Below are 70535 nucleotides of genomic sequence, written 5' to 3'. Positions count from 1 at the left end.
CACCTGTCACATCAACCATCACCAGTGGTCTGACCTAGCCTCAGATCGCAAAGCATGGAGGCACACCATCCACCAGGCTGTCTCTTCCTTTGAGAACGCACGCATAGCTGGTCTTGAGGACAAAAGGAGATTGAGGAAGAATCGCACTGCTACAGCACCAACCCCAAATCAGACTTTTCCCTGCAGCCGCTGTGGCCGGACCTGCCTGTCCCACATTGGTCTTGTCAGCCACCAGCGAGCCTGCAGCAAACGTGGGCTATTGCACCCTTCTTAAATCTTCGTTCGCGAAGCCAAGCCGAGAGAGAAGTTTTTTCCACAAAAATCTTGTGTTTGCCTGTGTCCTTTATAAAGTTTATATCTCTGCTACCTAATCTTAAATAAGTACACACATGGCCTGGCCCCACAAGGTCTCCTTTATGTCAGATCCGGCCCTCATAACAAATGCGTTTGACACCCCTGATTTAGAAGGTATATGGTACACCCATTCTTAAATATTTCACCTGCCTTGAAAGCCTCTTGCTGGGGTTGCCACGAGTTCTCTGTGACTAGATGACACTTAACACGCACACAAAGGACAACCAGGAAAAGGACAGAGCAATCCTATGCTGAGTTAGTCCCGGCATAAGTCTGGTTAAAATCAATGGGCTAAGACTGCAGTTAATGCCACACTGTGAATGATGAACAAATTCTAATTCAAGTCGTCCTAATCTGGATGATGAGTGAAACTTGAACAGCTGTAATTAGATGAAGCTGCTTTGTATTTAAGCTGCAATTGTTAATATTGAGCCCGAAAGATTCTACAAACCCTAATGATGTTACCAGCCGTGAAAACCTGAAATCTTTGATAATTGTTAATATTGCTACAACCAGTGACTGGAACAAATGAACAGCTCAGGTTTTCCAAGCATTATTTGTGACCTCATCATTAAGCTACTGTAACCGGTGAAGCCAAAATTCACAGCAAGGGAGAGATTTTTTTAAAGATCAGTCACAAAAGACCAGCTCTGAATGCAAATGCTGCACCAAAAATGCTGGTTTGTTCTTGTTCAAGAAAAGCATAACACACCACAAGCAATTCCAAGAAATTCTGTTTACTAGCATGATGATTTACAGAACTGCAGAGAACTTTTCACAGTCAGGATGCTCTATGCAGCCTTCATTTTGCCTGTTATAATTCATGCCCTGTAAGAGAAGTGAAAACACACAATAAGTATAGCTTCACATTCCGGTGTATTATTCTCAACACTTCTGAGATTCACTAATCCTTTGGATGCATTATTCCAGCAAGTTCTAAAGAACATTGCAATGATTTCTGCCCAGGTTTCACAGTTATCCTGTAGACTTCAACCAAGCATTATTACAACCCTGTTGAATAGGAGACTAAAAAAAATGGTTTTCTACCAAAAAGAAACATGTGAAATATCATTAGCGTAGTCATTAAACACCATCCGAAACTAAAAAAAAAAAAAAAAATCCAGTTCTCCAGACTTTGCACGCAGAGTTTCATTATCACACCCGCAGCTTCTCTTTTAGTACTTTCACAATCTGCAGAGAAGCTAAATAAAGCCAGCCATGCTGGGAGGAAGCGGGATCTCTGGAACTCACCCATGCATCATTCTTTTTTGGGCTTCATTATTTTTATGGTGGCTCCTGCTGCCTTCTCTGCCTCTGCTTTATATTGTGGCTTTAGGGCAGCTCTTACTGCCTTGGCGCAGATCTGGGAATACCGGATGTAGCTGAACAAAAAAGAGAAGCAATGAAAATCTGATCACAGGAAGAGCTATGAATTCAATAAACTCTGCTGGGGAGGGGAGGGGCAAAAAAATAATCAGCCAACCCAGCATTCAGCTTCCTGATGTGCCTAAGCTCATGAAGTCATCAAGCATAGAAAGCCAGTTTGGTGTAGTGGTTAAGTGCGCAGACTCTTGTCTGAGAGAACCGGGTTTGATTCCCCACTCCTCCGCTTGCAGCTGCTGCAATGGTCTTGGGTCAGCCTTAGCTTTCACAGGAGTTGTCCTTGAAAGGGAAGCTGCTGTAAAAGCTCTCTCAGACCCCCCTACCTCACATGATGTCTGTTGTGGCCGAGGCGGGGGGAGATAAAGGAGATTGTGACCACTCTGAGACTCTGAGATTCAGAGTATAGGGCAGGATATAAATCCAATATCATCATATTTTTCACAGTGGCTGTTTTCGTACTGACCTTAATCAGCAGCGACGCCCCTCTTCACCGCACAGGATCGGCGCGGATTTCGCACTAATTGCCGCGGAGCACCCGGAAAGTCCCGCGGCTTTTGCGGCGCAAACGGAAACAGCCAAAAACCAGTTTCCATTTGTGCTGCAAAAGCCACGGGACTTTCCGGCTCTTCTGGGTGCTCCCCGGCAATTAGTGCGAAATCCGCACCGATCCTGCGCGGTGAAGAGGGGCGTCGCTGCTGATTAAGGTCAGTGCGAAAACGCCCAGTGAAAGACAAAAAAAGCACAGCTCATGTTCAGATATTGTGATTTGTGGAAATGTGGCCTATGTTCTCAGTTTTCCTTTGTAACTATGGATAGACACAAATGAAATGCAGAGGGGAATTCAAGAGTATCACAGATGCAAAAATGCCAATGCAAAACAAAAGGACTCAGAGTCTCTTTATCTGGCTCACAATGACACAGATTAACTTTTGCACAATTCTTGCTGTGTGAAAATTGGCTCAAAGGATTTTCAGTAGCAATTAAGTAAAGAGAAAGGATATTTCTATTTATTTATTAAATTTATATGCTGCCTCTTGCCACCAGGTGGCTAACAGTTAAAACATTAATAAACCTCAGTCAAAAACTTAATACAAATAGAACTAAAAAGCAGCCCACATGAACAAATCCAACTAACTAAAAGCCAAGCAGAAGAGATCTGTTTTGTAGGCACTACAGAACTCAGATAAGTCCCACAGGGCCTAAATATCATCTGACAGCTGGTTCCACCAGGATGGAGACCGCACAAAGAAGGTCCTCACCTGGTGGATGCCGGGTAAACATTCCAGGGGCCAGGCACCACAAGAAGGTTGAGAGCTGAAGAATGCAAATGGGGGAAAAGTTGGTCTGGGTATAAAAATCCCAGACTGTTTAGGGCTTTAAAGGTAATTGCCAGCACCTTGAATTTGATCTGGAACTCAAATCAGCAGCCAATGCAGCTATATCAAGACAGAGTAGATATAATCCCTCCAAGGAGAACCCATCAGCAATCTTGCACCTGCATTCTGGACAGACTTTAGTTTCCAGACTGCCTTCAAGGGCAGCCATACACAGACCACATTACATTAGTCTAGGCAGGAGGCGACTGGCATGAATCACCATGGCTAGTTTGGAATGGGGCGTATATGAAGACAGCAAGTGGCCTTGGTGCAAATAGAAAAATGCTGTCCTCACTACTGCTGACATCTGCTTGCCAGAGACAAAGAGGAGTCAAGCCAGACTCCCAAGTTCTCAATAGAGTCCACTAATGAAAGTTGGACCCCATCAAGAGCCAGGAGCTGAAGGTCCTCTGGGGGTCCTGACCTCCCAAACAGATGATCTCAATCTTAGATGGATGTAACTGCAACCAGCTCTGCTTCAACCAATGAACCACTACGGCCTCAAGGCAACAGGCCAGAACTGCCAGTGCAGAGTCCATTTGCTTATTCACCAGGAGGAAGAGCTGGGTGTCATCTGTATATTGGTGGCATACAACTCCAAACCTTCTAATAAACCCCAACAAAGGGCATATGTGTGCGTACAGCAGGGATCACAGCAGAAGGGAAGAAACTGTGAAATCCTACCCCTCCCAAAACTCTTCTGTCACTGAAACCAATATATGTCAAAAACTACAGTGCAGAAAATATGACTTGGTTTATGCAGACCTGTTACTAAGGTTCAAGCTACAATACAGAAACAAAAATCACACCAAGTAAAACACTTAAAGGCCTTATTAATGTCATTACCAAAAACTAGCTCAAAAACAAAGATTTTTCACAACAGTCTAAAAACGTCAGTGGCTCTCTAGCAGAAAAAGTAACCTTTCATTGAGAGAGCAGCCAGAGCACAGAGGCCAAGGACTTCACCTAAAGCTGCATCCTGGCACTGGTATTCAAAGGTTTATTGTATGAAGTAACCAAGGAATTAAAAGGACTGTCGAGTAAATATAGTACATTGCTGACATCAGTATTCCCTCAAAGCTGAGTTAGTGTGAGCTAGCTCACAGTTTTTTTCGCCTCCAGCTCGCACATTTTTGTCTCAGCTCAGGAAAAACAGCCCCAGAGCAAACTAATTTGTGCAGTAGGTCACAACTTTAATGCCAGTAGCTCACAAAGTAGAATTTTTGCTCACAAGATTGCACAGCTTAAAGGGAGCATTGGTTGCCATGGTTTTCTAAGCGACCCTGCAGTTTCCCCCTTGAAGCCCCTGGGAATAAAAGGGAGAACCAACAGGACCCCACTAGCCTTTCCTAGGGTTTACCAGCAGCCTCCCTGCCAGTCTTCACAGCTATGGAAGCCCCGGGACACCAGGCCGGAGAGGGAAAGAGCCGCTCCAGCCGCCCATACCTGAGCCCTGCCTGCCTCCAGTAGGCCACCATGGCTGCTGTGGAAAGCGCGGCTGTTTCTCCCAAGTCCCTTTCGCCACAGGCCGCAAGGACACCTTTCCGGGCCGGTTCGCCTTGGCTTGACACCGGAAGCGAAAGTCAAGAGGACCAATCGAAACACACGCGGCACCCGCAAACTCAGCCAATCACGTTGCGCCTTCCCTCCGGCTCCGTCGAAAAGGGCCAATAACTGCTCTGCTCTCTCCCTCCCTCCTTCCCCTCAGCGGTGAGAAGCAAACAGCCAATCAGAGCAGGGAAGCCGTTGGTCCTGTTGAGGAGCTCTTGTCGTAGAGGATGGAAAAAGATAGTAGGCAGCCTAAACTTCCGTTGAAGAAGTGGAAAGGCGTGAAAGGCTCCCCTTTCTTACCGAGGGGCGTGGTCGGATCGTTCTTTATCTTGGAAGTTGGAACTCAACGCGCTGGCCCAGGCTGGGCTACCGTTTTGTCCCGCAGGGTTTCTGTGGATGGTTAAATATTTCATCACTATATCGCTAGACCACTGGCTGCTGCACCCGTTGAATTTCTTCCTGCCATTTTTCGTCCCAGGAGACACTAGCAGGGAATGTATGAGGAATATGAGTGGAATCAGGATGCTGGACATAATGGACTATCAAGGGTGCTCTTATATAGCGGTAGGGTTGCCAATCTCCAGGTAGGGACAGGGGATCCCCCAGTTTAGAGGCATTCCCCCCGCTTCAGGGTCATCAGAAAGCAAGGGGGGGAGCGTCTGCTGGGCACGCCATTATTCCCTATGGAGACCGATTCCCATAGGGGATAATGGAGAATTGATCCATGGGTATCTGGGGGGGGGGCTGTTTTTTTAAGTAGAGGCACCAAATTTGCAGCATAACATCCATCTCAAAAAAAACCCCAGGTTTCAAAAAGATTGGACCAGTGGGTCCAATTTTATGAGCCCCGAAAGAAGGTGCCCCTATTCTTCATTATTTCCAATGGAGGGAAGGCATTTAAAAGGTGTGCGGTCCCTTTAAATGTGATGGCCAGAACTTCTTTTGGAATTCAGTTATGCTTGTCACACCCTTGCTCCTGACTCCATCCCCAAAGTCCCCAGATATTTCTTGAATTGGACTTGACAACCCTATATAGTGGTCAAAGTCGTAAGATTCCTACCAGGAAGGGAAATCATAGGGCTGCCAACTTCCAGGTGAGGCCTAGAAATCAACCAAAATTACACCTGATCTCTGTACAGTGAACATCAGTTCCGCCACAGAAAATAGCTGCTTTAGAGGGTAGACTGTACGACACTATACTCTACCTACCAGGGTCCATCCCTAATCTTTGTCTTCCCCTGCTTTGTCCTCCAGCAATTCCCCAATCTGGAGTTGGCAACCCCAGTGGATGTTTACAGTGGTAACGACTGAAAGAGCAAGGAAGAACATGCTTCCCAGCATGTGTTGACAGCTACAGTGGTGTTCCCCATGGAAACTCTGCTCCCTTTTTCACATTTTATATGCTTATAGGAAACCATTTACTGTATTTATTATTTACAGTACACTGATAGCATCATCACTAAATTGTGAGGACAATTCTCGTGAGACAAGCTGTGGTTGTAGGGATGCCAGCCTCAAGGTGGGACCTGGGGATCTCTCAGAATTAGAGCTCATCTCCAGACTAGAGAGATCAGTTCCCCTGGAGAAAAGGGATGTTTTGCAGGGTGGACTATACCTCACTAAAGTCTCTGTCCTCCCCAGGACCCATCCCCAAATATCCAGTTTTCCAGTCTGGAGCTGGCAACTCTACCCACCCCATCTCCCACTGGTGGCAGCAACCCTAGTCTATAGCAGTATCTTGTAATACAAAGTACAATGTAACCTTTGAACTCAAACCTTTCTACCTCTTTTCTGCAGGCCCATAGCGAGGGGGTGGGCCTGAGGTTACTGGCCCTACCAATTAAATCTCTTTGAAACCATTATGGGTCCCCTCCTTTCAGTCCCCACACCTTGCAAGAGATGTTTTGCATGTGTTTGATGCTGCTTTGCAAAGACAATAAACTTGTCTATGGTGCAATAAACACAAAATATGTCCTGTAGCGCAGAGCGGTAAAGCTGTAGTACTGTAGTCCAAGCTCTCTGCTCACAACCTGAGTTCGATCCTGGTGGAAGCTGGGTTCAGGTAGCCAGCTCAAGGTTGATTTAGCCTTCCATCCTTCCGAGGTTGGTAAAATGAGTACCCAGCTTGCTGGGGGGAAAGTGTAGATGACTGGGGAAGGCAATGGCAAACCACCCTGTAGAAAGTCTTGCCGTGAAAACGTTGTGATGCTACATCACCCTAGAGTCAGAAATGACTCGTGCTTGCACAGGGGACTACCTTTACTTTTAAAGAAATACAATCCTTTATAAGCTTTGAAGGCCAGAGGATCAATCTTCAGTCAGTGTAAAAAAGGGAGGGGACCTACAGTGTCAGTTGCCAGCCAACTGGAAGAACATAATATAGACCAAACATTTTCACTGGTCTTCATTATATCTGTAATGGTTAGTGTTTTAGTGATACACCAGAAAAATTTATAGTAGTATTCATTATATAGGCTAGCATTTTTAAAATAAACTTCAAACATCTTTTGAGTGATAAATGACTTTTCTGTATTATTTATTCATTATTCTATGTATAATATATTTAAACAAAAAATGCCCCCCCCAATGAAAAATCCTGGCTATGGGCCTGCTTTTCTGGTAGTGGGCTGGATCCCATGGGTTCCTTTTATTAGGAGCAGCACTTTCCTCTGGAGCAAGGAGGCTAACCCTAGGCTTGCCAATCCCCAGGTCCCAGCAGGACTTTTCCCGCTTTCTCAGGCTCCTCCCCACTCCCAGTCAGCTGGCCGGCGGGGGGAAGCCCCGCCTCCACAGCCACCATGTGCCTTTCCACCTCCAGAGGCTTCAGACTCCACTTGGAAAAGCTTCCTCTTTGGATGGTGTGTCTGTGTCTTTAAGGGGGCTGAATGGGGGCGGGGGCAGAACAACATGGCTGCTCCCAGTGGCTGTGAAAGCAGCCCAGACCCTCCAATGGTTGCACAAGCTTTTCAGAGGTTGTTTGTATAAGAAAGGTAAACTTTGGTTGCTCTGTGTTACTTTGAAGAAGTTGGAAGTTCAGCAACTTGTGAGTAGAGATGATGCCAATCTCCAGGTGGGAGCAGGACCTCCCCTGCTTCAGAGTCGTCAGAAATGGGAGGGGGGGGGAATATCTGCTGGGCACTTCATTATTCCCTATGGAGATCGATTCCCAGAGGGTATAATGGAAAATTGATCCCCCCAGATCAATTTTCCATTATACCCTATGGGAATCGATCTCCATAGAGAATCTCCCAGATACCCCCATATCTGGTGCTCTGGAGGGGCTGTGTTTTGAGATAGAGGCACCAAATCTGCAGCATAATATCTGATGCCTCTTCTCAAATTGCTCTCCAAGTTTCAAAAAGATTGGACCAGGGAGTCCAATTCTATGAGCTCCCAAAGAAGGTGCCCCTATCCATTATTTCTAATGTAGGGAAGGAATTTAAAAGGTGTGTGGTTCCTTTAAATGTGATGGCCAGAACTCCCTTTGGATTTCAATTGTGCTTGTCACTACTTTGCTTATGGCTCCACCCGCAATGTCTCCTGGCTCCACCCCAAAATCTCCTGGCTTCACCCCCAAAGTCCCCAGATATTTCTTGAATTGGACTTGGCAACCCTAGCTTCCCCTGATGTCCATGTTAAGGAAATTCTCCTAACTGCTTTCTCCTTACTATGTCCTTACCTATGGACAAACATTAATAATGGAAGTAAATCGACAATTGGGCTCCTGTGAAATCTTTATCAATCAGCATTAATTAAAAGCCAAAGTTTGTGTGCTCTTTTCATTTTTAAAAATGAGGTATGCACAGTATGTATTGGCAAACACGTAAAAATGCATTGTACAGATACATTTTTTTCAGGAACACACAAGACTTCAGAGGGAGAGTCTGAGAAGCTAGACCATATCACAATAAAAATGTTGAACCATCAAGTACTTAAGTCTCTCTCAGACATTTCAGAAAAGTTTGTCTTTTGCGGTAAGATTTGTAAGAGAAAATGGAGGTCATGTTCCAATCCTGATAAACACGACAATAATTCCTAGTCCAGTTTAGTTAATGCCACTGGTTCCATTCCCAGTCATATTTGTGCTACAGGAAAACAAGCAAAGGTTGTTCTTAAATGGTATTTATTGGAATTTGTGAGATATATTAACATACCAGTTGTACTCAGGTAAGATATGAATGAGTTCAGCCACCAAAACAATTGAACAAATTCAAATTCTTTTAACATACCTCACATCCCCAAACTCTTTCCTTTCTATCCATCCTCAGTCTTTTATTCTCTTTTCTGAACTGGCTGGGTCCATTCCTCACGTACTTTGCCCTGTATTTTTCCACCAAAGCCTAGAAATTATGCTGTAATTTCATGGCAGTGAATGAGCATCATTCAGTATTCAAATCATTCACTTATTTGAAGTTTTAGCTTCTTTGGTCATCTTGAGAAACAAAAGGTAAATTTCTATTTAAAAAATCAAACAGAAGGGATACATTTTAGAGAATTAAAATTAACAATAGCCCACAACCCCTGCCCAAACATAACAGTTTTTTGTACCCTCTTAAGGTACCTATATAAAGGCACCTTTATAGATCTGTGCAAACTTGTTTAGGGTTACCAATTTTTTTCTGATAACGTAGGAAGAAGCTTCTGTGCCTTTAACCTGTATACAAGTGTTAAAATTCCAGCGCTGACTTTCTGCCTGCCTTATGAGGATGGAAGACACAAGAGCCTTCTTGAAAGAAAAGCTGGCAGCACCACAATTATTCCATTCTCATTTGGTGTAAGTTTTGTAAAAGTTTTGTAAAACATGCATCGAAGAACTTTCCCTGCCTACTTTAGGGACCGTCTCTCCCCACATGTTCCCCAGAGAGTGCTGAGATCGGGGTCCCAGAACCTCCTTATAATCCCTGGGCCAAAGGAGGCCCGTCTCAAAGCGACCAGAGACAGGGCCTTTTCGATTGCAGCCCCCTGTTGGTGGAACCAGCTCCCGGAGGAGGTGAGGGCCCTGCGGAATCTTGAACAGTTCCGCAGGGCCTGTAAAAGAGCCCTCTTCCGGTTGGCATACAACTGACTGATACCTGGATGCCTGAATATCCAAACTTATGAACATCAGAATATTGGAATACTGGAATACTTGAAGAACCGACTTAAGGAAGAGGTAGCATAGTATATTGATGTGTGTTTTATCTATTTTTATGTATTTTACTGTATAAATTATTAATGTATTTTAAATTGATCTATTGTTAGCATTCTGTGTTGTAAGCTGCCCTGAGCCCGCTTTGGTGGGATAGGGCGGGATATAAATCGAACAAAATAAATAAAATAAATAAATAATATATGCAATGCTCAGAAATTCCCCCCATGTTGTTTAGAAAACACTGGCACAGAAAGTGAGAGCATTAAACTGTCTTTTCGAAGAGCTCTACAGAGGCTAGAGAGGAAAAACTGGAGATGAGGGTAAGGTTAGATTATTGCAGGGAGTGAAAGCTGCTAAGGAGGCATCACTGGAGAAATCTTGAAAATTAAGATCAGCCAGTTCCCGATCAGCTAAAGATAAAAGATTTGAAAAGTCCAATGACACTGAAGGTGTGCCCAAATGGGCATCTTGAACAGAGTGACTGGAGTCGTCCAGCACAGCATGAAAGACAAAATCATTAACATCCAGGGAGCTTGAGGAAGATGACGCAGAAGAATCCTGAGATGTCAAAACATTAATGTTGGTGAGGTCTAGTGAACCTGAGGATGATGACGAGGAGATGAGATCAGAATCATCCAGAGAATGTGAAGCGTCAATGGGAGGGAAGGTCTGTATGTCTGAGGAGATGTAGCTGGACAATTCCAGGGAAGGTGGTGTGGTAGGATCAGAAAAATCCAGAGAGGTGGAAGAAACAAGACTGGACAAGGAGACTGAAGAGCTGAAACTCGAAATGTGCGGAGGAGAGCCAGAGGAGGCAAGACTAGAAATGTCCAACGAGGATGAAGAGCTGAGGCTGGAACGTTCCCAGGAAGCAAAAGATGTAGGGTTGGAGAGGTCCAAAGAAATCGAAGTAGAGGTACTGGAGAAGTCTGACAAGGATGGATTTGAAAGCTCTGGCGACGACGAGGCACAATCAGAAAGACACAAAGAGGACGAAGTGGTGTCACTGGACCAGTCCCAAGACTCCGATGAACTGGAGCTGAAGAGGTCGAGTGGATCTGAAAAGACAAATTTGGATGCAGTTTCCAAGGAGGCCAAAGACTCGAGGCCTGAACGGTCCAGGGAAGCTGAAGAGGCAACAGCAGAGAGATCCAGGGAGGCAGGAGGTCCAGCTTACAAAAGATGAGTCCACAACCTGATTTAGTGGTTTGGTAACATCTTGTGTAGGTTTAGCATTTTCATCATTTAAGATACGTTGATTTCTAAACTAGAAAAACACAAAATGAGAACAGTTACTTTAAACCAATTATTATCTCTGACATGGAAAAAAGAAGTCAGTTCTCTTTCAAGGGTATTAAAAACACACACACACACAAAAAAAAAACCTAAACAGGAACACATCACACACATCAAGCTGATTAGACCAAATCGCAGTGTTGTCTCCTCACATTGGTAGAAACCCTTCAGAGCCTCAGCCAGAAATCTTCTAAATAATCTACTGACAGGAAGTGGTGGTGATGATTGAACTTGGGGCCTTCTGCATGCCAAACACTGAGCCACAGCCCCTGCCTAGGAAGCAGGTTGCTATGGAAACACAATGGGTTTTATCTCCTACCAACTGGCTCTGCTGACAGCAGTGCATTCCAATGCCAAACAGTGTGATAACAACACAATACAAATAAATATCAATTAAATCCAGTTTGGTTTCTAACCATGAGTAAAGTTTGGTCCGTATTCATGCAGAGAACACTGTGGTGTATGCACTGCAAACAATATTTGTGGAATATTTCTTCATCCATTTCTCTCTAGGGTTGCCATCTCGGGAAATTCCTGGCAATTTGGGGGCAGTGCCCGGGGAGAGCAGAGTTCAGGAATGCCAGCCTCCGTGGGATCTGGGGATCCCCTGGAATTACAACGCATCTCTGAAGATCAGTTGTAGTCAGGGGTGGAATTCTAGCAGGACCTCCTTTGCATATTAGGCCAAACCCCCTGACATAGCCAGTTCTCCAAGAGCTTACAAGGCTCTTTTTTGTTAGCTCTTGGAGGACCGGCTACATCAGGGGGTTGTGGCCTAATATGCAAAGGAGCTCCTGCTAGAATTCCACCCCTGGTTGTAATTCCAGGAAAACTCTTGGTCCTATTAGGCTCCACCATCACTTGAACCAAGAGTGTAGTCAGGCAGTAAGGCTCCAGAGGTAGGAAGCTCTGAAAGCAGGGTGCATGGAAATAGTGACATACAGGAATTTTTTTTAGCAGGAACACAGTTCTGGCTGACTTGGTGTCAGGGGTGTGTGGCCTATATGTAAATGAGTTCCTACTGGGCTTTTTCTACAGAAAAGCCCTATGTGAAACAAGGGTGATGTCAGGGGGAGTGACCCAATATGCAGATGAGTTCCTGCTGGGCTTTTTCTACAAAAAAACCCTTGGTGACACATGATGTCACTGCCAGTCAAAAAACTAGATCTGATGTCATCACATTGCACACGCTAGGAATCCTGCCAGTTTCTATGACCATAGAGGTCAGGGGGACTCCTAGAGTGTCCCTTCCATTTTTTAAAACCAGAAATGATGCTGTGGCATTCTGCAATGTCATTCGCTTCTCCCTGGTTCCTTCTCTGATCGTTTGAGCAGCAGTTGGCACAAGGAGGGACCAGCAAGACCCTCCTGCAGGAAGCAGATAGGTGGCATCCCCTGTGCCCCCTAAACACACCCAACGCTTCTGTGTAGCTGTGCAGTGCAGTGCAGAGGGAGATAACCAGGACTATTTTGTAGGAAAAGCCCAGCAGGAACTCATTTACATATTAGGCCACACCCCCTGACACCAAGCCAGCCAGAATTGCATTCCTGTGCGTTCCTGCTATTAAAAAAAAAAAAGCCCCGGAGATAACCTAGTGAGGGGCAAGTTTAGAAAAGTCATTTTGTTTTTCACTTTGAAGAACTGATAAGGCACTGCGGAACCCCAGGTTATCTGGAATGGAACACAGTTTGAAAGCCATTCTTCTAGACTGTTCAAAGCGTTACATCTATTAACACCCCCATCGTTATAAGTGAGATGTAAGACAAAGGGTATAATTTTAAATGACTTTAAAGGTAGATTTATTTTAAACCACTTTCAAGGCAGATTTATTTAGCAGTGTTTCAGCACATAAAAAGGAGTCTCAGCATGACCAATCTTCAAACCCTAGAGGTATATATTTTTTGTCTCAAGAAATCCCCACTGTGTTATGCTGGCACAGCTCATGTCCAGATGTATTTATAATTGATTTAACGTAATCGGCATCGACTGAACTCTTACTGAGGTCGCTTGTTTGTCTCGACAGGCATCTCCTATCCCTGGTGGGAGCTGCCTTCCCTTGATGGAGTAAGACACAGCGGGATTTAGCTGAGGTTTTGCGCTTAATTTATCACAAAACCCATACAAGCTCAACGCTGGAAGCCTCACAATCACATATGCCGATGAGCTTTGAAGAAGTTATTTTCTGATTAACTTTCTCTTTGGGGGGAAGCAGGGGTTAGGAGGACCATTTAGTACACATGAAGCTGCCACTTGCTGAGACAGATCCATTGCTCCATCTGGTCTGGTATTGTCAGCTTAGATTGGTAAAAGCTCTCCAAAGGATGTCAGGTGCTTCTTTGGCTGAGGTCTTTCTATTGCTTATTCTTTAACTAGATATTGTACCTGAGGTTTCTGCATGTCAAATATGTGTTCTCCCATTGAGCTTTTTTCTTTTTTAAAATAAAAGAAAGCCAAGCTCAGGTTGACACACACGTGTCAGCCACACATGTATGCACACCATAATAACTTAATGCATGTTGACCTTATGTTTGCAGTTAAGTGAATGCCAGTATATCCTGTTTAATCCTGAACAGAGTTACATACTTCTAAGCAGGGCTTTTTTTTGGTAGTAGGAACTCCTTTGCATATTAGGCCACGCAGCCCTGATGTAGCCAATCCTCCTGGAGTTTATAGTAGGCTCTGTACTAAGAGCCCTATAAGCTCCTGGAGGATTGGCTACATCAGGGGTGTGTGGCCTAATATGCAAAGGAGTTCCTGCTACAAAAAAAGCCCTGCTTCTAAGCAATACTTCCTCTAAGCTGTGGAGTCCTGTGAGCAAAAATTCTGCTTTGTGAGCTACTGGCGTTCAAATTGTGAACTACCACATAAATTAGCATGCTCTTAGGCCATTTTTCCTGAGCTAAGACAAAAATGTGTGAACCAGAGGCCGAAAAACTGTGAGCTAGTTCACATTAACTCAGCTTAGAGGGAACACTGCTTCTAAGCCCATTGACTCTGGAGGATGCAGAGGGGCGTCACTCTGTGTAGAATCCCACTGCAATTCTTACACTTTCCCTAGGGCACAATATCAACTCCTGTAAGTTCTCCCCCACTAAACGACTCAAGTGGATGCAACATTTGTGGCCAACAAAAGTTACAGATTTAAATACTATTAAATTAAAGATAAGAGATTCCTAAGAACATAAGAAAAGCCATGTGTTGGATCAGGCCAATGGCCCATCCAGTCCAACACTCTGTGTCACACAGTGGTAAAAAAAACACAAAACAAGTGCCATCAGGAGGTCCACCAGTGGGGCCAGGACACTAGAAGCCCTCCCACTGTGCCCCCCCCAAAGCACCAAGAATATAGAGCATCACTGCCCCTGAGAGTTCCAACGATAAGCTGTGGCTAATAGCCACTGATGGACCTCTGCTCCATATGCTTATCCAATCACCTCTTGAAGCTGTCTATGCTTGTAGCTGCCACCACCTCCTGTGGCAGTGAATTACATGTGTTAATCTCCCTTTGGGTAAAAAAGTACTTCCTTTTATCAGTTCTAACCCAACTGCTCAGCAATTTCATTGAGTGCCCACAAGTTCTTGTATTGTGAGAAATGGAGAAAAGTACTTCTTTCTCTACCTTCTCTTGTAATAACCTTGAAAACCTCTATCATGTCACCCCTCAGTTCCTAAACAGGGCTACTCAGAAGTAACTCCCATGTTATTTTATGGGGGTTATTCCCAGGAGAGGGTTCTTAGGACTGCAGCCCGAAAGAATAAAAATAATAAATCACTCTGCCGTGGGACTTTCCTTCCAGATCCTATAGGGTATAGATGCTTGACTGATAACTTTTGAAAAGTCATAGAAAAAGATGTCAAAGTTAACTTACTATATGAGAATTGGAAATGAACCAATTGATTGAGAAATTATCTATGTTTATCATTTCACGATGGAGCTCAGTTTTATGTATCTTGAGTGACTATAATAATCTGATGGAATTATCTTTATTTTGGTTGTTTTTATGTGACTGAATGTTATTTCTAAAAACAATAATAATGAGGAGGATGAGGAGGCTTGGATCATTTACATTGTAATCTGAGATGACAGCAGACTAGAAAAGAAAGAACAGGAGAAGATCACAAAATACCAAGACCTATGGATACAGTTAGAGCACCTCTGGGAGAAGAAAGTTGCTGTCATGCCAGTTGTCACTGGAGCCCTGAAAGTCTCAAGAAACAACCGGACATTCTGGGTATTGAGCAAATAACACCAGCTCAGCTCCAGAGGACAGTGTTGCTCATATCAGCAAGAATCTTGCAAAGATATATCTGCAATTTCCGAGAACATAGCTAGATCTTGAATTGCAGAGCACCATCTACCAGTCAAATATCTGCGACAATTCATCATCATATACTTTTTTTCTTTTTAAACAAAGCCACATTCCCCCAAGGAGAGAGAACAGACAAGGAAACAGCAAGCAAAGCATCAGATGTATACAGCTCTAACAAGCAAATAATTACTGTTAAGTCTAAGCACAAAACATCAGGGTGCCGTGAGCATGAATAGGGTAAACATACCATTGTTTCTTCATTCTGCTTTCTCAGATGTAAGCACAACTATGAAACCTTTCCCCGCCCCCCACCAAAGACAGGCCATAAAGAAATATGGGACCATAAATCTAAAGTGTCTATAAAAGTTTAAGAATAGCTCATACCTCAGATTTGTTACCTTTCCCTTCTGATGGAAGCCATATTGAGCCAGGCTGCTAAGACTCTCCTCTTCTTCCCAGTAATGCCCCTAATCCTCCAGCAACTCCTCAAGTGGAAACTGTGCCACACTGATTTAAATACAGGTCATCTTCCAATAAAGCTCTCGCAGCTCCACTGCAGTGCTTGACACAGAAGAGCAACGGCACGTCTCCTTGGAAATTAGCTGCAAACCGGCACTTAAACATTGGCATTCACTGTCATTTGCTAATTTACACAGAATAAATTTTGAAGGTGAATATGCTTGGGGGTGGGGTTGTTTTAAAATTATGGACATGCAGAGGGAAATCTGAGTTTCCTAGCACTCCTCGTGCAATGAAGTATGGCAGGATGTAACTTCCATTTTAGTTCGTGAGTAAAAATGATTCTGAGATTCCAGACTGGTTTCCTTATACTTGTTTGGTGTAGTGGTTAAGTGCATGGACTCTTATCTGGGAGAACCGGGTTTGATTCCTCATTCCTCCACTTGCACCTGCCGGAATGGCCTTGGGTTAGCTATAGCTCTAGCAGAGGTTGTCCTTGAAAGGGCAGCTGCTGTGAGAGTCCTCTCAGCCCCACCCACCTCACAGGGTGTCTGTTGTGGGGGAAGAAGATATGGGAAATTGTAAGCCGCTCTGAGTCTCTGATTCAGAGAAGGGTGGGGTATAAATCTGCAATTCTTCTTACTCTGCGCTGCTTAGACCTCACCTGGAGTATTGTGTTCAGTTTTGAGCACCTTTTAAGGATGTAGACAAACTGGAACAGGTCCAGAGGAGGGCAACGAAGATGGTGAGGGGTCTAGAGACCAATTCCTCTGAGGAAAGGTTGAAGGAGCTGGGTATGTTTAGCCTGGAGAGGAGGCAGCTAAGAGGTGGTATGATCACCATCTTCAAGTACTTGAAGGGCTGTCATTTAGAGGATGGTGTGGAATTGTTTTCTGTTGTTCCAGAAGGTAGGACTAACGGGTTGAAATTAAATCAAGAGGTTCCAGCTCAACATTAGGAAAAACTTCAGTGGAACAGGCTTCCTCAGGAAGTGGTAGGCTCTCCTTCCTTGGAGGTTTTTAAACAAGAGGCTAGATGGCCATCTGACAGCAATGCTGATCGTGTGAACTTAGTAAATTTGTGAAGTTCCTGCATTGTGCAGGGGGTTGGACTAGATGACCCTGAGGGGTCCCTTCCAACTCTATGATTCCTAGTTGCCAGTTTTCCAAGTGGGGGTGTAATTTCTGTATACTGATGTTCCAAACCAAACATGCTAGGAGAAAAATCCTTTAAAAATGTATGGACATTTGGATTTAACTTCAGGCCTAGCTTGCATAAAGTGAAAATAATTTTGAGAATCTGGCCTGATTTCCAATGTTAATTGGTCAGTTTAGAGTACACTTTCTCTACTGAGGTTTCAGATTAGGGCTGCCAACTTCTGGTTAGGAAATTCCTTGAGATTTGGAGGATGGAGTTAAGGAGGGGCTTTATAGAGTCCCGTGGCGCAGAATGGTAAAGCTGAAGTATTGCAGCTCTAAGCTCTGCTCATGACCTGTGTTCGATCCCGGCAGAAGCTGGGTTTTCAGGTAGCCAGCTCGAGGTTGACTCAGCTTCCATCCTTCTGAGGTCGGTAAAGTGAGTGCCCAGCTTGCTGGGGGAAAAGTGTAGATCAGGGATGGCCAATGGTAGCTCTCCAGATGTTTTTTGCCTACAACTCCCATCAGCCTCAGCCAGCATGGCCAATGGCTGGGGCTGATGGGAGTTGTAGGCAAAAAACATCTGGAGAGCTACCGTTAGCCACCCCTGGTGTAGATGACTGGGGAAGGCAACGGCAAACCACCCCGCAAAAAGTCTGCTGTGAAAACGTTGTGAAAGCAATGTCACCCCAGAGTCGGAAACGACTGGTGCTTGCACAGGGGACTATCTTTTTTTTTTTATCATGCTGTAAATCCACTCTCCAAAGTGGTCCTTTTCTCCAGGGGAACATAGGGAGGACAGTTGTAATTCTAGGGAATTTCCAGGTCCCTCACAGAGGTTGGAAAAGAAACTCTATTCCGAATTGAGATAAGACAGTATTGTAAATCAGCTAACACCAAGCAAAACAGAAATAACGGCGCTTACTCCCTTTGCAAAAGTTCATTATAGTCTGCTCTTGAGGATAAGAAAGAAAATACATCCCAGGAGCTGGAATGTTAAGCATGGAATCTCAAAATGACTGTAGGTGGTGTGCTGTTAAAACCTTTTAATTCAGATTTTAAAACGGGAGCTTGTTTTCTGCAGTTTTTCATGGAGCTATTTAACACTTTTTGTTCATCATAAAACACCACGGCCAGAAAGATGATGCTTTATCACAAACACAGATGCATTACTACTTTAAAAGTTGTTGTTGCAGCAAACAAATGCATAAGTGGGAGGACAGTACTGTTTCCAGAAAAAGGCTCAAGTCTATCCCTGAGCAACGCAGTCAAATGTGTTAACATGCTTTATGGCAGTGGTAGTGCTGGTTGTCCGATGACAAGTTTGGTTTAAGCATAGCAAACTTAAAAGTCAATGATAATGCATCCTGGATGACCAAGGTGGTCCCTATTTATTTCAGAGTTTTCTACACACTCATAAATCGACTTGCTAGATTGGAATGATTAAATTAGAACAGAGAAATTTACTAGATTGGAATTATTAAAACATATTTGTAATTTATTGTGTTGGCTGGCTAGAGGGGGAGAGACAACTCTAATCGATCTTTAGAGATTTGTTTGGCCAATGGAGCAGCTCCAACATAATTGGAGAAGTGGAACGACCCTTGGCACTTACCGTGAGGGGTCCTTCTCCTAAGAGGACAGGAGGACATCTTGGGTGTTTTCCCACCGTCCAATCAGGGAGGCAGGAATCTAAAAGATCTTCCCCTTCCTGTGGCTGTGGGAACCACCCTTCAGTTCGGGTGACTCCGAGAAGCAGTACGAAAATTCTATATCTAGTAAAAAAAGAACTTCTCATGCAAACAGTTAACGGTACGTTAGGTACAACTGCCTAAACGCGGCAGATTGAAATTCAAGGTAAACCCTAAAAAAGGAACGTAAGAGAGAAAAAACAGGTCCATGACAATGGACATAATTGGTAGAAAGTACCAGCAATAGGTGTAGAATGAAGGAGTAGGAACAGGCTGCCCAAGGTAGGGCGATAGATGGGAGGGCAAGATGTCCTCCTGTCCTCTTAGGAGAAGGACCCCTCACGGTAAGTGCCAAGGGTCGTTCTCCCTAAGAGGCGGAGGACATCTTGGGTGCTCCCAGAGCAGTATTGTTAAGCAGGGCGGGGTCGCCCTACTCGGGCAGGACGTGTTGAAGGATTCGCCTGCCGAAGGCGGCGTCTGCTGATGCGTAGCCATTCAGTTTATAGTGCCGGATAAAGGTGGATATTGAAGACCACGTAGCTGCCTTGCACACCTCCTCGACAGAGGCGTTCTTATTGAAGGCCGCGTTGGCCGCTGAACTCCTGGTCGAATGTGCCGTGATTCCTTGTGGAACTTTGAGGTGTAACGCCTTGTATGCCTCCGTTATGCACTGCTTGATTGCATAACCGATGGCAGACTTGGACATCTTCTGTCCCATTCTGGGTTCTGCCACATTGACAAACATGGCGTCAGATTTACGAAATGTCTCAGTCCTAATCAAGTAGATCTTGAGTGCCCTGCGCACGTCCAAGGTATGCCACGTGCGCTCCTTCGGGTGCTTGGGATCTGGACAAAACGATGGTAGATTGATCTCCTGGCTCTGGTGGAATCTAGAGGAAATCTTCGGGCGGAAAGTGGGATCCGGGTAAAGAACGACCTTGTCCTTATGAAATACGCAAAGTTCCTTCCTGACCGACAGCGCACCGATTTCCGAGATCCTCCTGGCCGAGGTTATTGCCACCAGGAAAATCGTCTTCATGCGCATTATCCTTAATGGTACGGACATTAATGGTTCGAAGGGTGGATTGGTTAGAGCCGAGAGCACCGTGTTCAGTCGCCAAGTTGGAAAGCGATGCATTTGTGGCGGAGAGCTCAAGGAAGCCCCTCTAAGGAACCGCCGGAGGTGCGGATGGGATGGCAGATGTACGCCATCTACCTGTTGGAGAACTGATGCCAGGGCCGCGACCTGTCGTCTGAGAGTAGCAGGTTTCAGTCCGGATCGGAGGCCGTCTTGAAGAAATTGTAGGATCCTGGGGACCGTAGGCTGTAGCGGGTCCACCTGTTTTCTCCTACACCACCTGTGGAAGGCCTTCCAAGACGCGTTATAGATCCGCGTAGTGGATTCTCTTCTGGAAGCTAGAATTGTATTGGTCACATCACTAGAATAGCCTAGGTCTAGTAGTGATCTCCTCTCAACCTCCACACGGTCAGACTCAGCCATTCGGGATGGGGGTGCCATACTGGTCCCTGCAATAGCATGTCTGGTTGAACTGGTAGGTGGAGAGGTTCTTCCACCGACATCTGCTGAATTGAAGAAAACCAAGGACGACGAGGCCACCAGGGTGCAACTAGTATGACCTCGGCCCCCAGCCGGCTGATCTTCCTGAGCAACTTGGGAATGACCGGTATCGGGGGAAAGGCGTATAGGAGATCCTGCGGCCATGGAGATGTTAAGGCGTCTGTGGCCTCCGCCCGACTGTGGTAGTACCTCGTGAAGAACCGAGGGAGCTGGTGATTCTGGTGAGATGCAAAGAGATCCAGTGAAGGTGGGCCGAAATGGTTCACTATCTTCAGAAACAAGGCCCTGTTGAGCGACCACTCCCCCGCTTGAATGCTCTCCCGACTGAGCCAGTCTGCTTGGACATTGCAGGCCCCCTTGATGTGCTCCGCTCTTATTGATTTTAAATGGAGTTCCGCCCATTCGAATAACTTCGCAGCCTCTTTGTAAAGGGAACTGGACCTGGACCCCCCTTGATTGTTTAAGTAGGCTTTCGCCGCTATATTGTCCGTTCGCACTAGCACGTGCTGTCCCGATACCTGGACCTGAAAGTAGAGTAGTGCCAATCGTATGGCCCGGAGCTCCAGAAGGTTGATTGGAAGAGTCGACTCCTTGGCTGACCACAGACCCTGTGTGGGAACCTCGTTGAGAGTAGCCCCCCAACCTGAGAGGCTGGCGTCTGAGAACAGTTGTAGTTCTCTCTCTGCGGCGTAGATTCTTCCCTGCCAAAGGTTGGTGGTCTTGGTCCACCACAGAAGACTCTCCTTGACCTTCATCGGTACCGTCAGTGAGATGGCACATCTCTCCATGATGCGGAGTTGATAGGGTCGTAGAAACATTTGCAACTGTCTGGTGTGATGGCGACCCCACTGTAATGCCTCGAGATTCGAGATCAGGAGACCCATGAGCCTTGCTAGTGTCAGGAGCGTTGATGATGACCCCTGAATCACCTGCTGTACCAGTGTCTTGGTCTTTGAGATCTTGTCCTCCGGAAGGAATATGGAGTTCAAGTTGGTGTCGATTATCATGCCCAGATGTTCCAGTCTCTGGGTCGGATGCAATTGGCTTTTGGATAGGTTTATTAAGAACCCGTGCTGTTGAAGGCAATTGACAGTGCGCTGGACGTCCAATTCCGCTTCCCTCCTCGACGATGATCTTATCAACAGGTCGTCGAGATAGGGGTGCACGTGGATTCCCCTCTGTCTGAGGTGTGCTATCGGATTCACCAGGACCTTGGTGAACACCCGCGGTGCTGTCGCCAGGCCGAATGGAAGGGCCCTGAATTGGTAGTGCGATCTGTTCACGCAAAAACGAAGAAATCTGCGATGCGCGGGTAGGATCGGAATGTGCAAATAAGCCTCCGTTAGATCCAGTGATGCCATGTAATCTTGGTGATGTAGGGCTTCTGTAATGGACCTGATGGACTCCATTCTGAAGTGTCGAAGTTTGATGTTCTTGTTCAGGAATTTTAAGTCCAGGATCGCCCTCCAGTCCCCGTTCCTTTTGGGCACTGTGAAGAAGATCGAATAGACACCTTGACATCTCTGGTTCAAGGGCACTTGTTCTATAGCTGCGATCTCTAGGAGGTGGTCTATAGCCCTGAGGGTAACATTCCTCCGACCCGGGTTCGAGCGAAGAGGAGAAACGATAAAGCGGTCTGGGGGTGAGCGCTTGAATTCTATCGGGTAGCCCCGAGTAACAATGTCCAGAGTCCATGAGTCCGCCCGTGACTCCCTCCAGGCTTGATGGAAGTGAAGCAAGCGGCCCCCTACTGGGATGGGATCCCAGTCATGCCTTACTGGGCTTGGGGCCCTTCTCAAACTTGTCCGATCGGTTGGGCTGGTTCCTCTGGAATCGGGGGTTGGAGAAGTTCTTGCGGAAAGTTTGTTTGGATTGACTCCAGGATTGTCTTCTGTATTCTTGTTTAGGCTTGGAGAAGTTGGCTGTATTACGAAAGGAACTAGAACCGAACCCCCGTCTGTCGGGGCGTCTCAGAAACTTTGGCATTGCTTTCTTTTTGTCTCGCGTCTCCACCAGGATCTTCTCCAGTGAGTCCCCGAATAGCTTCTCTCCTTGAAAGGGATAGCCTGACACGATGGATTTTGAGTGATTGTCGGCTGGCCACGCTCTCAGCCATAAGCCCCTTCTCGCGACGGTGTTAGCTGCCATCGCCCTGGCTGAGAACGAAAGAGAGTCCAGTGAGGCGTCCGCTGAGAACTCTGCTGCCCGCATGAGTCTGCTGGTGCCCTCCAGAATCCTCTTATCCGTGTCTGGTACGAGTTGTGCTAAGCGTCTGACCCACACTATTGCTGCTCTAGCCACAATAGAAGTAGCAGTAGTTGCCTTGATGGCCAGGGCTGTGGCCTCGTGGCTCCTTCTCAAGGCCAGGTCGATTTTCCTGTCCCAACTGTCGCGGACTGAGCCCTGACCGTCCTCAGCTAGCAACCCCTGGGACTGTAGGGCTGCCACGGGAGCATCTACCAGGGGAACCTGTAACATATCGTTAGCAAAGGAGGGAAGCTCATACAATTTTTTGACAGAATTGGGAATCTGCTTGCTGACACTTGGTTTGGCCCATTCAGCTTTTAAATGACGTTCAAAGAACTCTGGGAAGGGGAAGACGTTGTCCGAAGCACGGTGCCTTGGGAAGAACTCTGCGTTTCCCTTGGGCTTATTTTTGGGGTTAGTCAGGGAACTTGTTGTTTCCTGTTCCTCAGGTGACCCCTGAAGGTCCAGTGCAGCTAGCACTTTGGGAAGAAGAGATTGAAACTCCTCTGGTTTGAAAAGGCGTGAGGAGGGTTCTGGCACAGTAGTGCTCTCTATTTCTTCATCTGAGAGGAATTCACCCTCCTCCCGTTCTTCCCCATAAGACTCCTCCGATAGAGCTTCATATGGGAGCCTCTCACCCCCCCGGAAATCACTGGCTGAGGAACCCCTGGGAGCCTTAGAATGCCCCCTGGATCTCTTGGGAGATGGGGATCTGGAGGAGGAAGCATGGCTAGGGGACCTTGGTCTCTTGTGGGTGGCTGCCATAACTGCTGCGCCCACAGTTTGTTTTATGGAGTCTAAAAATTCTGCAAACAAAGAGGGTCCCATGGTGGGTACGTTACCAGAGCCCCTCTGGGGCTGGTAGGTCTGCGGAGCTTCCTGAGTTGGCTGGTCACTGAAGGCGCTGGGGTCTCCCGCCTGGAGATTGGCATCCATCGTCCCCCGCCACTGGAGGCTGTCGGCCTGCAGGCCCGCTTCCTTTCGCGCCTTTTTGTGGCGCTCAAAATGGCCGTCGTGGCCGGAATGCAGCTCTGAGGAGGCCTCCTCCGCTGCAGAAAAAGACCAGCGCCGCTTCCTTTCGTCTTTTCTTCTGCCCCTACAGGGCACGTTGCCGGCAGCCGAGGCAAGCCCCAAGGTCATGCCGGCTCCGGGAAGCGGCCTTTCGGCCCCGCGCGATGCGTCGGGCGCCGAGTCGTCATCTAAAAAGGGATCTCTCCCCCGACATGCCATCTGGCCTCTATTCGCGCCGCGGCTTGCGTTTCGCTCGCGGTTTCCGCGGCACCGCTCCTTTCTCCGAAGGAAAATGGAAAAGGGGGGGGGGGGAGGAGTAGCGAAAAGAAGAAGAGCTGGTGAGTGAGCAAAAGGCTGCAGTATTTAGACGAAGGGTAAAGTAGAATAATTAGATTAGGATAGGAAGGAGAAGAAAAGATCTGAGGAAAGTTTTTTTTTTTTTTTTTAAGAAATTAGTCTCTCTACAAGAAAAGAATAGGAGCCTATTCTAAACACTTGCTCTCCCTGTTGAGGCAGGAACAGAACTGAAGGGTGGTTCCCACAGCCACAGGAAGGGGAAGATCTTTTAGATTCCTGCCTCCCTGATTGGACGGTGGGAAAACACCCAAGATGTCCTCCGCCTCTTAGGGAGAACTGTTATTTGCCCTAGGAAATGAGAAACTCTGGAACAACTTCTATGATGTTGAGTTACACAGAACTATTAATCAGATGCTGTGGTTTGAATTACAGGGAAAATAAAGACTGAAGCCAATGACTTGTATCTCCAATCCTTATCTGAGAACCAATACAACAAAATTATAATAATTATAAACACCCTCAATTTACCTAGCTTGAGTTACCATATGTATCACTTGCTGCAATCGATCAGGTGTTTGGCTCTTCAGAAACTTGCTATTTGCAGACCGGCAACTTGGTCTTCTTTAGCCAACAGGGACACTAGAATGCCACAGGATCTCTCCCCCTCCCCCAATTTCCTTGGATGGGATCTGGAATTTCAGAATGCAGCAGCCAAGCTAGGACCTCTCTTGCCCAAATAGGAATCTCAACATCCTTGGACACAGACCTCCGGCAGTTATTTCCACTGGCCCAGACTCAAACTAATTCCTTTCTACCTTGGTTGGCTGTTGATATCGCCTGTGTGGTTTAGAGAATATTTCAATTCCCACCAAAGTTTTCTCAAGGCTTAAACAGGCTGTTGTTCTCCTCCTCCCTCCCCAGCTGCTCTCACTGTTCTGTCCTTTCTGGAGCATTTTTAGTTTTCCATGAGGCCATTTGGGAGGGTTCCCCCCATTAACTTAAAAAAAAAGGGGTATTTGTCTGCAGCCCTAGAGTCTTCTAAGCATGCCGTGCAGTGATTAGAGTGTCAAACTAGGGTCTGTGAAATCCAGGTTCAAATCCCCAATTCTGCCACAGAAGCTTGCTGGGGGACCACAGGCCACAACGATCAGTCTAACCTACCTCACTAGATTGTTGTGAAGACTAAGGGGAAATTTTTAAGTATGTGGTATGTGCAAAACTTGGTATCACCTGGGTGGTTAAGAGATGCTTTTGGTTTTGAAATACTCCCGGATCTTCTCCACACCCTGTGCATGCAAACTGCCATTCTCAAGCCACCACGAGAACAAGCTCTAAGGCAAAGCTATGTCCAAGTTCCATCCCCACCAGCTTGGCTTTCAGGACACTAAAGGCCTCTAACCCTGTCTGGTTGAAGTTCATAACTGCTATTCTAAAAGCACAAAAGGGGCTAATATCTTGGGAACTGGGAGGAAAGGAAGAGGGTAATAGTGTATTTTCAAAATGTTAACAAGCTGCTTTGAGGACTTCATGACCAAAAAGTGGGGAAGTGATCAAAGAAAATACATTTCTAGTGTGGCAAGTATTGCAGCCAGGTGTGAAATTTATCTTGGGAGTTCTCACTCCACAATACAATCTTAATGGCACCACCTTCCTGCTCATTTCCTCTCTTCACTTTCCCCATCTCAAAATGAACTCCTTCAACACTTTGCCCAATGTGCACCCAGCTGACAGACATGTGGGAAGATGCACCTGTGTCATCGGGTACATGTGCCTCAGTGCAACTTTCCTCTAGAATAGGGGTGGCCAACTGTAGCTCTCCAGATGTTTTTTGCCTACAACTCCCATCAGCCCCAGCCAGCATGGCCAATGGCTGGGGCTGATGGGAGTTGTAGGCAAAAAACATCTGGAGAGCCTCCGTTGGCCACCCCGGCTTTAGAAGATATTAGAATTATACTAAACTTATAACACACTTGAAAGCATGGGCTGGAAACTGGCTGTCAGAGAAGATATTTGGAGCATTTCTTCTGGAGAACCACTTATTCTGCAGTGGTAAGCTATTGCCATGTAATGTTTCAGCCACAATCAGGGTGGGTCAGTTTTGGAAGAATTAAAAGCATGGAAATAGGGAGGCTGTACCACTGATTGTTGTATCTTGCTCCCCTCACCTGACAGGAAGCATTAAAAGATACTTATGCAGTTTCCTCCCATTGTGCCCTCCCTTCTTGGGAGCCAGTACACAATTAGCAAAATCTGGATTTCACCTTGAAACCTAGCAGTCCCTCCATCATCCTGAAATGCAGGGTGGGGGAAATTGCTAGTTACCTTACTGAAGGTAGCACAGACTTTGTGAGTTTTGTACTATTGCAGAGCTGGCACCTGATCCTCGACCCTCAGTCTTCCTTAAAAGGATGAAAGTCTCATGGAACTGACCTTTGAATACACCAGACTTAGAATAAACAGGACTGCTTTAAAGAAATTCCTTCACTCAGTATTTGATCGCTGTGCTCTTCACCAGAAGAAATAGCTGAAGGCTAAAAGAATTAAACACACTTGAATATCAAACAGCATTATTGACAACATTTTAATTAAGTTAATCTTCATACGTTAAAAAAAACATATTTACAGGTACTGGTTTCACAAATGCAATTGTAAAGACCAAGTACAATCTAAGTAGAAAAATATTTATAATTTAAATATGTATTAGTAAACATTTGCGATTTTAGGCATAATCCACAGATTTTTCCCACCCATGTCAGTACAGAACTGGAGCTAAAGTGGCACAGAACACTGCATGCATCAAAGAATTCCTGTTTCTAAACATCAATAGATTAATTTGGTCAACTAGAACAGATTTCAAAACAGTCCCACAGCTCAGTTTTCACACTAAGTACTATTTGTTGTAATGTCTTCAGGAAGATAATATGCTTCTCCTCCTCAGATATATTCCATACAGATCCTTGTTTTAGTTAGATCTTAATGCAACTATAGTTATTAAATGAACAAAGACCTGTTCCACTGCTATTTTCATTCTGTTCAGTATCAGTCAGATTTCACATTCTATTTTAAAATTCTTCTACAAAAATTGTCCAGTGACAGGCGATGCTGAAATCCATCCATTTACCTACAGAACTCAATGATACCAAGACAATGCTAAGAACATGCTTAGAATGATGTGACTCTGCTTAGAACTGTGCTGCAAATGACTGAATTAATCTGTCCCCTCAAGGAAAGCAAACAAAATACAAACTACTCTAAGACATTCAAGTCGCCTGTGGTATCTTGCTAAGCAAACATATGACTCATGATTATGAAACTCATTTAACAATGTTACATTGCTAACAGAATATATCTGTCACCGAGTTTCAAAAAACTGAAATTGTGGATCAAAGTCTTGAGCAAAGTTTCTTTTACACGCAGCTTCGTCCAGAATTGCAGTAAGCACACAACTTGGTAGTTGATAATCTTTTCAAAATTACAAAGCATCAACTTATTTCTTATTCAAAGATATGCATAACAGGTATTTAAGTACCATCTTTTCATGTTAACAATGAAAGGAGCATACAAAAAAATTGGTTGTATAAGGAATGGTATTTCAAGTAATAAAACGTTCTTCCAAACCAAGACCTAACACTAGCTGCCTCAAACTAAGTAGATTATTCTGGACCCAGAATAATAACTCTTCATTTTTGGAATGGCACTGAAAGTAACAGAGTCCAAGTAAACCTGAATTCTATCAAAGTAGTTATTATCATTAGTGTTCCGTACACTTGCTCTGTTGGAAGAGTAGTTCCAGCATGACAAGACTCCTTGGATCTTGACCCTTTGGAGTATCTTCCATTGAATACGATATCCCATTGAATTCCACAATCATGCATAGCGCCTTCATTTTACAGAGGTATGCAACTTCTCTCCAAGTTTAATTTAAAAATCTAATTTACAGATTTTTTAAAAAAATAGGTAAAAGAATAAATATTTCCAGCTTGGAAGAAGTGCGCAACTGCTGTTTCGGATATTCAGGCCCAATCACTGTTGCATAAATACGTAGCTCTGCATTATTTCTCCACAAAGGCTGCTGCTGCCATGGGTGACCGCATGTTCCCTCTTGCTGAAGCCGTGAATTCCTCTATTTCAGCATTCAGCTTGTTGATCACCCATTCCAAAGCTTCACGGCCCTGAAAATCACACAAGTGCTTTATTAAGGAAACCAAGAAAAATCAAGGGAGTGAAGGGCTTGCGGAGGATGAAAAGACTGAAACATTCATGTTGCATTTTTTGGCAAATTCAACAACTGTGAGGAGGTAAGAACTTCATCCGATCCACAGCCACAAGGTTTTTAAAAAATCACCATACTGGCCTGCTGGCACTGTAGCTCCACAAATTCAACACTTCAGTGTCAGCTTGTTAGGTGCTCTACCAGACATAGAAGATATGGAGTGAATACCGATGACAGGTTATCAAGATGACAGGTTAACAAGTTAGCAAAGACGTGTGAAATAGGTAATAGGGCTGTATTATAACAAAATGATTCAAGAAGGGGCTTTTACTAAAGGGAAGTGAATTATACCAGTGTGTGTAATACGTGTTACCTATGTTATTCTACTGTGATTTGTTTTTATACTTATGTAATACCATTTTCTGCACCGTTTAACACATGTCTAACATGCTATACTTTGTTTCAGAATACTGGCATCCAAGTCCTATTACAGTGCTTCGTAAATGTCTCATCTACTGACAGTACTAGCTTAGACTGTCTGATCCACATTGAGACAGTGAGAAAATTCGGCTATTAAAATCAAGTTGATCAGCACTGAGCAGAATTAAGATTGGCATCCTCCCTCAAGAAGGCTTTAGACTTCTGATTCCTGAAAAGGAACCACCCACAACACACAACAAACTGTTTTGAAAACTAAACGAAGCTCGAGTTCAGGAGCACCTTGAAGATGGACAAAGTTTTATTCAAGGTTTCATGTGCATGCATGATTCTGCAGATACTAGTGAAACAAGACTTCCTCAACCATTACAGATAGGTGTGGGGGAAGGGGGTTAGTTGCCAGGAAGGTCATGGGCATGAACCTGCCCACAACCCTAAACTTGTGGCTAGAATCACCTGGGTTCATGAGCTGAGGTCCATGTGATCTCACCTCAATGACTGTTCATCTGCTTTTTGGAGATATGTTCATCTCATGGTGGGACATCTTGGCAATGTTCGTTGCAGACAAGCTGGCACTAATATATTACTATTGTCAAAGCAACAAGGGCGGGGGGGGGGTGGACTTCTGCAGCCCTGGTAACACCAATAGTGGCCCTCCAAACCTTGGTAGGCAGCACTGGCCACCAACAGGAGAACTCTCAATCTGCTCTACGGGAGCACAATGATATATACCCCCAGCTTGTACACAGCTGTTGTTTTCTGTCACATGTTAAGAAGCAAAGACAAAGAGGGAAAGGAACTAGCTACAATTTCCCCAAACAGCACTTTCCTGAGGGTACCTGCTTTGGGGGAGGCTGTAACTTGTCCCCCCCCGGCTAAATCCAATCCTAACCTAACTTGAAGGGCAGGTAAAGGAGAATTAGCTGGAGACTTGCTGTGAGTTTGGCAACTCTAGCCCACTAGGGTGGGTGGGTGGGAATGCCATGTTCTGCCACATCACAAACCTCACAAAATGAATCGGTTTGGTAAACGGGAAGGTCTGTGAAGGATGATGGGTTGTGTGGCCCCAACGGCCATGACCCAAAACGAGCCTCCATTTCCTGATTCGTGCCCATCCCTAGGCAAAAGGCAAAAGTAACTGGGTGATCATAGCTGAGACTGGATTAAAGTGATTGGATATATCATATACAGTATAGATTCTGGCAGATAGGATGCGTTCAGCAAGACTATGACAGAAGAGAAATGTGAACGGGAGCCCTTCAGATTCACAGTTAGCCATGCAACTACACCAGCTGAGTATTAAATGGTAGGTCCAAGTGCTCATCTTCTCACCAAGTGAAGTCAAAAAGCATACTGTCATTGTGCACCAGAAAGCCAGATGGCTATACGTACCTTTTTAGCATTAGAAGATATAGTGTTTGCCATTAGTCCTTCTAGGTAACTGCTGACACTGACCCCCTTCACACAGATTGTTGCCTCTTGAGTCAAAATGGTTCTGAGAGAGAAAGAGAGAGGACAGCGGTTTACTTGGTTTTGCCAACTCTTTTCACAAATGATAATAGGAAGCTACTTTCTCTGTTAGCACAGTTTCACTACAGCAGCTACTTATCTAGAAAGGAGACTGAATACTGAACTAGATTCCCCTGTACGTTTGTTTTAGAACTAGAATACAGAAACGGCCAACCCTGGAGCTTCTCTTTTATTCATAGTCTCTGATCCACTCTTGGCAAAGGAAGTGGTCAGGAGTGAGCATGAAAACAAGAGTTTCAGTCGGGAGGCCACCCCTGCACATTGTTTAGGAGCTTTCCAAGAGGAAAAACTAGTTTCATACTGCAGCATATTCTACTATAAAGCTTGGCATGAGATTGACACACTTTTACACACACAAGTCAACCTGGAGAGGCAAATACTTATGCTAGGGCATATGAAGAGGAAGTGAGATAACAAAGAAGAAATTTGTTTTAGACTCCTAGAGTGAAAGAACATATTATGCCCAAAGGGATGATTACGCTCTGCTCTACAGTAATGCTACAGAGGGACTTCAAGCAGCAGTTTTGTTGTTCATATTCAAAGTGATAAGTATGGGAATACTTTGTATTATGTTTCCTAGTTACATTTTGCACAGCTTTCAATGCTTACAGCACATTTGGCATTTCCCTTCACTCCTTCCTATGGTTCTGGTGAAAGCTACCAAGTCACACCGATTCGTGAAATGACTGTGCCTGCATTTAAACATTTAAGTGGAAGATGGGTATGGGTACCCCCACTTCTTCAAGAAAAGGAATACATGAAATAGGGGAACAGGGAAGTCCAAGTTCTACCCAAGCAAGAAAGAATCTATTTTGTGCATGCTACAGTACACAGCCAGTCTTCAAGGCCCAGGTGAGAATTTTATCTCTAGTTTACAGAGCAAGACAGGATGCAGCAGTGATATATAGAACAGGCAGGCCGGACTATGGACTGATTCTATGAAACAGCCATGATCATACACTAGACAGATGCAAGGTTTCTGTACACTCCTTTTTGTAGTATTGTCAACCAGGGCTTTTTTGTAGAGAAAGCCCAGCAGGAACTTATTTGCATATTAGGCCACATCCCCTGATTCCAAGCCAGCTGGAACTGTGTTCCTGCTCCAAAAAAGCCCTGCTGTCAACTAAGATACTTCTGTGACTGCTGGGTATCCAAGAGGCACACAAAACCCATCATCAGTAAAAACAAAACCCAACAAACAGGGTCAGCACAGACAGTAACGTAAGCAGCCAGCAATCTTGACAGCCCAGGCTAAAACTGACTGGAAGCAGGGTAGAAAGATTTCTTATGTTTTACTTTACTGCAGTCCGAACTCTCTGCTCACAACCTGAGTTCATTCCTGGTGGAAGCTGGGTTCAGGTAGTCGTCTCAAGGTTGACTCATCCTTCCAAGGTTGGTAAAATGAGTAAATGAGTACTCAGCTTGCTGGGGGGAAAGTGTGGATGACGGGGGAAGGCAATGGCAAACCACCACGTAAAAAGTCTGTCGTGATGCGACATCACCCCAGAGTTGGAAACGACTGGTGCTTGCACAGGGGACTACCTTTACCTTTTTTTAAAGAACATGAAATAAATTCAAATACTTACTTTTCTGGCTCTTGAGGATGTGGTTTATAAATTAGCCTCTCATCCACTGACACCAGATTTGTAAATGAAATCTGTAAAGATTTTTTTTTAACAAAAACACTATTATCTTTCTATCAAAAAGTGAAATTTAAGAAAAAATGTATTGCATTTCATGAGCTGAGACCACTAAAGCAGGGGTACAGTGTAGTGTTTAACTGAGATGAGTTCCCTCTGTAGACACTGCACTTTCTTAAGATTCTGGCACATTCTTTCGGTTCTAGTTTGCCTCCACCAAGGGAGCTCAGAGTGCCAGATTCACAAAAGACTGCATGCTGACACTGCACAGAGCAAGCTAATTAGCACAATCAGCACAAAAAGCTTCCAAAGTAGCACACTGTTTATGCCACAAGAAAGAAAGTCTCCCATTCAGACAGCTACTGAATTTGAGATGGCAACACAGCTCCAAGGCATATGCTTTCTTCACATGCTGAAATTAAAAGCTACAAAATTCTCGAAGGGTTAATTTCATTTGGTTTTTTTGAACAGGTAAATTAAACTGTAAACAAATTTTATCAGCTCTTTCAATACTTACATTAGTAGACTTGAGCTCCATTACTTTTGTCATTGGATCAACTACAGAGTGTTCTTCTACATATGTTTTTGTTCTACAGGCACCAATAAGCTAAAAAAGGAACATCAGATGTTACGTACTGTAGAATGACTGTAAATATAACAGGCTAATTCTAGCATTAGCTTCTGGCATTATTGCCAGACTACGCCATATGAATGGCTCTGTAGATTCCATGATTAAAAATTTCAACATGTGCAACTAGTCACAGCTGACTGCAACTGATCAGATGGATAATGACAGGCATCTCTCCCCCCGGCCCCCCAATCCTATTCAGGATCCTTTCTGCAACTGAAAATGCTGACAAGGCCAAATCGTTGAACTGTTTGATTAGCCATCAGTTATTTCTGCACAATCCTCTTCCCTGTTACTGACTGGTTATTAGTTACAGATTTCTGGATAGCCTACGGTTCAACCTGCTGTCATATCCCTATGATCCAAAGAAGTATGAATAACTCACTACTAAACTATTGTTCTGCTTTAACCTTCTTGAGAATGTTTGGTGTAGTGGTTGCATGCGGACTCTAATGTGGGAGAACTGGGTTTGATTCCCCACTCCTTCACTTGCAGCTGCTGGAATGGCCTTGGGTCAGCCATAGCTCTGGCAGAGGTTGTCCTTGAAAGGGCAGCTGCTGTGAGAGTCCTCTCAGCCCCACCCACCTCACAGGGTGTCTGTTGTGGGGGAGGAAGATAAAGGCGATTGTGAGCCGCTCTGAGATTCGGTGTGGAGGGCAGGATATAAATCCAGTATCTTCTTCATCTTAGAAAAGCCAGAGAAAGCCCAATCAGCTCATGATAACAGGTACAAAACCTGCCTGAGCCCCATCACTCATTTCAAACAAGGTGAGATATACACTTCATTATGTTACATTTATTAAAACCAAGGCGACATACATCTAATTTAAAAGAAAGTTGCTTAGATTGCTGTTTTGAGTCTTAATAGAACACTTACCGATCTTACAATTGATGGCATTCCCCATTCTGTACTGAGCAATCTGTGGCTATGTAACTTTCCACTGGGATCTACATGCCTGTCTAGGACATCAACTCCAACCACGCTGGGGTTCATGGGATTTGGATATTTCTGCATTGCAGCAGTGGTGACTGTTTCCCAGGGATGACTGTCAAGAAGAAGCAAATGAACACTAAATTACTACTTGGCAATTAATTATATGGAGCAGAAGCCAAGTTTGGCATAATCTTTGATTCAACAAAGAACCTGATCAAATTGATTCAATTTTTAAGAGGTTAGCCTAGGACCGAAAGACCCATGTTCAAATTCCCACTTGACAATGATGCTAACTGGGCAACCTTGGGTCAGCTGCTGTCTTAAAATGCTTCACTTAACTTCAACTGTCCCACATTCACAACAGGAAAACAAGAAGTCTAACTGGCCCTCATCAAATGCAGCTCAAAAAAGACAAATGCTAAGGAAGTGAGATATGTATGCGAAACACACGCAGCGGAATGTGTTTTGTGTGGACAGCTAAAGGACCTGACAACTGATCAGGTAAGCACAGGGCCATATATAGAGAAAATTATTTGGCTACCAAGCTAACTGTGGCTCTTCAGCCTTCAAAAAACCTACTTTGGGGAAATCAAACACTGCTGAGTTAAGACATGAGGGTACCGGATGTCTACAGCAATTTCAGTTCCAACAATTAGAAGCTGTAGTTTTGTAATGAGGAAAAATCCAACAAAACTACAATGTGACCAAGGCTTGCAACTGCAGAATGCAAAACTCAAATTCCTTGAACATCCACTGCTAGAATGTTGCATAGATAAACATGTATGGCACAGACCTGCATATAACAGGATAGAAATAAATTTCTCACCAACTTTGACTGGGAAAAAGTGGGGACCTGCAAGAAAATCAACTATATCATTCAGGTATAAGTTAAAAAGAAGTGGAGCCAAAATACACCCTTGATGAACCCCTTTTGTTGTTTTAACTGGGCTAGACGATTGGCCATATGGGCCAAGACGAATCTTCATACTCATATCGGAATAGAGGCCTCTGGAAATCTCCACTCTCTAGAAGTCTCCCAGAATAAATTTACACGTAGGCTTCTTGCGGTTCCTCCTTCAACACCTTCGCCAATGACTAGACTGCAGTTATCCCTCCCTCATGTAAGAACTTTAGTCTATAAATTGGCTATTAATTTCTGGCTGAAGATTATTTTCCATATGACATCGGAACTGTTAATTTTGGCATATGGGGAAATGAAGGATAGATTGTGGCGCAGTTTTATTTTGGAAATAGTGGCTAAGCTTGGGTTTTCAGTTGATTCCCTGGGCTCCCTTGGGTTTGATATTGCTAAATCCTTGGTTAAGCAAAGGTTGATAGACCAATCTATCCAAGCCGATAGGGGAATTATAGGCAAACTGAAAACTTCTGTGATTTATAGCCAGCTGCCCTTGTCGCTTCTGTTACTTCCCCCATATTTTGTAAATTTGACAAACTTTAAGCCCCGGAAAGCCTTCACGAGGGCTCGCTTTGATTTACTGCCAATACTCGCCAATGAAGGCCGGTTTAGGCAGATTCCTTTTCAGGAAAGAGTTTGTACTTGTGACCTAATATCCATTGAGGACCTCTATCACTCCCTATTTTATTGTCCTGATTTTTAAGATTGAACGGAACAGGTTTCTGTATCATATTTTATCTTCTCTTTTTGGTAAGAAATCAGGAGAAACTAGTCTTCTTGCTGTCTGACAGAGATAGACATATTACCCTCCAAGTTGCAAGATTCATGACTGGCATTATGGAAAAGAAAATGAAGACTGTACCACACTAATTGCTCATTATTATTATTCTGAGTAGCTTACTAGTGTGGTACCGGTTAAATTTTTTCTGATGTTTTAAATTTTATATCTGGTTTTTAAAATTGAGTTTTATTGTATCTTATTGTATTAAGGCATGAGGTATTCTGTTTTTGTTTTCTGGGTTTTTTTCTCTTCTTGTTTCTTTTGTTTTATTGCTGAATCTGGTTTGATGCTATGGCACTATGTGTTAATGCAATAAATTGAATTGTATGGCACAGACCAAAACAAAAAGGCAGGTTCTTAATTGCTTGTGAAGGAGGAAGCTTAGGCTTTTTTTTCTATAACACAAGTTATAAACTAGTACATTTTTCCTGAGACATCAAAGAATAAAAAGCGTATGAAAAACACAAAGCAAGTGTAGATATTAATCTCCAAGGGCATGGCTGACTACATCTACATAGTAACAGAATATCAGGAGAAATAATTATTTCCCAAGACACTTGCTTAGCTTGAGACATATGAGAAATATGATGTTTAGTCAGTGATACCTCTGATTTGCACTCTTAAGAAATAAGCCTCAGATTGTACTTGTAAAAACATGGAGGAGGACAGAGATCAAACAAATAAGAAAAAAGTAACCAGAAACAGCAATGTGTGTCTTTTGTTTTTAGTCCCCTCTTAACAAGTGCCATGCATATTTTGCTCTTATACAACTTCTTTCACATGTATACCTCCCTAAATATTCTTTATTTGAATAGATGGGAAGGAATGTTACCCATCAACTTTGGTGATACAGAAGTGACTCAACATTCAGTTCCCTACCCACCCAATTCCTATTTCTATCTGTCAGAGTGAGCTCTAACTTATAAAAGCTTATACCCTGGAAAATTTAGTTGGTCTTTAACGTGCTACTGGCTTGATTTTTAGTTCCACCCAATTTACAATTCTCACAGCTGGTAATGGAAATTTACAGAGAGAGAACACAGCTTGGATCAGTCAGCAGGGGTCACCTAGGAAAACAAAACAGAAGCCCAGTGGCATCTTAATGGCTAGCAATTTCAATATGAGCTTTTGCAAGTCACTCATTTTCCCTCAGGAAGCCAAGTACTGAGAAATAACTGGATGGGTAGCATGCATGTACGTACTAGGTAACCTCATCCAAGGTCATTAGATCCATTCAGGCACCTATCTTTTTGCTAAGTATGAGGAAAAAAAGCTTATTTAGTTGTTTTTTTTTAATCCCAGCCTTCCTCCAAGCACTTCAAAGAACACACGGCCTCTTTCTCCTTTTGTCCTCACAAGCATCTTGTAAAATAGTTTAATTGGCCCAAGGTCACCCCACAGCTCTGAGACATCAAGTGAACAGCAGGTTATAAAATCCAATCTCTTCTACTACTACTCTGACTGGCAGTAGTTCTTCGGTTTCTCAGGCAGAGGGCCTTCACATTACTTAGAACCACAGAACCATAAGAGTTGGAAGGCACCTCCAGGGCCACCTAGTCCAACCCCAAGCACAATACAGGAAATTCACAACTACCTCCCCGCCCCACACACCCAGTGACCCATGCGCCATACCTTATCTATTCAACTCATTGCAATTTTATCCACCTATTTCATACATTCCTATCCTCTCCCTTACTCCAAGAAACTAAAGGTGGCAAAGATCATTTACTCTTCCCCCCACCCCATTTTATCTTCACAATGGCCTTTTGAAGCAGGTCAGGCTGACAGAGAGAGAGAGACCCCCCAAAGTCACCTTCGTAGAACGGGAATTCAAGCTCTTGTCCTAGTCTGACACGATGATCACGGGATTTTTTTTTAAAAAAAACCGTTTTTCTAAAAGGTCCTTTCTAAGCTACCTTGGGGGAGAAGGGAGGGGAGCACGCCGAGCAGGAAAAGACATCTCCACACTGCGCAACATTAATACTACTACATAGGGCCTTTTTTTGTAGCAGGAACACCTTTGCCTATTAGGCCACACACCCTTGATGCAGCCAATCCTCCAAAAGCTTACAGGGCTCTTAGTCCAGGACCTACTGCAAATGAGCCTCTGAACTCGGGATTCCTTAGTCCAGCTCCTCACTCGAACCAGAGGGGCACCAGGATCATCCCCCCACAAGGCCCTGCAAGTCCACGGGTGAGGCAAAGGCTGATGCCCACCAAGGGAACCGCTTGGCAGAGAAGGGATGTCCAGGAGGCACAACCAACAGCACCCTGGAGGGAAATGGCCTCTCCGCTGCGGCAGGAGAGATGCTCCCGGGCGGGAGTTGGAATAGAACGGAGGACCCCGCCCTTTTTCCCTCACAGCCTCCCCGGCTCTCCTCTCCCCCCTTACTCAAAGGTGTGCTCGGAGGTCCAAATCTTCATCTTGGATCGCGGAAGAAGGCAACGACGCTGGCCCGGCTCTTCCTGCTCCCCTCCTCTCCCCCGCCGGTGACCTTCCCGCCCTCCTAGCGGCCTCCTCCGAGAAGCTCCGAGCGAAAAAGGAATTGAGGAGCCGACGGAGGAAAGTCGAGCCGGAGATGGGCTTTTTTCCGTCAGTGCGCCTGCGCAGCGGGCAAGAGGGCTGACCGGAGAAGATGGAGTGGGCGGGTTTAAGCGCCTGGGCGGAATCGTTTATAGGCCGCGCCCGATTCGGCCCGGGTGACGTCAGAACGACTTCCAACGGCAGTCTTTCTCTCTCTCCATCCCTCCGCCCCCAAAGAGCGGCGCGTGCTCGGGCCGCAGTAGATGCGCATGCGGCACGCTAATGCTTTTTTAGTGGATAGATCCCAGTGGGCAGCCGTGTTGGTGTGAAGCGGTTGAACAAAGCAGGAGCCAAGTGCGCCTTTAAGACCTAGCAAATTCTGAATAAGACTTGGTTGGTCTTAAGGGTGCACTTGACTCGTGCTTTGTTTAGCCTTGTTTAGTGGGAGGATGCTTTCAACTCGTATGGAGACGTTTGGGGCGACGCATGCGCGGTGTTGTGCAGGACTGCGTCTGAGGGAAGTGGGCGCGATGCCGGTTGCTGGAGTCGAGTTCGCCCCGGTTAGGTCCCAAGCAGCATAGTTCATGGTCCGGCTGAAACAGGGGTGGCCAAACTATGGCTTGGGAGCCACAGGTGGCTCTTTCACACCTATGGTGTGGGCTCTCGAAGCCCTTATGGGAAACGGCATTTCTCTTTAAATCACTGCTCCAAGCTAGCTGGCTGCACGGGGTACATTTGAAGTTAAAGTTGCGTTCTTTGCACCTCTCTCTCCTCCGCCCCAGCTGTCGATAGGGTAGCCAATCCCCAGGTTTGGAGGCCTTCCCCCTGCTTCAGGGTCATTAGTGGGGGGGATGTCTGCTGGACGCTTCCATTATTCCCTATGAAGATCGGTTCCCATAGGGTGTAATGGAGAATTGATCCCTGGGGCTCTGGGGAGGCTGTTTTTTGAGATAGAGGCACCAGATTTTCAGCATAGCATCCAGTTCCTCTCCCCCAAGTACCGTCCCAATTTCAAAAAGATTGCACCAGGAGGTCCAATTCTATGAGCCCCAAAAGAAGGTGTCCCTATGCTGTATTATTTCCAATGGAGCGAAGGCATTTAAAAGGTGTTCAGTCCCTTTAAACGTGATGGCCAGAACTCCCTTTGGAGTTCAATGATGCTTGTCACACCCTTGCTCCTGACTCCACCCCCAATGTCTCCTGGCTCCATCCCCAAAGTCTCCTGGCTCCACCCCCAAATTCCCCAGATATTTTTGGAATTGGACTTGGCAACCCTCGCTGTTGAACATTTGACATTTATTCTACGTGGCTCTTATGTTAAGCAAGTTTGGCCACCCCAGTGATGGTACTCTTGGTGACAATGATAGCAGTATTCCCAGTTGCATACACTGGCCAGCAACTTTGCGGAAATGGTGCACAGGTGGTGCAGGGAATTGAACATGGACAGTGGAAGGCCTTTCCAGCAAGAGAGGGATGCATGGCCAGGCTGGTGAGGCATGCAGGTATAGTATGGAAAGCAGGGCATCAAGGGGCCCCATAGGCACTGTCTATCCAGGGCTGTCTTAAACCTAGAACTGGTCCTGCCAGAAGACATTCAGATTCTGAGGTGATCAAACTCTTTGCTTCGTACATTTGTCAACGTGGATAAGGACCAATACTCCCAATAAGCTGTGGAGTCTTATGATCAAAAATTCTACTTCTTGAGCTATTGGCATTAAAGTTGTGAGCTACTGCATAAATTAGTTTGCTCTGGGACCATTTCTCCTGAGCTAAGACAAAAATGTGTGAGCCAGAGGCTAAAAAACTGAGCTAGTTCGCACTAACTCAGCTTAGAGGGAACACTGATAAGGCCTACTCATTTTCAGCATTCCAAGAATACCCACTGTTTGTACACCCTCCCTCCATACTAAAAATGTTGAGAAACAGCCAATTTGGATTTCATATAGCTTGTTTATTTAAAAAAAGGTTAAGAAATGTACAAAGCTTAGCTTTTTTGCCTTCCTTTAAATTAGCGTCACTTCCTCACGGAAAGTCATTGCCAAGTATGAAGACTGCACAGATTGTTTAGGGGAAAGTGCGAGGATGGGTAGAAGTTAGACTGCCATTTACCACTGCTACCAGTTGTCTTTAAAAAGAGAGAGAGAGAAGGCACATGTAGAACATTCTGCAGTCTTCTGAAGGATGCCGAGACTCACTCTTCTGCCTTACTGTACACAGGTGGCAAAATTCTTCTTGAATTGGTCTTCACCCAGGGATGCTCTACGATTGCTTTCAGAGGTAGTCGTAGAGAAGGAGTGCGGTTCAATATTTTTGTAATGAGGTCCCTGGCGCCATCAGACACCCAAGAAGGAAATGTAATATTAACCTCGAAGATTAAAAAAAAAAAGTATTACCGTTAATGTTTGTGAAACAGCATATTGGCTTGGCTAGAAAAATGCTTGGAGCAGAAGTTATTATTCCTTTCAGATCCAATTATCATTTGATTTAGGAAAAAAATTCCCAAGATGGTCAAATGTGTGTCCCTAAAATACAATATGGACTCACATTCGTTATAAGAAGAAAACATTTTGTTCTGTGCATCTGGCTGCTGACAAAAGCATAATTTTCTCTCCTTTAAGAACTGGTTCTAAGCTGTTTGACAAAGTTTCCTCATGAATGCATTGTTTTAGAAACACAGAACATACCTCTCTTATTTTCCTGAATGTCTCTAACCGAGTGGCCGCTTCAAATGGAGCGTATCCTGCCAGACACTCATAACAAAGCACGCCAACGCACCACACATCAACATTTTCATTGTGGGAACTCCCTTCTATCATTTCTGGAGCAAGGTAGTCTGTGGTGCCGCACAAAGTTGTCCTCCTATATTTTTAAAGAAAGGAAATTAAATGCCAAATTAAAAGGAACAGCACTTGGGATAACCTCTCACAGATATAACACATAAACATAGACCACCAAAAAGACAAGTTGGTTCTGGGTCAAATCAAGCCTGAATTCTCCCCGGAAGCTAAAATGTCTAAACTGAAGCGATCATACTTTGGTCGTAGTGTGAGAAGAGAGTCACTGGAAAAGACAATAATGCAAGGAAAAGTTGAAAACAGCTGGAAAAGAGGAAGACCCAACATGAGATGAATGGACTCAGTCTAGGAAGTTACAGCCCTCAGTTTGCAAGACATGAGCAAGGTTGTTAACAATACATGGTTACAAGATGGGGGAGACTTGTCTTAGCAGTACTATGTGTGAAAAGGATCTAGGGGTCTTGGTGGACCATACGTTGTGTGATGTGGTGACTAAAAAGGCAAATGCAATTTGGGGCTGTATCAACAGAAGCATAGTGTCCAGATCTCGTGAAGTGATGGTATTGCTTTGCTCTGGTAAGACCTCACCTGGAGTATTGTGTTCAGTTTTGGGCACCACATTTTAAGACAAGCTGGAACAGGTCCAGAGGAGGGCGACAGAGATGGTGAGGGGTCTGGAGACCAAGTCCTATGAAGAAAGGTTGAAGGAGCTGGGCATGTTTAGCCTGGAGAGGCGGCGGCTGAGAGGTGATATGATCACCAGTTTAAAGTACTTGAAGGGCCGTCATATAGACTAGATGGTCACCATCGAACTTTCAGAACTGCTATACTGTACTGTATTAATACAGCACCATGAAATGTTTTAAATAATTTAAATATGTAATTATGTTTTATTGGTTTTTAATGGAAGTAATGTGATGTTGTGAGCCGCCCTGAGTCCGCTTGCGGAGAGGGCGGGATATCAGCTTAACGTAATAAATAAATAAATAGAGGATGGTGTGGAATTGTTTACTGTGACCCCAGAAGGTAGTACCAGAACCAATGGGTTGAAATTAAATCAAAAGAGTATCCGGCTCAACATTAGGAAGAACTTCCTGACCGTTACAGCGGTTCCTTAATGGAACAGGCTTCCTCAGGAGGTGGTGGGCTCTGGATGTTTTTTAAACAGAGGCTAGATGGCCATCTGACAGCAATGAGGATCCTATGAATTTAGGGTGAGGTATTTGTAAGTTTCCTGCATTGTGCAGGGGGTTGGACTAGATGACCTTGGCGGTCCTTTCCAGCTGTATGATTCTATGATTCAATAGGACTTTTTGGAGGGCCTTCATTCATAGGTTGCCATAAGTCAGAAGAAGATGATGATATTGGATTTATATCCCACCCTCCACTCAGAGTTTCAGAGTGGTCACAATCTCCTTTACCTTCCTCTCCCACAATAGACACCCTGCGAGGTGAGGCTGAGAAATCTCTCACAGAAGCTGCCCTTTCAAGGACAACTCTGCCAGAGCTATGGCTGGCCCAAGGCCATTCCAGTAACTGCAAATGGAAGAGTGGGGAATCAACTCCAGTTCTCCCAGATAAGAGTCTGCATGCTTAACCACTGCACCAAATTGGCTCTCTTGATGTGACTTGATGGCACATAACACATACCTTGTTTTACTGACTCTGGTGTAAAAAGTCTAAGCATGCAAAAAAAATTTTCCTGGCCTAGTTCTCATTTACAATGGGAACAAAGCCCATTCGTACTGTAAGCCCCACTGAATAGACCAAAGTGGAATTCTGAGTAGACCTGCTTAGGATTGCTCTCTCAGACATTTGGGTTGGCACATGAGAAGGCGATGGCTATTTTTGAAACGGATCCTGGCTTCGATCACTCCAGCTAGCCTGATCTCAGCATATCTCAGAAGCCAAGCGGGGTCTGTCCTGGCAAGTACTTGGATGGGAAACCACCGAGGAAGTCCAGGGTTATGATGCAGAAGCAGGAAATGGCAAATCGCCTGTCTTGCCTTGAAAACCCTACTGGGTAGCCACAAGTCAGCTGTGACTTGACAGCAAAAAACTCATAATTTTTTACCTACTGCTCCAGCCCCCGTGTCCAGTGGACTGTAAATCACTGTGCTTTCTGGCCAAATCTGTCAGAATAGTAAAGGTACATTCAGATAAGGATATAGCATTTTTTAAAAAAGAGTTCTAAAGAGAGGCGTACCTTAGTGATGGAGCATGCACTGACCAGCCAAAGTCTGCCAGCTTCAGTTCCCCTCTTAAGCCTAACAGAAGGTTTTCTGGCTTAATGTCTCTATGGATTACTTTCTTAGCATGACAGTATATCAGAGCTTCGGATATTTCTTCCATATACTGCAAAATATTTCATGCAGAGACCATCAGCAACCTCTAAAGTTGTGCAGAAACCTGATTTGCATTAGCTGACAATATCATTTGGAAAGCAGCTGGTGATCCGTAAGTAAAAATGGAAAGTTTCTCACTGGGCTCTGTGACAGAGATCAGATTAACTTCATTAGACTGCTTTCCCCAACTACAATGGAGCCCTTGTACATATGAAATCCCTTCGCATATGTTTACACCTTGTAACTACTGTCCGTGTTGAGAACTGAGGTTTCAAAAATAGCCAGGAGCGATAAACAGAATTCCCAACACTCATTTGGTTCGGCAGGACTCATGGCAGACCCCAAAGCAGTGTAACGCGTGGTTAGATTCAAGTCTGTAGGACAGCATTGACAGAGCTGACCCTGTATACAATCCATTCTATAATGAGGTGAGCTGAGAAGTCACTTCAGGGGGCAGATTTCAGGAGCAGAAACCTATGGAAGAGATAAGCATCATCCCTTTGTTCAGATCTCTTTGAAAGCTTCACATCTAGTTTGTCAACTCCTGTGAGATGCCATCTCTAGCCAGAGTTTAGCTGCCATTTAGTTACCTGTTGCCAGGGTAACTAGTAGTGGCTGGACTCCCATGAAAATTCAGGAAGCCCTACAGGGCATATGTGGTTTGTGGTGTTATTTTTAAAGGTACCATCCCAGGTGATGTGTCATCAGCAAGATGCACAGGCTTGGATCCTGCAAATGAATTCCATTCACAGATACACTCTGCCCTTTCAAGAGCGCTTCCATTTGTGCATAATGAATGGTTTTCAATGCATAAGTAGAAGAGCTCTTGGAAGGGGATGTGCAGTCTACAGCAGAGACTATCAAATTCAAACTGAACTAATTTTTATGGGATCGACATGTTTAATCCTGGGGAGAGGATGTAGTTCCGTGAAAGAGCCTCTGCTTGGCATGCAGAAGGTCCCAAGTTCAATCCCTGGCATCTCCATTTAAAATGACCAGGCAGTAGGTGATGTGAAAGACCTCCGCCTGAGATCCTGGAGAGCCACTGCCAGTCTAAGACAATACTCATCTTGATGGACCAGTGGTCTGATTCATATTGTATATGTTCATATACGTCCATAACCTCCTCTGGCTCTCTAGTCCTCAACTCCCCCAAGCCCTCTCCTATTACTGCAGCCAATGGCTTGGTGGTTCCTCTTATTTTGGCCAACCCCCAAACTACCTTATTCTCCCATGTTAGTATGAAGGATGTGCTGGGAAGGGGAGGAAGTTGTTTGGAAGTCAAGACAACAGCAAGCACTAGAACAGATGAGACATGCAAATAGACAAGAGTCCACCAGGTTTTGTTCATTAACTTATACATGAATTGGTTCCCGCTATCAAAATGGCGTTCTACTCACAGTTGCAGTTCTGGTGTCATCAAAGTACTTCTTTTTCTGAAGTTCTTTGTACAGCTCCCCTCTGGGAGCATACTCCAGCATCAGGAAGATCCGTGTCCGATCATGGAAGTAATTATACATCCGTAAGATATTTGGATGCCTGGAGAAGGTGAAGGGAAAGCGTGGGTGGATAACGCTGGGTTTGCTTGTGCGAGCCACTGCAGCAGGCTGTATAATATTTGATTCCCCACCCAGGTGCTCTAGGAAGACTTCCAGACTTCTACAAGGGAACCACCATCGTGCTGTGGCTAAGACATGGTCACTAAGTGGCAGTAGGGCAAAAGGCAGTAGAATAAACCAGTACTACTTCATTAAGAGGTAATGGGAAGGCTGCAACATTAAGAGGTAATGGGAAGGGATCATATTTTGCAGTGTTCCATGTTTCTTATTTCAGCAGCAGCAAGAGGTTCCATGGCCAGCACTTAATGGGTTAATTTCCCTTTGAGAAAAGAGCAGTGGAAATTGATGGCATTTTTGCAGCATTGGGTGGAAGCAGAGAGGCATTTCTACGGGGCAACAGATCATCAGATCCCCAGAGGAAGAGAGTACAACCCTGTCCCTCTGGCTAATGTCTTCCAGTCCGTGAATGGCTGTCTGTTTCTTCTCTCAATAGTTACGTAAGTGCCATAAAGTCTCAGCTCAACTGGGGTTTTCAAGGCAAGAGATGAGCAGAAGTGGTTTGCCATTGCCTGCCTCTGCATAGCAATCCTGCAGTTCCTCTGACCTTCCATCCAAGTACCAACCAAGCCTAGGCTAGTCTGGGCTGCTCTCTCTCTCTCTCTGCCTGTTCCAAACTACTGTTTACATGTACACTCCCACCTATATTCTCTCTTCAGCTGCGAGCATTCACCCACTCCTGGCTCTGATGCATATTCCAACACAGCCATCATTTAATGGAGCCTTATTCAGCTTGCAGGCACTCATGAAAAAGACCCAAAAAAGCAGCTTCCAGAGCAGCAGGATCAGCCACAAAAACGGGAGGTTCTACAAAATGATGGACAGTTCCAGGCTTAATGTTTGAAGATGGAAGCAACTGCTTCTTGGGAGGTGCCCTTCGCCTGCAGTCAAAGTTCCCTCTAAGCTGCAGAGTCTTGTGAGCAAAAAAATCTACTTTGTGAGCTACTGGTATTAAAGTTGTGAGCTACTGCATAAATTATTGTGCTCTGGGGTCATCCTTCCCGAGCTAAGACAAAAATGTGTGAGCTGGAGGGTAAAAATCTGTGAGCTAGCTCACGCTAACTCAACTTAGAGGGAACGCTGCCTGCAGTACTTCTCAGAAAAAGCTTTATTACTGACCTAGGCTAGCCTGATCTCATGAGAACTTGGAAGCTAAGCAGGGTCAACCCTGGTTATACTTGGATGGGAGATCACCAAGGAAGTCCAGGGTCGCTTCACAGAGACAGGCGAAACCACATCTGTTTGTCTGTTGCCTTAAAACTTCCGCAGGGTTGCCTTAAGTTGGCTGTGACTTAATGACACTTCCCACTGCCACATATATTACTGATGGTATGCATTGGCCCCACATTTAAACAAAGGGATCCTGTTGGCCATTCTGCAACACGTTAAAACATTATCTGCACCGGCATGACCAAGAAACTCATGCCATTCCTTTGCTTTACCTGAGGTGACACAGGATTTCGATTTCTCTTCGGAGCTGGTGTTCCAGCTGCGCTTTCTCCATGGCAGACTTGAATATGACCTTTAAAGCCAAGATGAAGTGAGTCTTTTTGTTCCGGGCCAAGTACACGGCACCAAACCTCCCTTTGCCAAGCGGCTTGCCAATTTCGAAGTCTGAAATGCACCACATTCTCCTGTCAATCAAAGAAGGCGGTTAAAGCTCAGCCGATGCACTGTTTTTCTTTACCAGCCAGGTAATATTTGGCTAACTCCACCTTGGCCATAAAGACGTGCAGCGCTGCCATTTGACAGCGACGTGTTCGCTCCTTGCATTGAGTTCATGCCATGTTTTGAAAACGGTAAAATGGATTTAATTTGTGTTTCCTTCAGTGGGTGCTTATGTAGCACCGTCCCACAGCAACCGGAGGTGTGTTGACCCCATAACGCTGTTGGAGTAGAACATGTCCATTCCTGTTTGCACCATGTCAAAGACACCCTTTTGAAAATTATCTTTTTGTTGTGCACAGATGTCCTTTCAGCAATGTATCCAGGGTATGCAGAGTTGCCAACCCTCCCCATCTGTCACCTTCCAGAGGCTCTGCCCCCAGATCTCCAAGCGCTTCTGAATCTCGAGTTGACAGCCCAACCCTAATGTAACATTGGAGATTTCTCTAGTGATGGGTTTTCCCATCAGTCCCTTTAAACAGTTACCTTGGAAGTGGAGAACTAAGGTCACATTCTGTACCCGCTTTGGACCCACTTTTCTCCCCTGCAAAACAAATGCACGAGTTGGAAACATTGCAATGGTTTCTGTTATATAATATACAAAGATGCCATTTATATAATATGCGAATCATAGAGTTGGCAGGGGCCATACAGGCCATCTAGTCCAACCCCCTGCTCAATGCAGGATCAGCCTAGAGCATCCCTGACAAATGTTCATCCAGCTGCTGCTTAAAGACTGCCAGTAAGGGGGAGCAGCAATGGGGTTGCCAGCTCTGGTCTGGGAAATTCCTGGAGATTTTGAGTTTGGGAAGGATGGGATTTAGGGAGGGGAAGGACCTCATGAGGGTATAATGCCATAGAGTCCACCCTCAAAAGCAGCCATTTTCTTCAGAGGAAGTAATCTCTGTAGTCTGGAGATCAGTTCTCATCCCAGGAGATCTCCAGCTACTACCTAGAAATTGAGCAACCACAACAGAAAATCACAGTAGAGAGTGTCTAGAGAAGAACTCAAGGGTTTCTATGATAAATAGCCTCAATCAAATAACACACCTTCAAAAGAAATCTACAGATGTTTCAAATACAATCTCACACTCTCATAAACAGTTCTCTCACAATATGGAACAATGCATACAACAGGACCTCAGCGTTCATAATTCATAAACAATGTACAACTTTATTGCACAGAGGTCCAAGAAGGCCATTTGTTTCCATAAGACTTTTGGAATTGTCACTCGGATGCGTATTGAAGTTGTATGCATTCTTGCCGTAAAGGTAAAAGTAGTCCCCTGTGTGAGCACCAGTTGTTTCTGACTCTGGGGTGACGTTGCTTTCACAACGTTTTCATGGCAGACTTTTTATGGGATGGTTTGCCATTGCCTTCCCCAGTCATCTACACTTTCCCCTCAGCAAGCTGGGGACTCATTTTACCCTGGAAGCTGGATAAAGCAAAAGTGAAAGGAGGGGTTAAAAGTACAGCCTTGTTGCTGCTGCTGAGCTACTGAGCGATGCTGCCAAGCTGTTAACAGAACGCGCAGTCCTGTACCACTGAAGAATTGCATTATTGGTGCCTCTTGGAACTGAGGAGATTTTAATGGAAACAAATGGCCTTCTTGGACCTCTGTGCAATGAAGTTTTAAATTAAGTTGTTTATGAATTATTTACACTGAGGTCCTGTTTTATGTATTGTTCCATATCATGAGGGAACTGTTTATGAGAGTGTGTGATTGCATTTGAAACATTTGTAAATTTCTTTTGAAAGTGTGTTATTTGATTGAGGCAAGTTATCATGGAAACCCTTGGGTTTTTCTCCAGTCACCGCCTGGAGATTGGCAACCACAACTGGCAGCCCTAGTCCTGTGACTGCTGTTGGAAGCAGCACCACAAAAGTGTCTTCATGCGGAAGCAACTGCGGCTTAAATGTACCGACCAACGGGTAACCTACCCTTTGATTCCAGTCCTCCTTTGTCTTTGTTTAGAAGCTTCTTGTGCTTTGAAGACGACCCCGCTGGAGACACGCAGCCTGAGACAGAGGAGCTGCTGAGCTGTTTCCTTAGCGGCAGCTGTACTACGGAGCTATACACCTTGGACTTTGTAACAGAGGGCTAGAGTGAGAAGCCAAGAGGTTAGAAAATACTGGTGCATAGTGCACAGTTCCTTATAGTCAGCAGAGAGTGGGGGCCAGTGATGTGAGATGCTTGAGTTACATAACTGGAATCCCACACTTGGAAACTGAGTAATAAAAAGCAGCTTGATGGGGGGAGGGGGTGGACAAGGAGAGGAAGAAATGTGGGTTAAGGCAGTGGTGTTGGGGAGGGGCCATTCAAATAAATGCTATCTGGACTTCCAGTTTTATATAGTTTAGCCCCAGGTTGGCCTGCATATAATTTCAGAAGAACTGCAAGTACCTCAAGATTCCATCTGGTCAGGAATGGCATGGGGGAGGGGCTGTGGCTCAGTACAGGAGCTTCTGCTTGGCATGCAGAAGGTCCCTGGTTCAATCCCTGGTATCTCCAGTTGAAAGGACCAGGTAGGAGGTGATGTGATTATTTGAGTGACAGCCTGGAGAGTCACCTACCAGTCTGAGTAGACAATATTGATCTTGAAGGACCAAAGGTCTGATTCAGTATAAGGCAGTTCCATGTGAGTTCAGGGTTCATGGCCCTCTGAGCAAGATACCTACAATTCCACCCCCTCTGCTATGGTAAGAGACCTGCCTGTTCTAGGGTTGCCAAGTCCAATTCAAGAAACATCTGGGGACTTTGGGGGTGGAGCCAGGAGACATTAGGGGTGGAGCCAAGATCAAGGCTGTGACAAGCATAATTGAACTCCAAGGGAGTTTTGGCCATCACATTTAAACAGACGGCACACCTTTTCAATTCCTTCCTCCCATAGGAAATAATGAAGTATAGGGACACCTTCTTTTGGGGCTCATAGAATTTGACCCTCTGGTCCAATCTTTTCGAAACTTGGAGGGTATTTTGGGGAGAGGCACTAGATGATATACTGAAAGTTTGGTGCCTCTATATTATACAAGACTCCAGGCGATATCTCTTCCCAGATTCCCCCTTCCACGGGCACCCCGCCCCAAATCTCTAGAAATCTCCCTGGATGGAGTTGGCAACCCAAAAAATGCAGTATCCTTCCACTTCCTAACCTCCATGAACAACATTCACACGTGATACGTACAGCAGGAAGCTCAAAGACACTTTAATGTCAGCGTGTAAAACTAGCCTATAATTGCTGGGATGCAGGACCTTTTTTGTAGAAAAAGCCCAGCAGGAACTCATTTGCATATTAGGCCACACCCCTGACACCACCATTGTTTTTGTTGAAAAAGCTCAGCAGGAACTCACTTGCATATTAGGCCACACCCTCTGGTGTCAAGCTAGCCAGAACTGCGTTCCTGCTTTAAGAAAAAGAAAAAGAAAAAAACCCTGCTGGGGTGGAATCTGCCACCAGAAATGGCACACGTACCTTTCTGCTAACTTTGCTGTGGAAGGCATCTGAAACATCTGGTTTCTCCATCAGTCTCCAAGGAACGTACACTGAAGAGGAAAGAGGCTTTTAGAGTCATTTTTCTGAAGCTGCAGCCATTCCCTTCCATGCCATATAGGCTAAAACCTTTTGAAGAGAAGGCAATAGTGATCAGATCATCAAATGTCGGGTTTCCAGCCTCCAGCTAGGGCCTGGGAGAGTTTCTGGAATTACAGCTGATCTCCAAATGACAGAAATTAGCTGGAGAAAATGGCTGCTTTAGAGAATAGTCTCTGTAGATCTATAATCTGTCGAGGTGCCTCCTGTCTCCCAAACGTTGCCCTCCCCAGACCTCCAGGAATTTCCTAACCCAGAACTTTCAACCTTATAGTGAGGAGTAACAGTTTTAGTCTGTTGCAGCAAAATAAATCCAAAGTCCAGTGACACCTTTAAAAAACTTAACAACATCTATTTCAATGGGAACATCCGTGAGTCACTGTGACTAAAGACTTTAAAGTTGCTGCTGGACTTTGGGTTTACTAGCATACAGATCCAAAGCAAACGGCATAGAATACCCTGCTTGTGCTCCAGAGCAGGTGCTCTTATATCCCTCCTGCTGAGACTCTTTCTCAAAGCAAATCTCTGACCACCAACTCAGCTGGCCATATAGAAGCAAGGAGCTGCTCACCTAGAGAGGAGACCTCAGAGAAACTCTTAACAAAGCAGTCCTTCGTTCAACATGCATACTCCAAAGCAAGCCCCGCAGAACTCAAAGGGATCTACTCGCTAGCAAGCATGTCAGCTGCAGTTCTGAAGCACACTTAGGGTTGCCAAGTCCAATTCAAGAAACATCTGGGGACTTTGGGGCTGGAGCCAGAAGACATTGAGGGTGGAGCGAGGAGCAAGATTGTGACAAGCATAATTGAACTCCCAAAGGGAGTTCTGGCCATCACATTTAAAGGGACCACACACCTTTTAAATGCCTTCCCTCCATTGGAAAAAAATGAAGGATGGGGGCACCTTCTTTTGGGGCTCATAGAATTGAACCCCCTGGTCCCATCCTTTCAAAAATCGGAGGGTGTTTTCAGGAGAGGCACCAGATGCTGTGCTGCAAATTTGGTGCCCCTACCTCAAAAGACAGCACCCCCAGGTACTCACAGGTCAATTCTCCATTATACCCTATGAGAATCAGTCTCCACAGGGAATAATGGAGTGCCCAGCACACATTTCCCTCCTCCCCTTTTCTGAGGACCCTGAAGGGGGGAGGAAGGCTTCCAAACTGGGGGGTCCCCTGCCCCCACCTGGGGATTGGCAACCCTAAGCATACTGGAATGGAGATTACATTAAAAATATTCAGTGGATTTTTTTTAAAAAAGCATATTGAAGCGCATTCCCAATAGCAGTTGATTTCAGCAGAAGGCACGTGTGATGAATTAATACACAATTACATGTTTAGGGGAAAAGAAGAGTTTGAGTCCTGCAGCACCTACAATGCTAGTTTGCTAGACACAGCATCTATCTCAGCAATGTATAAATATAAAAATATAAAAAGCTGCACAGCATCTTAGCAAACAGACCAACCCAGTGTGCAGGCCTCACACTAGACCTTCAGAACAAAGCAGGACTCCAGTACAAGAGTTAAACTTGGACCTTCAGTTGCAAAACAGCTGCTGGCTCAGGCCTCCTCCCACCTTCTCAAGGCTGCAAATGAATACAGAGGCGAAAGCAGAGCTCTCCTGAGCAGGTGGCGGGTGTGTGTGTCACATGACAATTCTTAAAGCCATACAGTTATGGGCAGTTGGGCAAACAGAAGATGAGGCTCTGGTGCCTTTAAGAATGATATAAAAGGAAATTGGGGCAGGTTGGGCTTGCCATGAGTAGTGTAGGAAACATCACAGCTGGCAAATTCCTTCTTCTAAACATCCCCCATTGGAATAGGTAATACTGAGCAAGGTAGCCTAGAAGTGCTCTGGCTACACAGAAGGCAGATTCCTGTGTTCAAAACAGGTTTTTGAAAAATACTAAAAACCTGTGCAACCAGCTTCCCAGGGGGAAAACATACACACTCTGAATCCTAGTGGCTTTTTGAGTTGTCTGCAACCAAGGGCCATGCTTGTGCTCTGTAAGAGATTTCCAACATTTTCTATAGCATAAAATGGAGTGTTCATGTTGAATTATTTCCTCCTCTGTTATTCTCCCAAGACTCCCAGACTCCCAAGACCTGGGCCAAGAGAAATAGTATTCATATTGCAACTATCTTTTTTTCTTGTTGTTGCCCTACTACCACAAAAAGCAGTTACCTTGGCCCTAAAGCCATTGTTCAGGGGCCAGATTTAAAGGTGATGCTTTGGTGGGGCATAGAGTTCTTCTCTGAAATTAAAAACGATCTCCAGACTCATAAGGTAAGTTCCCCTCAAGGAAATGTCAGCTTCAGAGGTTAGATTCTTACTGAGCTCCCTTTCCCTCCCTAGGAATGGCCCTCAGATCTTTACAAATTTCCCAAACTGGAATTGCAACCATAGGTGCTGATGTCCAAAAAGCGCTTCCATTGTGATAATGTTGCGCACACCCAGTATCTCATTTATGTGTATGCATGCAACACCAGCACACCAGCACAGCCTGAGCCTCAGCCAGAGTAAATGAAACTCTCTGGTTGTGGATAAACATACATTAAGAACCTAAAAGGTTAATATACAATAAGGGCCAAAAATTAGAAGTAGAATCAAAAATAAAATCATAACCAAAAATACATGTATTTATTACAGAAAGTTAAAAGGATTTAGGGGCCCATTGTTAGCCTCCTTACTTAGTGAAATCGTACAACACCAATAGGAAACCACTTGACTTGACATGTTTTGACCTAAAATGATCTTCTTTAGAGATCAAACAAATATACACAAACACAGGTTCATAGTACAAAATACAAAGGATCAATAAATCAATGCTGGATCAAAAAGAAAGTAGTTTAATACAATGACAACGGCTAAGAGATGTGATCGAGGCCTCTTATAATACAGCCTTATCTTTGGTCAAGGGCATACTGGTTGCATCATGTATCTTACTGTGTGCCTCACCAAAATGATCCAGAATTGAACAAAGTCAGTGCCAGATCAGAGCCCCTAAATGCTTTTAACTCTCTGTAATAAATACTAGAGCCAATAAAAAAAGAATTACATTTTTATTTTATGCAGCAAAATTGGTAATTGCGCAAAAATGGAAAACTAAAGATGTTCCATCCCTAAAGCTCTGGTGTAAGAAGCTATGGAACCTATATATAATGTCTAAAATAAGTGAAATGAATAATAGATGTTTAGACCCAAAATCAGATGTGTTTTTTACCATTTGGTATCCAATATTGGAATATTTGCAAAAAAAAATGGCGATATCCCGAAAAGTGTTATAACTTTACAGTTATGGTAAATCTTTCTGTATATTTGTAATGATCATTATTTTTCCTTTATTATGTCTAGCTTCATTATCTTTGTTTGTTGATATAGAATTTTTTTTTCAAAAAATGCAAACAACTGGATTGAATATTTAATTTTGTTTTTAAAACCAATAAAAACGTTGCTTAAAAAAATACAAGAGCCCCATGGCGCAGAGTGGTAAAGCTGCAGTACTGCAGTCAGAGCCCTCTGCTCACAACCTGAGTTCAATCCCGGCAGAAGCTGGTTCAGGTAGCCAGTTTAAGGTTGACTCAGCCTTCCGAAGTCGGTCAAATGAGTACCCAGCTTGCTGGGGGGAAAGTGTAGACGACTGGGGAGGGCAATGGCAAACCACCCTGTAAAAAGTCTGCCGTGAAAACATTGTGAAAGCAACGTCACCTCAGGGTTAAGTCCCCCCCCCTTTGTTTTTCTTTTGTGGATAAACATAAACCAGCCCCCAGTGGTGCTTTAGGATGGCTAACAAAGTTGCAATGAATCGGTAATTGCATCTCTCTGTTCAGAGAAGAAATGGAGACTACAACAAACTCCTTAACAGAATTAGATCTCTAGAACTACCACAGGGATGAGTTTGCTCTAGCAGCCTGAGAGTAGCCCAGATGAACCGGAGATGACTGGAGCTTCAAAGTTGAACACAGCTGTCTGTGGTTATTACTTGGATGGGAGACTGCCAAAGAAGACCAGAACAAATTTTCAGGCCAGTGGCACCTTTAAGACCAACAAAGCCAATACCCAGAATTAAGCTTTTTTGGTCTTAAAGATGACAGTTGACTCAAACTTGGTTCTGTTGCTTCAGACCAACCCACAGCTACCCACCTGGGTCTATCTTCAAGGAAGATGAGGGATGTGATGGAGTGCAAAAGAAGGCAACGGCCAATCACCTATGCTCATCTCTTGGCTTGAAACCCCCCTCCCCCCCCCCAAGGGTCTCTGTAAATTGGCTACAAAATGACAGCATTTCATTATTACGATGCTGATGCGGTCGTTGCTCTGAAATTGGGCAGCTGTCGATTAATTTACAGCTGTCTTTTCAAAAGCCAAGAGCCCCATGGCGCAGAGTGGTAAAAGCTGCAGTACTGCAGTTGGAGCCCTCTGCTCACAACCTGAGTTCGATCCCGGCAGAAGCTGGTTCAGGTAACCGGCTCCAGGTTGACTCAGCCTTCCATCCTTCTGAGGTCGGTAAAATGAGTACCCAGCTTGCTGGGGAGGAAGTGTAAAAGTGTAGATGACTGGGGAAGGCAATGACAAACCACCCCGTAAAAAGTCTGCTGTGAAAACGTGAAAGCAACGTCACCCCTGAGTCGGAAATGCTTGCACAGGGGACCTTTCCTTTCCTTTCCGAAGCCACTAGAGGGCACAGTGATGCTGCAAAAGGCCTCTGTTTCCCATAGAAGGGCCAGCTGTAGCAAGGTGATGGGGGAGTGACAGTATTAATCATAGTAGCAGTTCATTAATGACTGTCCCCCCCCCCTCCACTCCGCTAGGGATGATTCTTGGATTTTAGCCAGCTTGTTTCATAACCTTGTGGGCTGTTCTTAAATAATGATTAGTTATAAAACAGCGAGAAGCTCTCATTCCTTCCTAAGGCAGCATCCTTGAGCTATAGAAACCGAGGACCTGTTCAAGTTTGAAGTGGGCTTTTCTTTCTAGCCCCAAAGACCACCTCGCATATATTTAAAAATCAAAAGAACCCCAAGTATTTCCCAAGTGCGGCAAAATACTCACATAGAAGCTTCCTGCAAATGGTGGACGTCAGGCCTTTGAAAAGTCTGCTCCATGGGCACAAAATGGATTGGGAAATAACTAAATTACTCAAAGAAATGAAACTCTTCCTTCCTTCCTTCCTTCCTTCCTTCCTTCCTGGCTGTGGCTCAATGGAAGAGCCTCTGCTTGGCATGCAGAAGGTCCCAGGTTCAGTCCCTGGCATCTCCAGTTGAAAGGTCCAGGTAGTTCATGTGATGTTGAAAGACCTCTGCCTGAGACCCTGGAGAGCCATGGCCACTCCAAGTAGACAATACTGACCTTGATGGACAAAGCGTCGGATTCAGTGTAGGGCAGTCATGCGAAAAATAAAAATGGAGGCTGTTATAAGCTCATCTCAAGCTTAACTGTGATTTTGACATAGCTCTGTTCCTGGATATTTGAACTTGAAATTTAGGTCCTGGCTTCTGGGCTTTTCATAGGTTGCCACTCTCCAGGTAGGGCCTGGAGATCCCCTGGAATGACAATTGATCTCCAAACTATAGAGATCAGTTGCCCTGGAGAAAAGAGCTGCTTCAAAGGACAGACTGTATAGCATTATACCTAGCTGAGGTCCCTCCCTCCCTAAACCCTGACATCCTCAGACACCACCCCAAAATCTAGGAATTTCCCCACCCAAAGTTGGTGACCCTATTTATAACCCAGAGAATAGCTTTTAACCTTATTGCAAGGGTGGCCAAGGGTAGCTCTCCAAATGTTTTTTGCCTACAACTCCCATCAGCCCCAGCCAGCATGGCCAATGGCTGGGGGTGATGGGAGTTGTAGGCAAAAATCATCTGGAGAGCTATCGTTGGCCACCCCTGCCTTATTGCCTTCTTTCCTCTCGCTTTGTTTTCTAATAGCTGTCTTTTTCAGAGTGCATGGTACCAAATGCAGTCAAATGAAGACAGAAAAGGGATTTGGTCACATTATGAGAAAAGAAGAGTCACCGGAACAGGCAATAATGCTAGGGGAAGTTGAAGGCAGCAAGAAAAGAGGAAGACCTAACATGAAATGGACTGACTCGAATATTAATCAAGGACACCATAGCCCTCAGTTGTCAAGACCTGAGCAAGGCTGTTAATGATAGGGCATTTTGGAGGTTGTTGTATTTGTGATCTAAAATGTGTATAATGCAGGGGTGGCCAAGGGTAGCTCTCCAGATGTTTTTTGCCTACAACTCCTATCAGCCCCAGCCAGCATGGCCAATGGCTGGGGCTGATGGGAGTTGTAGGCAAAGAACATCCAGAGAGCTACCCTTGGCCACCCTTGGTATTAGGGTTGCCAAGTCCAACCCCAGAAATATCTGGGGACTTTGGGGGTGCAGCCAGGAGACTTTGGGGGTGGCGCCAGGAGACACTGGGGTGGAGCTAGGGGGGAGGGGGGGAAACAGCGCTGGGGAGCATGGCAAGCCGCCCCGTCTCGGAGCGGGTGACGCCGCTGCCGCCTCTTCTCCGCTCGCCATGGTTGCTCCTCCGAGATGGGCTCACCCTGAGCCCATCTCAGAGGAGCAGCCACGGCGAGTGGAGAAGAGGCGGCAGCGGCACGGCGGCCTCGCTGGCTCCGCTCCGCCTCTGGGGTGGAATCGGAGGGGGGGGGTGGAGGCAGGTCGGGGGTGTGGCGAGCCGCGAGTCCAGGTCCTAGAAGGGCTCGGATTCGCGGCTCGCCATGCTCCTGGCCTGCCTCGCCCTCCCCTTCTCTGGTTTTGCCTGCGCTGCTCTTGGCTGCTCCTCCGAGATGGGCTCAGCCTGGGCCCATCTCGGAGGAGCAGCTGCGGTGGGCGGGGAGGGGGTGGCAGCGGCGCGGCGCAGAGGCCTCGCCCGCTCCAGGATCGGGCGGCTCGCCATGCTCCCCAGCGTCGTTTCCCCCCTCCGCCCCGCTTCCGTTTTTTTGGGGAGTGGGGGAAGAGGGTGGAAATCCTGGGATCCCCCGCCAGGGCGGGAGGGTTGGGAAGCCTACTTGGTATAATGTACGGTGTTCTTGCCTGGCTCATTGGAGCCTGTAGGACTGAGTTTGGGGACTCGGGAACAATGGACAGCAGGATTCAAATCCCTGCTGTCTTGTTCCAATCACGGGCCCCCTGCTGGTTTGAATGGTCCAATAGCATGCTTGCGCGGGAACCTTGAGTTATATATTGTTGGCCCAGTAGTCAGAGTGCAGCCCTATACTATGCTGTGCTGAATAAAAAGAGCTATGATCACTACCACCTTGCCTCTTTGTTGCATTGAACCCACTATATTGTAGAGGTCATTCATTCATAGGGTCACCATAAGTTGGAAGCAATTTGGCAGCACTTGACACACACATGCACACACGCAGGAAGTCCAGATAGCAGCCCAGATCTAGGTCTACCCTTGCTGCGTCTCCCATGCATGTCTGGAGATCTGTATCGCTTGGCCCCTAGAGGCAGCCGTTTCCGGGCCTACTCAAGATTCGCTTCCTGTTTCAAAGGTCTGCTCCCTGCTGCGTTCAAGATTCAGCTGCCAAACAAAGCAGGGGGTTTCAGTGTCAAATTCCAGGTGGCCACCTTGCAGTCTGCTGTGGCCAAAACAATGGAGAGTCCTTGACTTCGCAAAGGCCTGCTAACGTATCCTAGGATAAACTTCTGTCAGCCGGAGATCATTTTGCCATGCACTTCAAGTACACTCCAGTTGAAATTGCAAAAGCGTTTGCCACAATACATTTGTCAGCAACAAGAAGAAAACCCTGCCTTTGGACTGGCTATTTTTTTTTTTATATTGGTAATTTTTTTAAAAGCAGCTTAACCCAGAAATATTCTGGTGGGAGATCACTTTCCAATCATCTTGGCCTGGAAGCATCAATTCCTTCTGATTGTTCTAGCACACAAATGAGTATTTGTGGCCACACCCACATCTATGCACAAAAGCATGTAATGGCAGAAACAAGCAGCCTGGGAGTGAGTGAGGGTTGCCAACTTGCAGGTGGTGGCTGGACTTTCAATGATCAATGCATTAGGATTTTAAAAGTTTGGAACCACCAAAAGATAGGGTTGCCAATCCCCAGGTGGAGGCAGGGGATCCCCTGGTTTTGAGGCCCTCCTCCCACTCCAGAGTCATCAGAAAGAAGGGGAGGGGAGAGAAATGTCTGCTGGCCACTCCATTATTTCCTATGGAGACCGATTCCCATAGGGTATAATGGAGAATTGATCCAAGGGTATCTGGGACTCTGGGGGGGGGGGGGCTGACATAGAGGCACCAAATTTTCAGCATTGCATCTGGTGCTTCTCCCCAAAATACTCTCCAGGTTTCAAAAGGATTGGGCCTGGGGGTCCAATTCTATGAGCTTCAAAAGAAAGTGCCCCTATCCTTCATTCTTTCCAATGGAGGGAAGTCATTTAAAAGGTGTACGGTCCCTTTAAATGTGATGGCCAGAACACTCTTTGGAGTTCATTTATGCTTGTCACAAACTTGGTCTTGGCTCCACCTTCAATTCCTCCTGGCTCCACCCCCAAAGCTACTAGATATTTCTTGAATTGAACTTGGAAACACTACCAGAAGAACTAAAGCATAGCAGCAGCAACTGCAGAAGGAGGAGGAGGAGGAGATTGGATTTATATCCTGCCCTTCACTACCCAAAGGAGTCTCAGAGTGGCTTACAATCTCGTTTCCCTTCCCCTCCCCACAACAGACACCCTGTGAGGTAAGTGAGGCTGAGAGAGCTCTGACAGAAATGCTTTTGAGAGGAACAGCTCTGGGAGAACTTGTGACTTACTCAAAGTCACGTCAGCAGGTGCACACGACACATTAAAAGGTAGAAGATGATGATGAAGAAGATATTGGATTTATATCCCGCCCTCCACTCTGAAGAGTCTCAGAGCGGCCTACAATCTCCTTTCCCTTCCTCCCCCACAACAGACACCCTGTGAGGTGGGTGGGGCTGAGAGGGCTCTCACAGCAGCTGCCCTTTCAAGGACAGAGAGCGGCCTACAATCTCCTTTCCCTTCCTCCCCCACAACAGACACCCTGTGAGGTGGGTGGGGCTGAGAGGGCTCTCACAGCAGCTGCCCTTTCAAGGACAGAGAGCGGCCTACAATCTCCTTTCCCTTCCTCCCCCACAACAGACACCCTGTGAGGTGGGTGGGGCTGAGAGGGCTCTCACAGCAGCTGCCCTTTCAAGGACAGAGAGAGGCCTACAATCTCCTTTCCCTTCCTCCCCCACAACAGACACCCTGTGAGGTGGGTGGGGCTGAGAGGGCTCTCACAGCAGCTGCCCTTTCAAGGACAGAGAGAGGCCTACAATCTCCTTTCCCTTCCTCCCCCACAACAGACACCCTGTGAGGTGGGTGGGGCGGAAAGGGCTCTCACAGCAGCTGCCCTTTCAAGGACAACCTCTGCCAGAGCTATGGCTGACCCAAGGCCATGCTAGCAGGTGCAAGTGGAGGAGTGGGGAATCAAACCTGGTTCTCCCAGATGTCTGCACGCTTAACCACTACACCAAACTACAGAAATCACGCATATCAGATTCTACTTTCAATAAGCCATACACAGCAGGCTTTGACCACAGTCCCTAATCACTGATCCAAGCCTGCCTGTTAAATCATTTTGTCCATCGTAACCCTATTGCCTTTGCAGAAAAGCCCTCTGGAATCGTTCAGTTTTGCATAGTTTGTAAAAGCCCTCCTCAGGCAGGTCATTCCACAAGGCAGAGGAAGCCCATGTATGGACAGGTTATGATCATTCCAAACTGATTGCATTATTATTATTATTATTATTATTATTATTATTAAATGTGTCCCATGTGCCAATGCCTTGCTAAGCTAGTGCAAGATAAATAAATTTTGAAAAGCTTGTATCCTTCCACATGATGTCATCAGTCGGTTCTGAAGCATTTAGACTTTTGTCTTTGTTTTGATTCTGAAGGCTGATGGGAATTTTTTTTTTTTAAATATAGATTAAGATAATTACAAACAGCCCAGTAATGCGAACTGATTCAGAAGTTTTGACAAAAATATTGGATGGGATTGGCTTTAGAAACACTTGCTTTGGAAAAATACAGCTGCGTGTCTAATGTGTTGCTGTTTCCCCATTTGCTTCAGTAATGCGTATTAAAAGGGGGGAAAGAAATTAAGATGCCAATTAAAAGTTGTGGGCTCTCTAGCCTCCAGAATGGCCAGAGCATTCTTCTGTTGCAAGCAATTCAGATCAAAGCAATAAATCACACTCGCTTGGCCCCGGCAATCCTTTAAAGATGTTGCATTTTCTTCAGTAGATGTAAGGACCAGATGGCAGAAGAAACATCTGCAGCAAAGCATTCCGAGGGTCCAAATTCTGCAGGCAGATGATCCCCAGATGGAGGCATATCTGCCCTTTCTAAAGACAGAGGTTTCGCTCTGGATGGAAGGAAGGCTCAGCTGTTGCTCTTGTTGGAGAAGAACCCCGACACCTGTCTTGTTTGTGGAAGTTAAAGGAAAGGTAAAGCTTTTGGCGTTGTTTGAATGGGGAACAGCCCTCCACACTTTCACGTGTCCCTGGATTATTTTGGGGGCCAGGATTGCCAACAGGGTGACCTACTGCAGGGCTCCCTAACCTTTTTGAGCCTGTGGATACCTTTGGAAGTCTAACACAGCATTATGTTTGCCAGCCTCCCGTAAGGCCCGGAGATCTCCTGCTTTTAGAACTGATCTCCAGCTGGTAGGGATCAGCTCCCCTGGAGAAAATGTGGAACAATACATTCAAGTGTGTGTGTGGGGGGGAAGATATGTATGGAATGTATGCAAGTAAAGAGGCGTGTGTATATGTTTGTGTTTACATAGCTCCATGGAACGAGTGGAATTTTTTTGATTCCTTGGTAGCAGCACAGAAGACGACAGGACATAGGGACGTGTACAGGAAGTGGGTTCTGCCCTTTATATGGAGTTATGTGAACTTTCTCACTGCTAGATTTCTGTCTGGGGCAAGTGATGCTCTGGTGCTTGGGAGGGGCAACAGTGTGAGGACTTCTGGTGTCCTGGCCCCACTGATGGGCTTCCTGATGGCACCTGGGTTTTTTGGCCACCGTGTGACACAGAGTGTTGGACTGGATGGGCCATTGGCCTGATCCAATGTGGCTTCTCTTATGTTCTTATGTTTTTATGTTCAGTGATTGCATTTTGTAACCAGCTGCTATTCTGGAAGCACTATTGTATGTTTAAATGTTTGTTATTGTCACTAAAATATATGTTTGTACACACTTTGGTGTGATAATAAGCATATTTCTGGTGTTGATTGTATTGTTCCATATTTACACATTGGAACCTGTTGAATTTTTTTTTTATCTCCTGGAGAAAACGGCTGCTTTGAAGGGTGGACTCTCTGGCATTGTCCCATGCTGAGGCCCCTCCCCTCCCCAAACCCCACCCGCTCCTGGCTCCACCCCCAAAGTCTCCAGGTATTTTCCAACACAGACCCGGCAACCCTATTGTAGAGTTTTTTATTCTTGAAAGCTCATACCCTAGGGCTGCCAAGGTACCACAGAGTTTTCCCCTCCCAAATGGCTACAGCGCCCAGGAAAACCATAGAGTTTCCCCAGAAATGCCTAGAGTGGCTGCACACAATGTCACCGGTGCAATGACATCACTTTTGGGTGATGTCATCATGCCGCGCGAACACTTTGGAGAATGCTGGGGACTTGGAGCTCAGGGGACTTTGGAGCACTTTGGAGAATGCAGGGGACTTGGCAACCCTATCATACCCTAAAAACCTCGTTGGTCTCTCAGATGCTCCTTGACTTGATTGTTAGCTCTTCTCCTGCAGATTAATACAGCTGCCCTCTAAAACTATTCCCTTAAAAAAGAGATACATTGATTTTAAACATTTATTCTCTCTTTCTCTCTCAGCCAGTTCCAAGAACTGTGAAAACATTGCGGAGATGGCGGTATGGTTTGGTGTTCTGTGTGGGTTTGTGATGTGCAGATACCATCAACCCATCCAACGCTGTACACTGAAGACTTCTGCTGCAAAGTGGCAGGACTGTTTTTTTCCGTAATGCAGTCCTGGAAATTGTTTACCTGCTCATAGTGGTGTGGGTGTACTTCCATAGCAACAAAACAGTTCAGCTAATGTACACTTTTGTGGACTTTAAAACGCTACATCAGAGTACCACCTCTCACCACATGAGTAGGAGACTCCTCAGTGTCTTCAAGTGAGAAAAGATGCTTCTCTGTGCTGGGGGCATATTCTAAATGGTCTGCGTCCTGAATGGCCTCTTTATTTTATAGAATCATAGAGCTGGAAGGGACCTCCGGGGTCATCTAGTCCAACCCCTTGCACAATTCAGGAAATTGACAAATACCTCCCCGAGCCCCTGATACCCATGGATCAATACTCCATTATACCCAATGGGAATCGGTCTCCATAGGGAATAATAGAGTGCCCAGCAGACATTTCCCTCCCCACCCACTTTCTGATGACCCTGAAGCAGGGGGAGGGCCTCCAAACCGGGGATTCACTGCCCCCACCTGAGGATTAGCAACCCTAACCGAGAAAGCCCTGGCCATCATCGAGGACAGCCGGATCTCTTTAGGGCCAGGGATCAACAATAAGTTGTTACCACCAGAGCGTAATGCTCTTCCAGGGACATAGCGAAGGAGGCGGTCCTGCAGATAAGTGGCTCCTTCACCACTCAAGGCCTTGAAGGTCATAACCAAAACCTTGACTCGGACTTGATAAGCAACCGGAAGCCAGTGTAGCTGGTGCAGCACAGGTTGAATGTGTGCTGTCCGTGGCATTCCTGTCAGGATTCGCACTGCTGCATTCTGGACTCGTTGGAGCTTCCGGGTCAGACTCAGGGGCAGGTCAGTGTAAAGCAAGTTACAGTAGTCTAGCCTGGAGGTGATTTGCATGGATTTTTGTGGACAGGTCTGAGTGAGACAGGAGGGGAGCCAATTGCCGGACTTGGCAGAGATGGTAAAATGCCACCTTGGCAATATATATTTGTTAGCCACTCAGAGCTCATTCAGGAAAGGGCAGGCTATAAATACAATAAATAGGATTGCCTATCCCAAGGTAGGGGAGGGTATCCCCCGGTTTGGAGGCCATCCTCCTGCTTCAGGGTCATCAGAAATCAGGAGTGGGGAAAGGAAATATCTGTTGGGCACTACATTATCCCTAGGGAGACTGATTTCCATGGGGTATAATGGAAAATTGATCCACAGGTATCTGGGGCTCTGGGGAGGCTGTTCTTTGAGGTAGTGGCACCATATTTGCAGCATAGCATCCAGTGCCCCGACTCAAAACACCCTCCAAGTTTCAAAAAGATTGGACCAGGGGGTCCAATTCTATGAGTCCCTAAAGAAGGTGCCCCTATCCTTCATTATTTCCAATGGAGGGAAAGCATTTAAAGGGTGTGAGGTCCCCAAAGTCCCCAGATAGTTCTTGAATTAGACTTGGCAACCAACCAACCAAATAAATAAATAAAATATGTGATCTGAGCCTCCACAGAGAAGGAAGTATCCAGTGTCACTTCCACACTCTATATAAACTGTGCCAGTGTAAGGGGCACCCCATCAAGGGTCGGTAATCTAAGCTTCAGCTCCAGCCCCGATCTCCCCAGCCCCAGAACCTCCATCTTTGATAGGTTCAGCTTCAGTCTGTTCTTTCTTAGCCAGCCTACCACAGCCTCCAATCCCTCAGCCAGAGATTGTGGGCCAGTGGCTAACCAATCACCTAACAGCAAGTATAGCTGGATGTCACCCAAGCCCATAGCTCCATGCCAGCCAGGCAAGGGGGCACATATAGATGTTAAACAACATTGGGAAAAGGAGTGCCCCTTGAGGAACACCATACTCCAGGGGATATCTAATGGATACATCCTTCCCTTGTACCATCTTTGACTTTACATTGTAGCTAACTTCTTTACATTGTAGCTAACTGCTCGGGTGCTTTCACATACGCTAGATCAGGGGTCCTCAAACTTTTTAAATAGGGGGCCAATTCACTGTCCCTCAGACTGTTGGAGGGCCGGACTGCCGTTACTGTACAAGGCCGCGGGCCATCAGTTCTCCGTCTTCTGCATCTCTCTCCCTTCCCCACACCACACCCCCCGGCCTGGGAATTCACCTCACCTCAGTATCACCTCACACTCTGTCTCCGCCGCCTCAGCCCAGTGCCGGAAGTGTGCGTTGCTAACGCGAGTTTAGGTCAAACGTCACTTCCGGTCTGATCTTGCCATAACCCGGCGGGCCGCATAAACATCCTCAGCGGGCCGCATCTGGCCCGCGGGCCGTAGTTTGAGGACCCCTGCGCTAGATAGATAATGCACTTTCAATCCATTTTAAATGCACTTCACGACTAGATTTTACTGTATAAAATGGCAAAATCCGCTTGCAAACCGTCGCTGAAGTGGATTGAAACTATTATTTAGCAGGTGTGAAAGTTAAGCAATAGCTGTTTGTGTGATCTGAAGCTACTATTACAAACACCTTTAAAGATCTCCTTATGTCCAGGTGCTTGAAAAAGCCCACATTTTCCTGTTTCCATCTTCTTTAAATCATTGTTTGTAAAACTGGGATTTACCTAGGATCTTAAGGCACAGTTTCGCTTTTAGAGATTTTTTTTTTTAAAGTGACACAAGAATAGGGTGACCATAATGTCTGAAGGCCAGCCAGGGACATTGGGGGGGGGGGCGCGCGCGCGCCGCCGGAAACAGGAAGTGACGTCACTTCCGGTGACGTCACTTCCGGCGATGTCATGCCACCACCGGAAACAGGAAGTGGCATCACTTCCTGTGACATCATTTCCCCCGCGTCACCTGCCGGAAACAGGAAGTGACTTCACAGCACTTCCTGTGACGTCCCCAAAAATCCCCCAAATATCACCGCCGGAAACAATTTTGTTCTCAAATCCTGTATATACTTCATCAGTATATGGGATAAGGCACTTTCTCAACTGTGCTGCATAATGCAGCCTATTTATTTTGTCCTGTTGGCTCTGTTGGCTCTATCTGCGCCACCTTCATCACTTTCGGGGTGTGGATCCCCCAGTGGGGTGGTCTCCCGACTCCCTCCGCTGACTGTTTCTGATAGCCCTGCGCCCCCTCTTTCATTTGATATGTGTCCCGTGCGGGTGCCACCCTCCCGCCGGGAGATGCCGCAAAATGAGCCCCCTTGAGGCTTATGGCGGCAGGGCTCGGGGGAAGCGAGCTAGACTGCTGTTCTTTTGAGGGGTTATAGAGTGTTTCGAGCCCGTCCCTGTGGCATCGGTCCCATCGTTGTGGGACCAAGGGGGCCGGCGCAGCGGCACGCCGAAGCAGCCTGTCACTAATAACACCTGTCAAGATGCAGGACAGGAACCTGGAAGTGACCGACAGGCTGCTTCAGCGTGCCGCTGCGCCGGCCCCCTGGGCCCCACAATGATGGGACCGATGCCACAGGGACGGGCTCGAAACACTCTATAACCCCTCAAAAGAACAGCAGTCTAGCTCGCTTCCCCCGAGCCCTGCCGCCATAAGCCTCAAGGGGGCTCATTTTGCGGCATCTCCCGGCGGGAGGGTGGCACCCGCACGGGACACATATCAAATGAAAGAGGGGGCGCAGGGCTATCAGAAACAGCCGGCGGAGGGAGTCGGGAGACCACTCCACTGGGGGATCCACACCCCGAAAGTGATGAAGGTGGCGCAGATAGAGCCAACAGAGCCAACAGGACAAAATAAATAGGCTGCATTATGCAGCACAGTTGAGAAAGTGCCTTATCCCATATACTGATGAAGTAAATGCAGGATCTGAGAACAAAATTGCACTAGAAGACACAAACACAAAGCTCCCTTACACTGAATCAGTGCTTGGGTCCACCAAAGTCAGTATTGTCACATAAGAGAAGCCCTGTTGGATCAGGCCAGTGGCCCCTCCAGTCCAACACTCTGCGTCACATAATAACATAAGAGAAGCCCTGTTGGATCAGGCCAGTGGCCCATCCAGTCCAACACTCTGCATCACATAACAACATAAGAGAAGCCCTGTTGGATCAGGCCAGTGGCCCATCCAGTCCAACACTCTGCATCACATAACAACATAAGAGAAGCCCTGTTGGATCAGGCCAGTGGCCCATCCAGTCCAACACTCTGCGTCACATAACAACATAAGAGAAGCCCTGTTGGATCAGGCCAGTGGCCCATCCAGTCCAACACTCTGCATCACATAACAACATAAGAGAAGCCCTGTTGGATCAGGCCAGTGGCCCATCCAGTCCAACACTCTGCGTCACATAAGAACATAAGAGAAGCCCTGTTGGATCAGGCCAGTGGCCCATCCAGTCCAACACTCTGCGTCACATAAGAACATAAGAGAAGCCCTGTTGGATCAGGCCAGTGGCCCATCCAGTCCAACACTCTGCATCACATAAGAACATAAGAGAAGCCCTGTTGGATCAGGCCAGTGGCCCATCCAGTCCAACACTCTGCGTCACATAAGAACATAAGAGAAGCCCTGTTGGATCAGGCCAGTGGCCCATCCAGTCCAACACTCTGCGTCACATAAGAACATAAGAGAAGCCCTGTTGGATCAGGCCAGTGGCCCATCCAGTCCAACACTCTGCATCACATAACAACATAAGGAGGGAGGGAGGGAAGGAAGGAAGAAAGGGAGGAAGGGAAGAAGGGAAGAAAGGAAGAAGGGAGGGAGGGGAGGAAGGAAGGAAGGAAGGAAGGAAGGGAGGGAAGGGAGGGAGGGAGGAAGGAAGGGAGGGAGGGAAGGAAGGAAGGAAGGAAGGAAGGAAGGAAGGAAGGAAGGAAGGAAGGAAGGAAGGAAGGAAGGAAGGAAGGAAGGGGGAGGGAGGGAAGGAAGGAAGGGGGAGGGAGGGAGGGAAGGAAGGAAGGGGGGAGGGAGGGAAGGAAGGAAGGAAGAAAGGAAGGGAGGAGGGAGGGAAGGAAGGAAGGCAAGGGAGGGAGGGAAGGAAGGAAGAAAGGAAGGGAGGGAGGAGGGAGGGAAGGAAGGAAGGGAAGGGAGTGAGGGAAGGAAGGAAGAAAGGAAGAAAGGGAGGAGGGAGGGAGGGAGGGAAGGAAGGAAGGAAGGAAGGAAGGGAAGGGAGTGAGGGAAGGAAGGAAGGAAGGAAGGAAGGAAGGAAGGAAGGAAGGAAGGAAGAAAGGAAGGAACGAAGGGAGGGAGGGAGGAGGGAGGGAAGAAAGGAAGGCCGCCCCCCGCCCCCCCCGCTTTCGGCCCCCTTACCTTATTCCAGGGCGGCGGATCCAGCGGCGGCGGCGGGGAGTCCTCCGGCGGCGGCCTCGCGGCGAGGGAGGGAGGGAGCTGCCGGGGCTGGCCTCTGGAGGCCTCCAGGGACCAGCGCCGGGCCTCTCCGATACCGGCGCTGGCCTCTGGAGGCCTCCAGGGACCAGCTCCGGCTGCTCCGCGGCTTCCCCGCGGCCTCCGCTGGTCCCTGGAGGCCCTCCAGAGACTCTGGAGGGCCTCCAGGGACCAGCGGAGGCCGCGGGGAAGCCTTCGCTGGCCGGCGCTGGTCCCCGAAGGCCTTCCAGAGGCTCTGGAAGGCCTTCCGGGACCAGCGCCGGGTGCCCCGCGGCTTCCCCGCGGCCTCCGCTGGTCCCTGGAGGCCCTCCAGAGACTCTGGAGGGCCTCCAGGGACCAGCGGAGGCCGCGGGGAAGCCTTCGCTGGCCGGCGCTGGTCCCGGAAGGCCTTCCAGAGCCTCTGGAAGGCCTTCCGGGACCAGCGCCGGGTGCCCCGCGGCTTCCCCGCGGCCTCCGCTGGTCCCTGGAGGCCCTCCAGAGACTCTGGAGGGCCTCCAGGGACCAGCGGAGGCCGCGGGGAAGCCTTCGCTGGCCGGCGCTGGTCCCGGAAGGCCTTCCAGAGCCTCTGGAAGGCCTTCCGGGACCAGCGCCGGGTGCCCCGCGGCTTCCCCGCGGCCTCCGCTGGTCCCTGGAGGCCCTCCAGAGACTCTGGAGGGCCTCCAGGGACCAGCGGAGGCCGCGGGGAAGCCTTCCGGGACCAGCGCCGGGTGCCCCGCGGCCTCTCCGCGGCCTCCGCTGGTCGCTGGAGGCCCTCCAGAGTCTCTGGAGGGCTTCCAGCGACCAGCGGAGGCCACGGAGAGGCCTCCACCACTGCCGCCGGGCCCCGCGCGCGGGCGGGGAAGGCGGGGAGTGAGGGTGGGAGCGTCCCTGCGCGTGCGCAGGGGCCCTGCGCAGGCGCAGGGACGCTCCCTCCCTCACTCCCCGCCTTCCCCGCCCGCGCCCGCGGCCCACCGGCTCCGGGGCTGCCTAAACCGGGACCTTTAATGGTCCCGGTATAGGCAGCCCGGGATCCGGGATTGGGTGGCCAGATCCGGGAATGTCCCGGGAGACCGGGACGGTCTGGCCACCCTACACAAGAAGACAGAGTAAGCTGATCAAAGGGCATTTTCTTTCATGTCGGAGTTCCAATAAACAATGAGTGCTTCTGTAGAAAATGGAGCTTGTTCACACAATTAGGGATAATGTCATCTTGCATTTTTATGGCGTGTTGTTCCAAACAAGAGAATCGTTCTTTCCATTTCTACAGTGCTAATCATCAAAAGGAGAGGGGAGGGGGCCGGCTCACAAAACAAAATCTAAATAATGATGCAAACAAAACTCGCACGTTGGCCGATTGGTGATGCATTACGATCTTGCACCAGATGGCTACGGTAGGCATAATGGATGTGATAATGAGCGCTAGAAACAAAAAGTTCTGATGCAAAACAACAGCTTTCTTCAGCAACAGTGGTAGTGAGCCCAACTCAGAAAGAAAAAAGTCTTTCGGCTGGAAAGGAGTCGAGTCCAGCAACACCTTAGAGACCAACATGAGATTTTATTTTTTTGGGGGGGGGGATGAGCTTTGACTCTTGAAAGCTCATACCCCCAAAATCTTTTTAGTCTCTAAGGCAGGGGTGTCAAATATGTGGCTCCTGTCAGACCCCTGAGCAACTGGCTGTCGCCTGCTTCCTCCCTCTCTCTTGCTTCCTTCTGCATCACAGCTTGCTTTTGCCAGGCTTGTTCAGTTGCACAGGAGCTATAGAGCAAAGCCTCTATTTTCTCCTTTGGCTGAGGCTCCTCTCTTGGGGAGGAAGGGGGGAGAGGGAGAGCTTGCTTTGCCAGGCTCTCTCTATCTCACAGCAGAGCTACTGAGCCAAGCCTCTCCTCCTTCTACTGGATGAAGCTCCTCTGTTACACCTCAACTAACTTTTTATTGGGGAATATTAATATTTCTTAGCTCAAAATGGTGAGTCTACGAGAGGTGAGGTGAGCAGAGATCTCTGTCAATGTCTACGGAGATAGACCACTGAAAATCCTTTGGTTAATAATGGAATTTATTATAGGTATAGGGTTTCAAATAGTTACATCCCAATCAAACAATTTCAAGCATACAAGAGGAATACAGAGATTAGTTGAATAAGCATGGATGGGGGAAGGTGATACAATACCTAGATCTTGCAGGGTAGGCTCAGTCAGAGGAAATGCAAGGCCTCTGGAGGGATATTTCTCTTGAGAGGAAGGGGGGGGGTTAGGGTAGGAAGGGGTGCAGGAGGAACTCCCTTTTCTTTTCCGACTCCTTCTCTTCTCTCTCGACCCTATTTTTTTTCCTTCTCTAACCTGACAGGTGGGGTTGCCTGTTTTCTAGGGTAAATTACGTCACATCAAGCAATTCAATTACCCAATGAGGAGGCAGGGTGTCACACCAATGGAAAATCAGAGTGTCATGTGTGTCATGAACCCCTGAGGTCAGCCGGGAAAAATCTAATGGCTATCCCTGGGCCGAAAGAGATTAAACATCAAAATATCAGAGCACGGGCCTTTTCAACCGCGGCCCCTGCCCTATGGAACCAACTCCCTGAGGAGGTGCGGGCCCTGCGGAACCTTGACCAGTTCCGCAGGGCCTGCAAGACCACCCTTTTTAAACTTGCTTACTCAGACTGCTAAAGAAGGCTGTTAATAAGGATCCGCCAATGCGGCTTAAAGACCTAGACCACTGTGTATAAACTGGCAGAACTAGCGTCAAACATCACCAGCACTGTCAGACTAAATTATCTAATTGTATTGACTGGTTTTTAATGTTGTTAAATAATGTTTTATATTGTTAAATTTAAAGGTTTTATTATTACTGTATGTTATTAAGAAATGTTGTTAGCCGCCCTGAGCCTGCCGAGGTGGAGAGGGCGGGATACAAATAAAATTTATTATTATTATATTATTATTATTAATATCCAATCAGAGATCATTCGTGTCATAGATCCATACCCCAACATAGGAATTTTAATTACACTGGCCAAATGACTTTTTATGGCCCTGTTTTCCAGAACTGATTCCTTTGAAGCTCCCCAAAAGTGATAGATTTCTCCCTTAGAGTCAAACATGGATAGGCATCCATCAAGTATTCAGGAGACTGGTTGACTTTGATAGCCTTCGCAGAGATTAAAGAAAAATAGAAACTTTGTTAAAAGTCAGAAATGTGAGATCAGTTTGCAGATTCTTCAAGGGAAGCTATGACAGTGAAAGTAGTATAATGCCAATCCAGTGTGTGTGTTAGAAGAGGTGAATAGATGTGTGCTCGCACAGTGCTCTGTTTGCTGATTTGAACAGTGCCACTTGGACTGATCATGTTCTTACCCAAAGAGGCAGTATCCTAATTAGTTGGAGGAATTAGCTTTAAGGAGACAGAGTAAGAGGGGTTAATTGGGATTCTCTCACTATGTGTACCAGGATTTTTCCGTAAGAAAACTCTCAAAATAAATCAGGCAGATCTTCAACCAGAAAGGTTTTTATTAAGGAAAAGAGCAAAAATAAAACAAAATAGACACAATAAACATGCACACAAGAGCTAACTAAGAGAAATACAGGGAGGAGAGGGGGAAAGAGATTTCAGGGAAGGCAATAATTACTGTTCTTGAGGTCCCTAGAAGCAGCAAAATGAGCAGCATTTTGAGAGAGAAGAGAGCCCAACAAAGTGGTGAACATGGAGGATCTAAGGCACACACACACAGCTGAGAAGTAGAGTGCTACTGATACAGGGCAAAATATGCCCTCTGGTGGGTATGATGCATTTGCCAGAGAAAAAGTAACTTACTGAACTTTTCTG

General features: G+C 46.2%; 3 protein-coding genes across 9 annotated transcripts; all 3 read right to left on the bottom strand.

The window, feature by feature from the left end:
- Positions 1-1075: 1075 nt before the first annotated feature.
- ATP5F1E (ATP synthase F1 subunit epsilon) lies at positions 1076-4729 on the bottom strand. The gene is made up of 3 exons (XM_060230720.1): positions 4560-4729; positions 1606-1736; positions 1076-1182 (listed from the first exon to the last, which is right to left on the bottom strand). Exons 1-2 carry the CDS (start codon positions 4589-4591, stop codon positions 1613-1615), a joined length of 156 nt encoding a protein of 51 aa, XP_060086703.1. The 5' UTR covers positions 4592-4729; the 3' UTR covers positions 1076-1182; positions 1606-1612.
- Positions 4730-26389: 21660 nt separating this feature from the next.
- PRELID3B (PRELI domain containing 3B) lies at positions 26390-37573 on the bottom strand. Its single transcript, XM_060230719.1, has 6 exons — positions 37295-37573; positions 33149-33317; positions 32161-32250; positions 31590-31660; positions 29866-29968; positions 26390-27994 (listed from the first exon to the last, which is right to left on the bottom strand). The coding sequence occupies exons 1-6, from the start codon at positions 37324-37326 to the stop codon at positions 27875-27877; spliced, it is 585 nt and encodes a 194-aa protein (XP_060086702.1). The 5' UTR covers positions 37327-37573; the 3' UTR covers positions 26390-27874.
- A 1783-nt stretch (positions 37574-39356) lies between these two features.
- LOC132566046 (aurora kinase B-like) lies at positions 39357-51110 on the bottom strand. 7 transcript variants are annotated; one of them, XM_060230712.1, is made up of 9 exons: positions 50972-51110; positions 49322-49392; positions 47790-47949; positions 46334-46391; positions 45625-45816; positions 43967-44105; positions 42428-42576; positions 40111-40285; positions 39357-39791 (listed from the first exon to the last, which is right to left on the bottom strand). In XM_060230712.1, exons 2-9 carry the CDS (start codon positions 49370-49372, stop codon positions 39618-39620), a joined length of 1098 nt encoding a protein of 365 aa, XP_060086695.1. In that variant the 5' UTR covers positions 49373-49392; positions 50972-51110; the 3' UTR covers positions 39357-39617. The 7 variants fall into 7 exon arrangements, with proteins under 7 accessions (XP_060086695.1, XP_060086697.1, XP_060086694.1 ...); XM_060230714.1 differs by having other exon boundaries at positions 51013-51110; XM_060230711.1 differs by having other exon boundaries at positions 50903-51107.
- Positions 51111-70535: the final 19425 nt, after the last annotated feature.

This window comes from Heteronotia binoei, chromosome 2, assembly GCF_032191835.1.
Source record: "Heteronotia binoei isolate CCM8104 ecotype False Entrance Well chromosome 2, APGP_CSIRO_Hbin_v1, whole genome shotgun sequence".
In the NCBI taxonomy this organism is placed as follows: Eukaryota; Metazoa; Chordata; class Lepidosauria; order Squamata; family Gekkonidae; genus Heteronotia; species Heteronotia binoei.
The sequence above is the reverse complement of the archived record's forward strand: the minus strand, read 5'-3'. Positions and strand labels throughout refer to the sequence as shown.

Excerpts from the sequence above, each read along its gene's own strand:
- ATP5F1E (XM_060230720.1), bottom strand. The coding sequence starts at position 4,591 with ATGGTGGCCTACTGGAGGCAGGCAGGGCTCAG. Across the intron at positions 1,737-4,559 it reads TGGAGGCAGGCAGGGCTCAG|CTACATCCGGTATTCCCAGA; the intron begins GTATGGGCGGCT and ends TTTTTTGTTCAG.
- PRELID3B (XM_060230719.1), bottom strand. The coding sequence starts at position 37,326 with ATGAAGATTTGGACCTCCGAGCACACCTTTGA. Across the intron at positions 29,969-31,589 it reads CATCCTCAAGAGCCAGAAAA|AACCATTTTGACTCAAGAGG; the intron begins GTAAGTATTTGA and ends TTTCTCTCTCAG. Across the intron at positions 27,995-29,865 it reads TATCTTCTAATGCTAAAAAG|GGCCGTGAAGCTTTGGAATG; the intron begins GTACGTATAGCC and ends TGTGATTTTCAG.
- LOC132566046 (XM_060230712.1), bottom strand. The coding sequence starts at position 49,372 with ATGGAGAAACCAGATGTTTCAGATGCCTTCCACAGCAAAGTTAGCAGA. Across the intron at positions 47,950-49,321 it reads ACAGCAAAGTTAGCAGAAAG|CCCTCTGTTACAAAGTCCAA; the intron begins GTACGTGTGCCA and ends TTCTCACTCTAG. Across the intron at positions 42,577-43,966 it reads ATGACACCAGAACTGCAACT|TATATGGAAGAAATATCCGA; the intron begins GTGAGTAGAACG and ends AATATTTTGCAG.